The sequence below is a fragment of the Megascapheus bottae genome, chromosome 16, assembly GCF_031878675.1.
Source record: "Megascapheus bottae isolate mThoBot1 chromosome 16, mThoBot2.hap1, whole genome shotgun sequence".
Taxonomy (NCBI): Eukaryota; Metazoa; Chordata; class Mammalia; order Rodentia; family Geomyidae; genus Megascapheus; species Megascapheus bottae.
Window position 1 is genome coordinate 44,395,635 of NC_143524.1, and position 60,948 is coordinate 44,456,582.

The following is a 60,948-nucleotide window of genomic DNA, read 5'->3' on the forward strand; positions in this document are numbered from 1 at the left end:
TTATCTCTTTGAGACACACTATAAGGAAAAGAGGCAGACAAACCTGAACTGGCCTTGGGATTTTGCGTTTATTAGTTTTAAAACCTCTGTTTTTTGTTTGTTTTTCTTTTTCCTGGTGAGTTAACTTCATTGAATTCAGTTTTCCGGTTTGTAAAATGGTGTAATCCTTTTTTTAGAGGTGGGGATGAAGATTAAGCAAAAGGCTCAGTAATTATTAGATTTTATTCCCTTCTAAATAACTTTAATATTTGTGTGTGTGGTTAATTGGAGATAAAGAGTCTCGTACTTTCCTTGAAACAAGGTCCTCAGCCTTTTGAGTAGCTAGGTTTACAAGCGTGAGCCACCAAATCTGGCATGGTATACTTTTTTGAAAGACTTTTTAAGCCAGGTCACATCTATAATCCTAGCTACTTAGGAGGGAGCCTGACATCTGGAGGATTGCAGTTCAAGCCAGCATGGACAGAAATGAAAGACTCCATCTCCATTAACCAGCAAAAAAGCTGGATGGGAGGCATAGCTCTAGTGGTAGAGTGCCAGCTGTGAGCAAGCAGTCCAAGCAAGCAAGTGGCTCTGAGTTCAAACACTGGTAGTGGAAACAAAACAACTTTAGAGACATGGTTTACATGTAATGAAATACAGACTTTAACTGTGTATTCAGTCAATTTTATTTTTATTTATTTTTTTGCCAGTCTTGGGCTTGAGCTCAGGGCCTGAGCACTGTCCTTGGACTTTCTCAAGGCTAGAGCTCTACCAGTTGAGCCTCAGCTTTTTTTTTCTATGTATGTGGTACTGAGGAATTGAACCTGGGTCTTCGTACATGCTAGGCAAGCACTCTACCACTAGGCCAAACAGTCCCAATCCACTAGCCCCAATCAGTCAATTTCAAACTGATCTGTTTTGCAACTACATCTACCACATATTTCAAAATAAAGAACATTTGTGTTACCCTAGAAAGTTCTCTCATTCTTTCATTCTCATCCAGAAGCACTGACTAATGCCATTTATATTGCTGTAAGTTGGGTTTGCCTATCTAGTATGACATATAAATAAAATATGCAGTGTGCACTCTTGGGTCTAACATCACTAACTCATTTTGTTACATGTTTCAGTAATTCAGTCCTTCGTATTTTTACTTTTGAATGTCCAGATGGGTTAAAGGATTCCTAGGAGGACTATGAAAGCCTGAAGGATAGGCAGGAGAGAAAAGAGCGACAGTGGACTGAAAGTCAGAACAGCTAGGTTCTCCTGTTGGCTTTATCAATACATAATCTTTGGAATCATCTCTCTGAGAAATAGACCCGTCCAAGGTCATCCACTTAGCCAGTGAGTGGCATATCCATGGATTGTGCCAAGCCACTCAGTTCTCAGTTAAGTGCACTTTACTGGGACTTTTAAGAACTGATTGTTATGTAGTTCAATAATTTTCCAGGACAGAATGCCTAGGTCAAATGGGCAGTTTTCCTAGCTAAAACAAGAAGATTCTGTAACTTTTTTTTAAGTCTTTTTCCTCTGGATGAGAGTGCTTATACCTTGGAAGCATTTGAAATAATCAGTTATGATTCTGAAAGTATATGATTTGGTCACAGAAAGAGCTCTACGAGCTTTTAGCTATTAGGAAAGCTCTATGAGCATGCATTGAATCTTCTGGTGCATTTCATCTTCTGGAAAGACTGCAGACAGAAGTAGCTAATGTGTTTTGTGCTTGTTTCATCTGTACTTTGATCTTCTTTTATATACATTCCTGCAGAGTCTGAAATGATGTCGCTGTTATTCTGTCCCTGGAATAACTCATTCTTATTTCAGCTCATTTTACAGGATCAGCACACCATTTAGACAGAATTCCCAGGCACTCTAGGGAATTAAAATTCTTTAAAATATACTTACTAAACTAAGAAGAATAAAAGAACCCGTCTTCCTTCCTCTGCTAGCTTTAAGCCCCTTGCTGAAGCAGAGGAGGGAGCCCCAGTATTCCCAAGCAAGGGCAAGTGTAAGGTTTCAATCTGGACTTGCTCCAGTTCTCTTGCAGTTTCTAAAGTCAGCAGACCAAGGACCTAGCCTAGCAACTTTACCTGGGGATGGAGAGTATCTTCTTACTCAACTAGTAAAACACAGTATGGGGCACCTTTGTACTGCATACAAGGCCAAGTCCCTGGCTAAGGACCTTGTAGCAGATGAACTAAAGCACGAGTCTGATTTAGGCTTGGGTAAAGAGGGGCACACAGCCAACAAGGCTCCCTACTCATGCCTGACATCATGCCTTTCTTCCCCGGTGACCCAGAAGTGCCAGAGGTAGGTGTTGTATCAGAACAGGCATAGACCACCTTAAGTTCTAGTTCCATGGCTGGGTTGCAGAACTGAGACTGAAAAGCAATGCCAAGCTTTATATCTCTGAGTTGCTTGTACTTAATAATTTTTCTTGTAAAGGGCTGACAAAGTGAATTAATAACATAGTATGATTATTCACTCTGTTCACTGGATGTATGTGAGAGTGTAAACGAGGCTTTAGAGCAAGACGAACTTTGAGAGTGCAATCTTTGGCTCCTCTGTAAAAGGTGAGCATGCTGGGGGGGGGGATTGAATTAGACATCATAACTAAGGATGATCATTAGTACAATGATGGCAGGCTTAGTTTCTAAGTTCTTTTTTTGTTAGTCATGGGGCTTGAACTCTGGGCCTGGGCACTGTCTCTGAGCTCTTCAGCTCAAGGCTACCACCCTACCTCTGGAGCCACAGCACGGGCTTTCTAGTGGTGAATTGGAGATAAGAATCTCATGGTGGGGCTGGGAGTTTGGCCTAGTGGTTAAAGTGCTTGCCTAGCATGCATGAAGACCCGGGTTTGATTCCTCGGTACCACATACATAGATAAAAGCCGGAAGTGGTGCTGAGGCTCAAGTGGTAGAGCTCTAGCCTTGAGAAAGCCCAAGGACAGTGCTCAGGCCCTGAGCTCAAGCCCAGGACTGGCAAAAAAAAAAAAAAAAGAATCTCATGGTGTTTAGTGTCCGGGCTGGCTAGGATTACAGGCATGAGCGAGTACCTGGATGATATCAATTTTCTTTTTTCTTTTTTTTTCTACATATGTGGTAGTGAGGAATGGAACTGGAGTCTTCGTGCATACTAGGCAAGCACTTTACCACTCCTGGCCGTACTCATGATTTTCTGTGATAAAGAGTATATTACAATTTTATGCTTTGGAGCATATTTGTTTACCTTTTTTTTTTTGCCAGTCGTGGGCTTGAGCTCAGGGCCTGAGCACTGTCCTTGGACTTTCTCAAGGCTAGAGCTCTACCACTTGAGCCTCAGCACCATTTCTGGCTTTTTTCTATGTATGTGGTACTGAGGAATAGAACCCGGGTCTTCCTGCATGCTAGGCAAGCACTCTACCACTAGGTCAAACTCCCGGCCCATTTGTTTACTTTCCTATGTGCTTCTTTTTGATTTCTAGGCATTTTCCATTTATTCCAGATGATAATCCTTTCTGTTACAAATTGGTAATAATTTCATTCTCAAAGGCTCAATATCTACTGAGATTCTTGCTGTTGCTGACGGCTCCCGCACACTGCTTATTCTCTCTGATAACCCACATCACCATTCACACAAACCCTAATATACAGACTTAAGGTGGGTGGGTGCTGGTGGCACACACCTGTACTTCTTATTCACAGTTCAGAGCCAGCCTGGGCAGTAAAGTCCATGAAACCCTTATCTCCAATTAACCACCAATCCTCCCCCTGTACCCCCCCAAAAAATAAAAGTGGAGATGTGGCTCAATTAAGGTGGGTAGGTGCTGGTGGCACATACCTGTAATCCTTATTCCGGAGGCTGAGAAGATCTAAGGATCAAAGTTCAGAGCCAGACTGGGCAGTAAAGTCCATGAAAGTCTTATCTCCAATTAACCACCAACCCCCCCCCCAAAAAAAAAAAAACAGAAGTAGAGATGTGGCTCAAATGAGCAAAACCTCAGGGGCAGCACCCAGGCTTTGGGTTCAAGCCCCAGGACCAGCACAAAAAAAAAAAAAAAAAAAAGGAACACTTCATGTATTTGCTTGTCATCCTTGCACAACAGCCATGCTAATCTTCTCTGTATCATTCTAATTTTAGTATACGTGTTGCCGAATCGAGCACTCTCTTAATTCTTTAAAATACCAGCACAAAGTGCTCAGAGTAGATTTTAATGACTATTATACTTCAGATTTGGACCTTTAATATACAGGTGCTCAAGAAATAATTAGTATGAATGCCGATTAAAAGCACTTCATGTGGTGCAAGGAGGGATCGATTGGTCACTTCCCAGCTCATTTTCTACATAGGAATGTGAAGCATGGAATGGGTGGTTATCTGAGGACAGATCCGTGACAGCTACTGTTAGGAACCACAGAACACAATCCTCTGAAAGGAGGCTTTATCATTCAACTCTGGGAAGTTGTCAAGTAGGAATACAACAGGTATACAACAGGTATAGTATATATAACATTTATAGCTTTCCCATTTTTCAAAAGCTGAAAATCTTTTTAAATGTGAAGCACACTTTTTTTTTTTTTTTTTGCCAGTCCTGGGCTTGGGCTCAGGGCCTGAGCACTGTCCTTGGACTTTCTCAAGGCTTAGCACTCTACCACCTGAGCCTCAGCACCACTTCCAGCTTTTCTCAATCTATGTGGTACAGAGGAATCCAGGTCTTCATGCATGCTAGGCAAGCTCTCTATCACTAGGCCAAACTCCCAGCCCATGAAGTACACTTTTAAAATGTCATGCCAAATCTATGTGTTGGCTAGGTCAGGAACAGACTGCATCTGTTCATTCAGCAGATTCTGGCATATAACAGGTACACATTAGCTGAAGGTTTCCTTCCTTTCATCCTTTTTTTTTTTTTTTTTGCCAGTTCTGGGACTTGAACTCAGGGCCTGGGCTCTGTCCCTGAGCCTCTCTGTGCTTAAGGCTATTGCTCTACCACTTACGCCACAGCACCACTTCCAGTTTTGTTTTGCTTTTTTTTTTTTGCCAGTCCTGGGCCTTGAACTCAGGGCCTGAGCACTGCCCTTGGGCTTTCTCAAGGCTAGAGTGCTACATCTTGAGCCACCGCATCGCTTCCAGCTTTATTCTATGTATGTGGTACCAAGGAACCGAACTCAGGTATTCATGCGTGCTAGGCAAGCACTCTACCACTAGGCTAAACTCCTGGCCCCCACTTCCAGCTTTTTGTTCATAAGGTACTATGGAATGGAACCTAGGGCTTCATTCATGGGAGGAAAGCATTCTACCACTAAGCCACATTCCCAGCTCTGCTGAAATTTTGTTTGCTTTTTTTTTTCCCTTAAGATGAATAAAATACCAAGAATAGCTGAAGAAATAAAAGGCCCTCTGCCATTGTTAGACAATAATTTAACTGCTCTGGTGTTATTTTATTCCCACATGTGAACTTGACTCTAGGTAACAGGTAAGCAAATGTCACACTGCTTATCTCATCAGTTCCCAAACCTGCCCCAGAAACACTTGCTGTTGTGGAGCTTGTGAATGAAAAAATTAAAGATCTGATTAGGAAACCAACTTATCATTAGTTTGCAAAGTTACTTCAAAACCACAATGTCCGTATAATTGTCTCAGTACTTGGCATACTGACCCAAGAGGTAGGATGGAAAGTGTCCCTTATCCCATTTTGTTTTAAATACAAATATTGATGGAACAAAAAGGGTGAGGATATATGAAATGTGATTAAATTTAACAGTTCTTGGTACCAAATTCATGGTACCTGGTCTTCAACTTTAGTCCCAAAGATTAGGGTTTTTGGAGTGTAGTTGTTACTCTTCTATGTGCTTTTTCTTATTGATGTCTAGGTGTTTTTATTTCCAGGTTTTACATCTTCAAGCCCACACCTCCACCACTTAAGATTCCTTCTTTTCAAGGTCTCTGACGATGCTGGTTTATGCAGGGCCATGCTTAGGGCAGGTGGCTGGAAGTCTCAGCAATGGGCACTGGCTTGCTCTTTTCTCTTCTGTAATTCCTCCCGCCGCTTTGCCTGTTGCTTACTCATGCAATCCCTGAAGGCCTGCACCTGAGGCTGACACTGCCTCCAGTCCTGGTGCTGTGCCATGCACTCCTGCACTGCAAAGTGAGAGGCAGCACAGCCAGAGCGGGAGATTAGCTGGTCTAGAGGGTCTTCTTCATCCTCCTTCTTCACTTGTCGGGCCCAGTTGTGGCCTTGAGGGACAGAAGTTGACATACTGGGTAGTCTACAGAATACCAATATAGCAGACAAGGTCAAAATACAGATAGGATTATACTAAGATTCTTTTTTTTTTTTTTTTTTTTTTTTTTTTTTTACCAGTGCTGAGGCTGAAAGGCTACAGCTCTGCCACTTGAGCCTCAGCATCACTTCTGGCTTTTTTCTATGTCTGTGGTACTGAGGAATTGAACCTGGGTCTTTATACATGCTAGGAAAGCACTCTACCACTAGGCAAAACTCCTGGACTACACTAAGATTCTTGTATTATAAATACCACTGACTTAAAGCTGCTTATATATGTGTCTCCCCTGGAAAACTAAGATTTTTGGTTTTGTTATTTTCTATGACAAATACAGAGTTTTACTTTGGTGCATCAGCACTAGGTCTGGCAAAGAGTAGCTTACAAAATAGTTTGAACTGAAACTATGTGAGAATGCTTACACAGTCCTCAAAAAGCTCAACAAGCCAGGCATTCATGGCTCATACCTATAATCTTTCCTACTCAGGAGGCTAAGATCTGAGGATTGCCATTGGAAGCCAGCCATCTCTAGCAGGAGCCTGTGAGACTCTTATCTACAATTTCCACCAAAAAAATCAGAAATGGAGCTGTGGCTCAAGTGATAGAGCACTATACTTCAGCACTTAAGCTCTGGGACAGCAACCCCTCAGTTCAAACTCCAGGATTGACACACTGGCATGAGCACGCGTGTACATGTGTATATGTACACACACACACACACACACACACACACACACACACACACACACAAATTCAGTGATTGGGCTGAGGGTATAGCTCACTGGTAGAGCACAAGTCCTACACTCTAAGACCCCTGGGTTAGACCCCCAGCACAAGACAAACACTTCAGTGAGTGAAGAAAATGTAAGAAAAAGAAATGAAAAAGTTGGGAGAGTTGGCAAAAAGACTAAGTGACAATAGCAGGGCTTTGCAGGTCATACTAAGGAGTTTAAGACTTTAAAAATGGGTAGGTCACAAAAAGAATTTAATCAAAAGAGGCCGAATTATTTGGGGGAGATGACTCTGATATAACATGACTGGATATCTACAGCCTCATTAGATGCCTTTGGGAATCATTTTGTCATTTTTTTTTTTTAATGAAAGTAGGGATGATGGTGTTTGTAAGAAAAAAAATACAGGAAATTACAGTTTCTATTACTGTACATGTTTACTTTTCCAACGTACACTCAGGTCTTTAAAGGCCAGGGGGGAATCTCTTAAAAACAAGAACAGCGGAAGAGGACTAACAAATCCAGATTCCAATGCTACATAGAACCTTTTAGATGTCTTTATTGATCATATTTAGCTCGCAGCATTAAAGTGAGCATTGGCAGGGTGAAGATACACCGGTCTGAAAAGAGACTCAGTAAATACCACTGCAGTTTCTCTGAGTACAAAAGAATAGATCCCAGCTGAGAGATAAGGACAGGCTAGACGGTTGGCTGAACGGTGGAGGTCACCCAACCTGGACCAGGAAGGCTTGAGAATCGGGAAATAGAAGGCCCACGGCAGCTAAGGCGCATGAAGCTCCCGTCCCACCTGAAGAGGACGCATGCGCGCGAGTGGCCGCCGGCGCCCTCCCCGCGCAGGGACGCCGTGCACGATGCTCACCTAACCGGTAGAGAAAAAGCCTCAGAGGCGCGCGCTGGGGTTCGGCTGGCAGTTTAGGCGCTATTCCTCCTCCCCGTTCCCAGCAACCAGCGCGTCTCGGGAGCGTGTGAGAGGAAGAGCAGGGAATCCATTGCGCGTTTTCATTGGTGGCCTCTCGGTACAGATCCCGCCTCCGGTCCTCTCGCGTCTTTTCGAGGCGGTCACTTCCGGCGGAGAGCAAAAGAGGCGTGCCGGAGGAGGCGGGCTGGTTGGAGGCGGGGTCAAGATGGCGGCGCCCTTGAGGATTCAGAGCGACTGGGCCCAGGTCCTCAGGTGAATCCAGGCCCACAACAGGGAGTCGAGCCGGGTAGCGGACGTAGCCTTTTGCATCAGAGATGGCCATGTTTGGTGTAGGCTGACTCTAGTATTATCCTGTCAATATCTCTAGAGAGCGAGAGAGTGCAAAATCCAGAAAAACGAGCCTTAAACTCACTTGATCATCATTGTTCAATTTGAACAGCTGTCCTGAGACGCAAGTGGGATAGGTATTCACGGGGACCCAGCGTCAGCACTAAAATCAGTGGGCTGGGAGCCAGGAAGACTCGGGTCCTACTTGTCTTTTACCAGATGCTGGTTTGCAAACATCTTAAGAGTTCCAGTGCCTCTTCACGTGTGATGGAATCTCAGCTTCCTCCGGGTCCCTAGCATAAATTGGATTGGATTCTAAAAACCCCCCAAAAACCAAAACCTCCCCAAACCGGTAGTACCGACCATGTCCAGGCCCTTTACTCCCTGCTCAGTGGATTTGTTTTTTCTTTTCAGTTGTGGGGCTTGAACTCAGGGCCTGGGTATTGTCCCTAAACTTTCCACTCAAGGCTGTCGCGCTACCAGTTTGAACTATGGTGCCTCTTCTTATTTTCTGGTGACTCATTGGAAATAAGAGTCTTATGGACATTTCTGCCTGAGCTGACTTTAAACCACGATCCCCAGATCTCAGCCTCCTAAGTAGCTAGGTTTACAGGCATGAGTAACTACACCTGACTCATACATTTTGTGTGATGGTTACACACTGGGTTTCAGGAAAACTGCTCTATTAGGACAACAGCAAACGATTCGTAGAGTTAACATGTATGTAAATGATGTTTTTGCCAGTCTTAGAGCTTGAACCATGGGACTGGGCACTGTCACTGGCGCCTTGTTTGTTTGTTCGAGGCTAGCACGCTCCCACTTGACCCACAGGCACCATTTCTGGCTTTTACTGTGATTGATTGGAGATAAGAGTCTCACAGATTTTCCTGTCTGGACTAGCTTCTGTGATCTTCAGATCTCAGCCTCCTGAGTAGTTAGGATTACAAATATGGCTATCAGTGCCTGGTTTAACTTGTATTTATTGTTCCTATACTGTGCTGATTCTGCAGGAATCAGGGTGAATGTAGCAGTGCCATACGTGACTATTACTAATAAAATTTTCAAATTGAATCATGGTGAAAACGAAAGCTAGCCTTCTGTATGTTCTATCACCTACGGGCACTCATCTGCATAAAAAAATTTTTTGAAGTACCTTGCTAATTTTTCTTTGGCCTCAAACTTGTGATTCTCTTGCACCTACCTCCTAAGTAACTGGAATTACCGATACTAGTTAGCTAGCCTAGGCTCTTCCATCATAATCTAAAACTCAGTATAATGATATCAAGACTTGGAAAACTGAGGAGATGCATTCTAAAATGTAAAAAAATATATTAGAACACATGCCATATTGAGTATCAGTTCCAAATATTCCAATTTCATAACGACCTAACTGAGCAAATGACTTCTTTCTGAACTTTAGTTTTTTTTTTAAGTTAGCATTACTATAAATGTGTTTTGTTTAGTTGGTGTGAGGATTAGTTATGCTATAGGCAAAGTGCCTACCTAGCTCAGAGTCTGTTTTATAGTAATCCCAATAAATACCTTGATATATTGTTTCTTTCAGACTGAATTCCTTATTGGACATAGTGTGCATTGATTTAACTAATAGATATCTACTAATACTTAATCTACAAATAGTTCAACAAAGAACACATGACTATCTTAGAATAATCTATGTCTGGATGGAAGGTTGGACTAGATCATGTATGACCATATTGTAGATTCTATGACCTGTGGGTCCTTGTACCAGTAGTATGGTGTTGACTTTGTGTGCACCTAATTGCACTTTTGTCTCTTTACAGGAAAGATGAAGGGGAGGCCTGGGTGAGTTGTCACCCCCAAGGTAATGTCCATAAATCTTTATGGTCTCTTCAAAGAAGGTATACTATCCCTAGAATTACAGCTTGTTACTTTTGCTTACACAGTGTTCATGGTCTATAAACATGCTTAGCTAGTCTGTGCTTTACTGACATTACTCCTATTCCATTCTACATGGTCTGCAGACTGGTTTCTGTTGGGTAGTCACAGACAGTTTATGAAGATATTAAGATAGTGATGCATCTTAATTAGTCCCTTAACTCTGTACTGTTGCAGCTTTGAGCTGGACACTAATGTCTCAAACCTATAATCCTATCTACTCAGGAGGCTGAGACCTAGGATTGCAGTTCCAAGCCAGCCTAAGCAGGAAAAATCCATGAGACTTACCTTAAACACAAAACCTCCAGGACAGTCCCAATGCCCTTATTTCAGGCCAGGGCCAGCACCAATAAATAAACAAACAAATAAATAAATATTACAGCTTAATTAATTGTAACTTTACTACAATTATTCCCGCATCTACCTACAACTTTTACCCTCATTTCAACTCCAAGCAGAGACTGAACAGTTGTTAGACATTTCTGTTTGAAATTCTCAGTGTCATAGTGCATTACATGACTTACTAAAGTCCTGGAGCACATTTGTTATCAGCTGGTTTCTCTTTCCTAATTTTCTTTTTCTTTCTTTCTTTTTTTTTTTTTTTTTTTTGCCAGTTCTGGGGCTTGAACTGAGGGCATGAGCACTGTCCTTGGGTTTTTCCCTCAAGGCTAGCACTCTGCCACTTGAGCCACAGCACAATTTCTGGCTTTTTCTATGTATGTGGTACCAAGGAATCCAACCCTGGTTTTTGTGCATGCTAGGGAAGCACTCTACCACTAGGCCAAACTCCCAGCCTTCTTTTTCTTTTTCTTTTCTTTCTTTTTTTTGCCAGTCTGGGCCTTGAACTCAGGAGGGCTTGAGCACTCTCCTTGGGCTTTTTCAAGGCCAAAGCTCTACCACATGAGCCACAGCACCACTTCCAGCTTTTTCTATGTATGTGGTACCGAGGAATCAAACTCAGGTCTTCATGCTTCTGGCCCCAAAGCCCCTTTTATTTAGTTAAATGTTAACAAAATTTTCTAAGTATATAATGTTAGGTACCAAGTATAGAAAAATTTAAACCCCAAACAATTAAAATGTACTCTTGTTGATATATGGTAAAAGGAATTGATTTATAAAATCACTCAAATATTTAGCATCTATGATATGTTGTTAAGGACTGGTTAGGTGCTGGTGACTCATACCTGTAATCCTAGCTGATATCTGAAGATCAGGGTTCAAAGCCAGCTGGGACAGAAAAGACCCTGAGACTCTCCAATTAATCACAGAAAAAGCTGGAAGTGGTGCTCAAGTGGTAGAATACTAGCCTTGAGCAAAAAGAACTTAGGGACCTTGCCCAAGCCAGAGTTTAAGGCCTAGAGCTGGCAAAAAATAAAAAATTTCAAAATGATCTGCTAATGCAGAATTGAGATTGTATGTGTGTGTGTGTGTGTGTCCCCGTGTCCCCGTCCGTGTGTCCATGTCCATGTCCCGGCCCTGGAGTTTAAACTCAGAGCCTGGGCACTGTGCTCAATGCTAGCTCTCTACCACTTGAACTATAGCTCAACTTTCAGCTTTCTCTGTGATTAATTGGAGTGTTTCAGAGATGTAGCTGCCTGTGTTGGCTGCAACTCTGATCCTTAGATCTCAGCTTCCTGAGTATCTAAGATTACAGGCATGAATCACTGATACCTCGCTCCGTTATTGATTTTCATATCTAATTATATAAAGAGCAATGAGTCTGTAACTAAAAACTATTTGAACTTGACCTTATTTTCCTCCTAATGATTGGGTGTCTTTCAAAATCTTATTCGTCTCCCTATAAAGCCCCCGTCCCCATCTCTTGTGTGAAACCATGATGGTTTCTACTTCACTGTTACTTCCAGAACTTCAGATTGGTGCAACAGTTACACTGATTTACTTATAATTCGTTTCTGAATTCAAAGACTTTATGGTCTAGCCAGGAAGACAGACACAAATTTGAGTATATGAAGTCCAGAAGATTGGAAAAAGTGTTTAATCTCATTGTGCCATCTGCACACTTATATTTGTAATATAATGTTTTATTTTGCTCATTTGATTGAAAAATCAGTCTTCTGCTTAAGCAAAGCTTTAAAGATTTTTCAGATTACTGAATCTTAATTCTGTGCTCTGTAGCATACACACAGACACACACACACACACACACACACACACACACACACACAAACGGACACAGACACACACATACACAAACCTGTTAATCTTTCATCCTAGAAGAGTTCCTTTCTTTCTCTTTCTTCCTCCCTTTCTCCCTCCCTCTTTCTTCTTTCTTTCTTTCTTTCTTTCTTTCTTTCTTTCTTTCTTTCTTTCCTTTCTTTTCCCCCTCCAGTCCTGGGCTCACTGTCCTTGGGCTTTCTCAAGGCTAGAGCTCTACCACTTGAGCCTCAGCACTACTTCCATCTTTTTTCTATGTATGTGGTACCGTGGAATCGAACCCAGGTCTTCATACATGCTAGGCAATCACTCTACCACTAGGCCAAACTCCCGGTCCCTAAGAGTTTCATTAAAAAAAAAAAAAAAAATATATATATATATATATATATATATATATTAATTTTGCCAGTCCTGGCACTTGAACTCAGGGCCTGAGCACTGTCCTTGTGCTTTCCTCAAGGCTAGAGCTCTATCACTTGAGACACAGCACCACTTCTCACTTTTTCTATTTGTATGTGATACTGAGGAATCAAACCCGGTCCTCATGTATGTTAGGCAAGCACTCTACCACTAGGCCAAACTCCCAGCCCCAAGAGTTCTATTTTATAGCCAGTATCTAATTGAGATAACTCTGGCAGCTTTGTACAAATAGATTTTCTCTCTCTGCAAATATAGCACTAATTCTTCAACTGAAATTAAACACAAGAATCTATTTTTCTTTCATGGACCCAAATTTTGCATTTTCAAGGAGAATAATATAAGTTCTTATTTTTTGGGGATGTGTTTTTTTGTGCTATATAGGGAAACCATCTTTGTATGGCAGCTTAACTTGTCAAGGAATTGGCCTAGATGGCATCCCAGAGGTGACAGCTTCAGAAGGATTTATTGTGAATGAAATAAACAAGGTAGGTTTTATGTCTTGTTGATAGCACAGTATTCAAAACTATGATTTTACTCAGATATCTACTTAGATATTTATTTTATTATCATGTATCTGTGTAGACTTCCATTTCATTTGAATAGGAATAATAGTTTTTACTCCTTAGTGTCAAGAGTTTCCTTTTTCTCTTTAGTTACATTTATTATCATTATTATTTTTTTTACTATTATTATTATTAGCCAGTCCCGGGGCTTGAACACAGGGCTTAGGCACTGTCCCTGAGCTTCTTTTGCTTGAGGCTAGCACCCTACCACTTCAGCCATAGCACTACTTCGGGCTTTTTCTGTGTATTTGGTACTGAGGAATCAAACCCAGGGCTTCATGCATGGTAGGTAAGCACTCTCTGAGTAAGCCACATGCCCAGCCATAAAAACTGTTATTATAAAAGTGATGTACAGAGGGGTTACAGTTATATAAGTCAGGTAAGAAGTACATTTGTTGGGCCAGAAATGTGGCATAGTGGGGTAGATTGCTTATCAAGCATGTAGGAAGCCCCAGGTTCAATTTCTAGGTACCACATACACAGGAAAAGCTGGAGTATGGCTTAAGTGGTAGAATGCTAACCTTGAGAAAGTCCAAGGATACAGTGCCCAGGCCCTGAATTCAAGCTCCAGGCCTAGCCAAAAAAAAAGAACATTTCTTTCTTTCTTTTTTTTTTTTTTTCCTGCCAGTCCTGGGCTTGAGCTTAGGGCCTGAGCACTGTCCTTGGACTTTTTCAAGGCTAGCACTCTACCCCTTGAGCCTCAGCACCACTTCTGGCTTTTTGCTATGTATGTGGGGTACCGAGGAATCGAACCTGGGTCTTCGTGCATGCTAGGCAAGCACTCTACCACTAGGCCAAACTCCCGGCCCCAGAACATTTCTTTTTAGACATTGTCACCCCTTCCTTCACTCTCCCAGTTTTTCCCTCCCATCTCTATCACAAATTGTTTAGTTCATTTTCAACATAGTGTCTGGTAAGTACCATTGTTCACCCTTTTTCCTTCTATTTTTGTGCCTCCCCTTACAGTCCCAAATACATATAAATGAACAAACAGAACAGAAAGGAAAAAAACAAAATAGCAAAAAAGAACAACTTCTTGTTTTCATTTTCTGGAATTCATTTAGATAAACATTTTGTATGATCAGATACATATAGGTATGCTTGGTGTTCCTCTCCTAAGAGTATCCTACTTTGGTCTCATTGTTTGTGAATGCCTAGAGGCCTGTATAACTTATTATGCCTGGTATTTTAGACTTAGCTTCCCCATAGGAGAGAGAACATATGCCATTTGTCTCTCTCAACTTGGCTCAAGGACATAAATTTTAAGTCTTAGTTAGCTGTGACAACAGCTTTGTGATTTTGAACAAGTAGTTCTGTGAGCCTTGTTTCCTAGTCTTTATCACAGAGATAATAACTGTGCCTCATAGGATGAAACAGCAAATATTACAGAAATTATTGTTTATTGTAACAATCCTGAGGGATTGACATTTTAAATTTTCTTTTTTTTTTTTAGTGTTTAAATTGGTTAGTAGTTTTTTTTTAATACTTGCTTTCTTTTTTCGTATATTTTTCTTGTAATTAATTGAAGGGTTACATTAAATTTTCATTTGATAGATAAAAGAACAGGTTCAAAGATTTATTATTCCCTAGTTAAGTGAGATTGTATGTTGAAATTGTAAACCAGTGGTATTAATAACAAGTTTAGTAGACCTACCTTTTGGGGGGGGCAGGCAGTACTGGGGCTTAAACTCAGGGCCTGTATTTGCTATGCAGGCATAATACCAATTGAACCATACCTCCAGTCCTTTTTTCTATCTAGGTTACTTTTCAGATAGGATCTTGGGTTTTTTTGTTTGGTTGGTTTTTTTTTTGCCCAAGCTATCGTTGGATTGATTCTCTTACTTATGCCTCTCATATAGCTAGGATTATTAAAGGCAATCCAATGTGTCTGGCTTGTTTGTTGTTAGAAAAGGTGGTGGCTTGGTAACTATCTCTAGGGTGATCTGTCACCCTTCTAATCTCCATCTCTTGAATAACTGGGATTATAGATGTGAGTTGCTATGCTTGGATCCTTTTTTCTTAAACCTCCAAAATTCTATATATTCTATATTCAAAATTCTCTATATACTTTATTTTAAAAAGTTTTTTTTGTTGTTGTTGTTGGTTGTGGGGCCTAGGAAACTCGCCCTGAGTTTTGCAGTTGAGGCTAGTGCTCTACCACTTTGAGCCACAGAGCCACATCCATTTGTTGTTGTTGTTTCCACTTCTAGGCCTTGAAATAGGCCTGGGCACTGTCCTTGAGCTTTCTCAAGGCTAGTCCTCTTCCACTTGAGTCACAGCACCACTTCTGGCTTTTTCTGTGTATATGGCACCAAGGAAGCGAATCCAGGGCTCATGCATGCCAGGTGAGCACTCTACCATTAGGCCAAACTCCCGGCCCTGGTTTTCTGATGGTTAATTGGAAATAAGAGTTTCATAGACCTACCTCCCTGAGCTGGCTTTGGACTATGATGATCAGATCTCAGCTTCCTGAGGAGCTAGGATTACAGGCCTGAACCACTGGTGCCTGGCATATGTTCTAGTTTATATTTATAATACATTTCAGTTCACATTCTAATTTACTTTATTGGAAACACCTGATCTGTATTTCTTCCTTTATACTCAGGACCAGATATATTCTTTATCTCTTCAAACATCATTGCTAATTTCTGCTGTGAACCTGCTAGGTGGGTTCAGACAGTAAGTGGCTATGGCTGAACATTTGTTTCCTAACTGCCATGAATCCTTTTGCTGTTTGATGTTGCTGCATTGTTCTGTTCAGTAGATCTATCATTGTGCTTAAATGCTTAACACTAGAGGGTTGGAAAAAAGAAAATGAGTTTGAAGCTGAGTACTGGTTGCTTATAATCCTAGCTCCTCAGGAGGCTGAGATTGTGGTTTGAAGCTAGCCTAGACAAGAAAGTCTGTGAGAGACTCTTATCTCCAATTAACCACCAAAAAGCTGAAAGTTGGAGCTATGGCTGAAGTGGTAGAGCACTAGCCTTGAGTAAAAAAGTTCAGGGATAGTGCCCAGGTCCTGAGTTCAAGCCCTAGGACTGGCACACACACACACACAACACACACAACACACACACTTAACTTTGAATTTTATGTCAGTGTAACATAAAGTGTCTCCTCTCTGAATTTTATCTCCTGTAGCTTGTCTTTAAAATAGTTCAGGGGCTGGGAGTTTGGCCTAGTGGTTAAAGTGCTTGCCTAGCATGCACAAAGACCCGGGTTCGATTCCTTGGTACCACATACATACAAAAAAGCTGGAAGTGGTGCTGAGGCTCAAGTGGTAGAGCTTTAGCCTTGAGAAAGTCCAAGGACAGTGCTCAGGCCCTGAGCTCAAGCCCAGGACTGGCAAAAAATAAATAAATAAATAAAATAAAATAGTTCAGGAACCGCATGCTTATGTAATGCTGACATTAGCATATAGTTCAGTATTTACTCTCCTTTATAGTCTGTTTGGATTAAAGGTGGATATGCAGGATTTATGAACAGGAGAAAGCACTGATTCTTGAAACTTTTCATGTAATTAAGCACCAAGGAAATGAAATTGTTTGAGAACAAACCCAGCTCTTATAGAGGCCCCAACACCAGCCATTTGTTCTCCTTGCATCCTTGAATGTATAACTGTTCAGCCGAGAGAATTCAGCTGACACTTCAGTTTCTGGTCCAAGAGGCAGATCCAAATCCAGGTCAGCAGCTTTGCAGCCATATAGGCTTTGTCACAAGGTGAGAAGGAAAAAGTTATTGAATGGAAGCTCTGCTGGCAGTCAGGCATGGATAGGCTGGCTATGAAAGTACTGTTTATACAGACATCCAATTTGCCTTTTAAAAGAAGTAGATGACATGTAATGCTGTTATTACATATTGATTCTCAGTGATGACAAAATTAGGATTTTGAAACTTTTTTCTAATGCAGTATACAAACCTGTGACTGCTGGATAGAAAGAGTTTCAGAAAATCTTGATAATTTACAACTCCTCCCTCCCTCCCTCCCTCCCTCCCTCCCTCCCTCCCTCCCTCCCTCCCTTACTTCCTGACCTTGCACTTGCTGGGCTGGTGCTCTGTTTCTTGAGCCATGCCTCTGGTACAGCTTTTAAAATTTTTTAATTATTATTGTAAAGGTGAGATACAGAAGGGTTATAGTCAGATAATGAAAGAGTACATTTATTTTTGGACAATGTCACCCCTTTGCTCACTTCCAGTTTTTAACCTTCCATCCTCACCTACATATGCTGCATTTGTTCACCTCCAGTGTAACTTTTGGATGGTTATTTTAAAGATGACATCTCTTAGACTTTTCTTCCTAAGCTGGTCTCAAACTGTCATCCTTCATATATCAGCCTCCTGTTTAGTTAGGATTACAGGTATGAGCCATCATCACTCAGCTTGAAGACATTTTCATTGTCTTGCAGAAACTCTGAAGTTTTGTTGTAGAAGAGGTAACATGTTAGGAGTCTTTGAGTGGGTGTATTTTCTTGGAAACTCATAAGAAATACATTGCTAGCTGGCATTCTGTTGGTCAGAACATTTTGTTGGTGTTGCTATTGGTATTAGAGTAAGGAATACTACATTGCAGGAATCCATAAGGAAAAGCTTTACCAAGGTGAGTGAGTGAGTGTGTGTGTGTGTGTGTGTGTGTGTGTGTGTGTGTGTATTAGTACTGGGGACTTGAACTCAAAACTTAACATTGTTGTTTTGCTTTTTCACTCAAGGTTGATGTTCTCTTGCTTGAGCTACAATTCCATTTCTAGCTTTTTGCTAGTTAACTGGAGATAAGAATCTCTCAGGTTTGTCTGCTCAAGCTGGCTTTGAATCCAATCCTCAGATCTCAGCCTCCTGAGTAGCTAGGATGGATGTACTTTCCTACTGTGCCATCAGTATTAATCTTACTGCTGTAGATGAAATACATGAGATGATATCTGGCTATCCTAACAGCTATGTGATGGTCATGTATATGTATATGACCATGTCAGTTTAAGTCCTAGATGAGACTGGCACTGTAAGTCCTGACCCAGGCCCCACATATTGTATGGGTATAATGTGCCATAACTTACCAGTTTTCTGTGGTAACAGAAAATATCAATAGTCTAACCATCATGAATGTTCTCAAGACTTAGACAATAGGCCTGGTGACTGGTCCTGAATTTCTTTATCTCTTTGTGCATTATCCTGCTGATCCTGTTCCTTGCTCTGCTGCTAATCAGAATATCGCTACTTGATCTTCTAAAAGTTCATGCATTGATGCTTTTCAGTTGTGTCCTATTATTGGTCTGTAATCTATGAGACAGTTTACATTAATATAAAAAGATACTGGAATATCAGCAAGAACAAATGACACTGAAGTTCTCTGTAGTAAATCAACTTGGAAGCCAAGAGGAAGTGGCAGTTTTATGAGCCAGGGAAAGAAGAATTAGAGTGAGTCTAGTTAGGAGATGAGACTTTCTGCAGTTCTAATGTTTTCTTTAAGAGGCTTCAATTATATTAGCAAAGCTTCACTGATGAATTTCATCTTTTCTTCTGTCTAGAAAAGCATTCATATTTCATGTCCAAAGGAAAGTGCATCTTCTAAGTTTTTGGCACCATATACTACTTTTTCCAGAATTCACACAAAGAGTGTAAGTATTTGCTAAACAAAAATAAAATTTCATTGCATGTTGTTTTTTACTTTACTTGTTTGTCTCATGCTATAAGCATTTATAATTAGTTTGTCCTTCATATTGTAAAATGATAGAACTAATCATGTGTTTGGCAAAACTGGTTCTTGAGTCCACACTCAAAATGTATATAAATCTATTCTAGTCATCTTAGAGTCTATGTGAAAAGTTCCTAAGGACATTTTAACACAGCTGGATAATAGCATTGAGATCATCTTGTAATAATAACTGATGCTTTCATAAGATTCTACTATTGTTTATATTTTATTGCCTGCCTACTGGATGGGAACATCTCAGAATTCCAAATGTACCATTATGAGGAATATTTTCATCAGTTTTTATTATAATGACCTTGAGCTTTTTTGAGGCAGAAGTGAAAAAGTAGTGGATAAACTGTAGTGGATAAATTATAGAAAACCATCTATGTCTTACTGTCTGGTACAGTTCTTTAAAAGTTAGTTTCTGGGGCTGCGAGTTTGGCCTAGTGGTTAAAGTGCTTGCCTAGCATGCATGAAGACCCGGGTTCAATTCCTCGGTACCACATATAGAAAAAAGCCGGAAGTGGTGCTGAGGCTCAAGTGGTAGAGCTCTAGCCTTGAGAAAACCCAAGGACAGTGCTCAGGCCCTGAGCTCAAGCCCAGGACTGGCAAAAAAAAAAAAAAAAAGTTAGTTTCTGTCCTTATTGTAAGACAAATATATGTTTAGTGAGGAAGTATAAAAGAAAGTGACAGATCACTCAGATATCTATAAAGATAGCTAGTGAACTTTTGCTGGATAGTCTTTATTAATAATAGTAGTGATAATTTACCTTTACTGATTGCCTTCTATAATCCAGCTCAATGCTGAACTCTACATATTATTTTATTTAATTCTCTAAGTCTTTCCTATTGAAAATAGGGAAATCCTGCTGGTGCAGTGGCTGTAATCCTAGCTACTCAGAAGACTGAGATCTGAGGATCAAAGCCAGCCGGGCACAAAAGAACTTGAGACTCTTATCTCCAGTTAACCACTAGAAAGTGGGAAGTAGGGCTGTGACTCAGGTGATAGATAGCCTTGAGTTGAAGAGCTCAGGGAACAACACGTAGGCCCAGAGGTAGGTGATAGCCTTGAGCTGAAGAGCTCAGGGATACCCAGGCCCAGAGTTCAAACACCATAACCCACCAAAAAAAAGATACATCTATTTATTCCAATAGGTTTTTATAATATCTGCTTTTTTTTTTTTTTTTTTTTTTTTGCCAGTCCTGGACTTGAGCTCAGGGCCTAAGTACTGTCCTTGGACTTTCTCAAGGCCAGAGCCCTACGACTTAAGCCACAGCACCACTTCTGGCTTTTTCTGTCTGTGGTATCAAGGAATAGGCCAAACTCCCAGCCCCAGTACCTGCTCTTTTATAATGCACTTTCTTTTCTTTCTGGCTACTTACTTTAAAAATTAGAATATTTCACTGCTTTTTTTTGTTGTTGTTTTTATAAATTTTGATGGATACATTCTGATAGATTCAGATGTGCAATAATGTACTTTGATCACATTCACTCTGTCACCTTCTCCTTTCCATCCCTCACACTTTTTTTTTGGTTTCCTTCCTCCAATAATCCTTTTTATAACTTGTTTTTTTTTATTACTTATATACATTTTTTCCAGTACTGGTGATTAAATCTAGAACTTTGTGTGTGCTAGGCAAGCATTTTACCATTGAACTATATTCCTAGCCTTTTCTTTTCTTTTCTTTTCTTTTTTTTTTTTTTTTTTTTGTCAGTCATGGGGCTTGAACTCTGGGCTGGGGCATTGTCCCTGAACATTTCAGCTCAAGGTTAATTAGCACTCTACCACTTTGAGCCACAATGTCACTTCTGGTTTTCTGGTAGTTAACTGGAGATAAGAATCTCTTGGAGGGGCCAGAAACATGGCCTAGTAGTAGAGTGCTTGCCTAGCATACACAAAGACCCAGGTTTGATTCCTTGATACCACATATATAGAAAAAAGCCAGAAGTGGTAGAGCTCTAGCCTTGAAAAAGTCCAAGGACAGTGCTCAGGCACTGAGCTTAAGCCCAGGACTGGCAGAAAAAAAGAAAAAAATAATTTCATGCTCGGGCTGGCCTTGAACCACAATCCTCAGTTCTTAGCCTCCTGAGTAGCTAGGATTACAAGTGTGAGCCACCAATGCCTGGTTTCCCAGCCTTTTTAACTTTTTATTTTGATAAAAAATAAAACTTGCTCCTCAAACTTGTAGTCCTCCTGCTTCTGCCTCTCAAGTGGTAGGAGTAGAGGCATATATCACCATGCCTGGCTTAATATATACATAATTCTATGTTACTGCTCTAGTTTTTGTTTTTATTTTTTGGGCAGCTGTAGGCTTGAACTCGGGGCCACGGCGCTGTACCTGAGCTTTCTTGCTCAAGGATAGTCCTCTACCACTTTGACTCACTGCTCTACTTCTTGTTTTCTGGTGGCTAATTGCAAATAAGAGTCATGAACTTTTCTGCCTGAGCCTGTTTTGAACTGTGATCCTCAGATCTTAGCCTCCTGGAGCCACTGATTGGCGCTTGACTCTCTCTAGTGAATTGACAGCTGCATGGTATTACATGTCTAACTATGCAACAATATTTTCCAAGTCTTGTATTATTCAACATACAAGTGTTCCTAATTTTTGCATTTTGTGCTTTTGTGAATATAGAATCTATATTTCTTTGTACACACCTATATAGAGAGTATCTTTATTCTCACTTTAATACTTGAGGCATTTAAAAAGTTAGTGTAAATGGGTTCCTAAAAATTAGGAAAGCCATCTTAAAAAACAAAATAACAAAAGGTAGAAGCTCTGGAAATAATACGGGACATGTTGAAGTAGGAGGCTATAGCTGATTACAAGAATATCTTTGTTTGGAGAGGTGAAAGGTGTTGGCTCTGGCTGTGTTGGGAGGTTGTGATGAAAACTTGGCTGTTGTGTCACACTCAGGTCCTTTGTATTAGGAAACATAGGCTAGGGGAAGAAGTTTGCAACATTATTTCAAGGAAATAGAGCATTTCATTCATTACGACATTGTTTTGTCTTCTGGACAGATAACATGCCTGGACATTTCCAGTGGAGGAGGCCTTGGTGTGTCTTCTAGTTCTGATGGGAGCATGAAGATCTGGCAGGCTGCAAATGGAGAACTCAGAGTAAAGGACTTGGATACACTTTTAGAAGCTGATTCAGGAAGGGTGGTCTGAGAAACTTTTGACTAGGTAGTAGTAGAAGAGTAGTCCATGGTAAACATATAGAACCACTGCACTTTGATCTCCATTCTCCCATTTGGTCATCATAGAACCATTGTCTTGCTTAGTGACTTGCCAGACAGCGTGGGGCTTCTGCAGTTGGACCAAGCCAGTTACTGATGGTCTTCAGTGGGTGGGTCTGTTTCTTCCATGATCACTTTCTAACACAGAGTTGCTGCTAGCTTATTAGACTGAATATATATATCTAAGCCTATACAGAGGGTTTTTTGAATAGTGATTAAGAGTCTCCAAGTCTTCTAAGCTCCTGATCCTTAGAACTAGACCCAAAGGTGGCAAGGAAAGTTATGGAATTCACTGCCACAACATCTTAGTTCAGTCCCAGGAAAGGAAGTCAGCAGTACTTTGCACATGAGTTGGTAGACGAGTGAAGAGGTCCTTTGGCCAACCTTTTTTAAAATCTAGCATGTGGGTATAGCATGTAGGTGTTTCATAGAAGAGACCAAAGAGATGGGAGGTGAGAGGACATTAGGGATGAACACAGAAACTAGCATGGAATTTTCTTTTGTTTTTCCAGAGAGTATTGGAAGGACATGTGTTTGATGTGAATTGTTGCAGGTTTTTCCCATCAGGCCTCGTGGTTCTGAGTGGGGGAATGGATGCTCAGCTGAAGATCTGGTCAGCTGAAGATGCTAGCTGTGTAGTGACCTTCAAAGGTCATAAAGGAGGTATGAATAATCGTCTCTAATGGTCCCCATAGAGAAGTGACTGAAAGGTAGAAACAGAAGCTAGTTATCACAAAGGCACAAGTAATTTGTGTATTTAGATGAGCTGATATTTCCCAAGGACTAGAAATTCCTTTGCTAGTCAGTCTTGTTACTACTGTCCAGAATTAATTGTCTTACACAGATGTTTTCAACAATTGACAAGTAAAAAAAAAAATCCTTCCAGATTGTCTGCATGTGTGCAGGGGGAAAGAAAAGGTGAGTCTTTTGATGACTATAAAAGCTAATGGTGGGGGCCAGGAGTTTGGCCTAGTGGTAGAGTGCTTGCCTAGCATGCACGAATACCAGGGTTCGATTCCTCGGTACCACATACATAGAAAAAAAGCTGGAAGTGGTGCTGAGGCTCAAGTGGTAGAGCTCTAGCCTTGAGAAAGTCCAAGGACAGTGCTCAGGCTTGAGCTCAAGCCCAAGACTGGCCAAAGAAAAAAAAGCTGATCGTGAACGGCTGCATCCCCAGGTGTGAAACATAGAAAGCTTGACCTTGACTGTTGATTACCATGAGTTTAAATTATGGTTTATATATATTTTTTGAAATGTTAGTCAGATAACCAAATATGTCAGATTGTAGAGACACTGAGAATACCTTCCCCTTGTAACTAGTTGGTGTGTGTGTGTGTGTAACTTAGAGATATTCTGGCCTTATTAATTAGAATTAAGAAAGTGATGAATATACTATTTCCAGGAAATGTGAATAGTGTCCTCAGATAAATCCCTATCTTGAATCCTTCTACAGGAACCATAATAGCATATTTTTCTGTACCACTGTGATCCTGATAATTGTGATCCTGATTTTTGCTCTGTTTTGGAGAAGAATGGGCCATCTTAACCCTGAGGCTACTTTTGAAATAATTGGATAGAAACCTTGGATACCAGTGACATTGTGGCTCAAAGTGGTAGACTGCTATCCTGAGCTAAAGAGCTCAGGAACAGTGCCCAGCCCCACCCCCCATCCCCCAAAATAAAAAATTTGGGACTGGCAGTGTGTGGCCTCAGGAGGCTGAAATCTGAGGATCATGGTTCAAAGTGAGCCCAAACATAAAAAGAAAAGTCTGTGGCACTCTTATCTTCAATTAACCATCAGAAAACGAAGTGGCACTGTGGCTCAAGTAGTAGAGCGCTAGCCTTGAGCTGAAGAGCTCAGGCCCAGAGTTCAAGCCCCATGACTGACAAAAAATATTTTACACACATATATATATATATGAAACTTGCTGTTTCTTAAAGACACAGTAATTAGTCAGTTTTATCTAATATTGTTATTTTCTACTCAGGCTAAAATGCTTATATGTGATTCAGTTGTATCTTTTCTGGAAGAAAAATGCCTTTTTGCCTTGGTTTATATGTTGCCTTGGTTTATATGCATGAAGCTTTTTCCAATAGGTCTTAGCTGATGCAGTTCCTCTTACAAAGGCATTCTGGAAGTCACTACTTTCATCACTTCTTTTTAAGTAATTCCTCAGAGAACCCCATTCCTCTAGGGTCCTCTTTCCTTTATTGCCATCTGTGAAGAGACTCACACTGGATGCTATTATATTGTGAGTGACAATTTTATTAGCAAGAAGGTGACAATTTCCCACTCTACTTTTAGAGGAATTTCTTTCTAAATGGCAGCTTTTTGCTGAGTATTACTTGAAAATAGACCACAGTTAATACTGTTTACAATTCCGTAGCCAAAGCTGTAGCATCCTTGTCTGAGTATATATACTTCAGACTGTTTTCTTAGAAAGCAGGTGTCCCTTCCATGGAATTTAGTAACATCTTGAAATAATGATGGGAATTTGCTGATAAAAACAGACCAGATCTTTGTCTTTATAAATATGTACAAAGATCTATGTCTTTATAAAGGATTTCAAAGTGAAATTTCCAGTAAGAATCTAGAAGTTTGTGGTAAATCACATTGAATTGTCAACCATACTAAGTTGAGTTGCTTAGAGTTTTTCAAGGTCTTACATCTGGTCATTTCATCTTAAAGGATGGGAGCAAACCAAAGATGACTAATTAGCTTAGAGAACTTTGGCCAGTTATCTGTAAGTATTCAATCTGTAAATCCATTATGGATTCAGCTAAGTAGCCTTTTTTTTTTTTTTTTTTTTTTTAAGCTAGGCTGTTGCTATGCAGCTCACATTGGCCTGGAACTGGCTATGTAATCCAGATATCCAGATTGGCTTTGATCCCATAATCATCCTGCCTCAGCTTCTTGAGTGCTAGTATTACAGCCATGCATCACCATGCTTGGCTAAAGTAGGTTTAATAAAACAAAGACTAGCCCTCTTGGCTCACCACAGACTGCTCCACCTTTCTATGCTACCACCTATTTATCACACTGTACCACTGAATATTTTTATGTCCATGAGTATGTCTGCTTTTTTATGCTATATGTTCCTAGTACTACAGACCATACAGATGTCAAAAATAGGAAACTTAGGAACATTTTGGACATTACATGATTGCATCATTCTGGGTCTTATTTTATCTTTTGTTTTGTTTTTGCCAATCCTGGGGTTTCACTTCAGGGCCTGGGCACCGTTCTTGAGCATTTTTTGCTAATGGCTAGCTTTCTACTACTTGAGCCACAGCACCAATTCTGGCTTTTTCTGTGTATTTGGTACCCAGGTAATTGCTTTCAGGACAGCAGTTTTGAGACATGTTTTTCTCTCCACAGGCATCTTGGATACAGCCATTGTTGATCGAGGGAGGAATGTGGTGTCTGGTTCTCGAGATGGAACAGCACGACTTTGGGATTGTGGGCGTTCAGCCTGCCTGGGAGTTATTGCAGACTGTGGTTCTTCCATTAATGGAGTGGCCGTAGGTGCTGCTGACAATTCCATAAATCTTGGCTCCCCTGAGCAGGTTCCCAGTAAGTTATCAATTCCTTAAGTTTCTCCCTTCCTCCCCCCCATCCTTTCCTGCCCTGTAGCTGGTATTTCTATTTTTCACCAAAGAATTACCATTTACTCATATACCTATTACATTGCTTTCATTTTGAAGCTCACAAAGGAAGTATATGTGATAGTTACTATGTTTAAGTATGATATAATTGAAGAGACAAAACTAATGTCTAAAAGCTGGGTGCTGGTGGCTCATACCTGCAATCCTAGGAAAGTCCATGAGACTCATATCTCCTATTAACCACCAAAAAGCCAAAAGTGGAACTGTGGCTCAAGTGGTAGAGTGCTAGTTGTGAGCACAAAAGTTCTGGAACAGCACCCATACCCTGAGTTCAAGCCCCAGGACTGGCATCCCCCAAAAAGATAAAAGAAATCTGTGTTTTGACAACTTTATCTTATTGGAGAATTGTGCCTCCGTGAGAAATGGAGCATAACTTCTGAAAACTTGATCAGTGAGTCATGACCAATGGGTACAGTCTCTTTTTTTTTTTTCTTCCATATTTTTTTTATTGTAATTAGTAAAAGGGTTACATGATATTTGCCAGATAGAAGGTGCATTAATTCACATACATTGATACCCTTTCACATGTCTTGGTACCCATTTCCCTCCCCCTGGGTACAGTCTCTTAACAGCTATCTGTGTCTATGCTGCAGGGTACTGCAGCTTGTCAGCCTGGCTGTCATTAACATGACTTACTGTCCTGCAGGTGATCGGGAAGTTGGAACAGAGTCAAAAATGCTGCTGGTGGCCAGGGAAGATAAGAAGCTTCAATGCTTGGGACTGCAGAGCAGGCAGCCGGCAAGTGGTTCTTATAAGACCGTTGAAGTCTCAGGTCACTGGGTTATTGACAGCTGCTTTAGACACTTTTCTTCCTGTTTCCTGGGTTCCCTTTCTTAAGGAGGCTGCATGGGTGAGAGGGATTGTGATGAAGAAGTGAAGCGCTTCAGATTCAGGGCCACATTTAATCCAGGCTCTGCCATTGAAAGGGTGACTTAACCTTTTTCTTTTTTCTTTTTTTTTTTTTTTTTGGCTCAGGGCCTGAGCACTGTTCTTGGGCTTTCTCTAGGCTAGAGGGTCATGGGGCTTGTACTCAGCCTGTGCACTGCCCCTGTGCATTTCAGCTCAAGGCTACCACCCTACCCCTGGGCCTGGGCACTGTCCCTGAGCTCTTCAGCTCCAGGCTACCATCCTATCCTTGAGCCAGGCCCCACTTCCCATTTTCTAAAGGTTAATTGGAGATGAGTCTCTGGTCCTTTTGTGACCAGGCTGTCTTTGAACCACAATCCTCAGATCTCAGCCTCCTGAGTAGTTAGGATTATAGGTGTGAGCCACTGCACCCAGCTCTGGTATTTTCTATGTATATGGTACTGAGGAGTCGAACCTGGGTTTTTGTGCATGCTGGACAAGCACTCTACCACTAGGCCAAACTCCCAGCCCCTGTGACTTAACCTTTCTAAGCCCGTTTCCTCATCTCTAAACTATGTTATAGAAGCTACCTCTTAGGATTATGGGATAATAAAATGCTTTACTTAATGCCTTGTGAGATTTCTATTGGGTTACGTATAAAGTATAGATGAAGTTGTATGGATCTTCCATACTACCTCTAAGGTAATTTGAAGAAATTCTTAGAAATGGGCTCATGTGTTCATCAATATGTATAGAAATACATATTGATCATCAATTGATGATCAATATGTATTTCTATAGAATTAAATGAATTTTCTTCTCTCATCCTTTGAGGTTTTGCTAGACAGATGGGCTCTTAAACAGTCTTCTCTGGCATTAGATTTTCCTTTTTTATTGTTCATAGGACTTGAATTCAGGGCCTAGGTACTGACCCTGAGCTCTTTTGTTCAAAGCTAGTGCTGTGCCACTTTGAGTCACGGCTCCACTTCCAGTTTTTGAGTGATTAATTGGAGATAAATGTCTCATAGGGACTTTTTTGCCCAGACTGGATTCAAACCATGTTCCTCAGATCTCAGCTTCCTAAGTAGCTAGGATTATAGGCATGAGCCTTCCACACCCAGCTTGTTTCCTTTCGTTTTTTTTTTCCCCTTTATTATTTGGAAGGAAAATTAGTAACTTCAGCTAACAATATGGGATAAGTGAAACTAAAAATAGTTTACTGTTTTAGATACACAGAGGGAATTGTGATTGTTTAAATTGCCACATTAACTGTTCCATTGAAATTCTAAGTATTTCTCAAATGTGGAGTGGTAATGAGAAGGGTATGGGGAAAGCTGCGTGTGCTTGTTCACAGCTATAATCCCAGCCACTTGGAAAGAGACATAGGACTGTGGTCCAAGGCTGACCCTGGCAAAATTCATGAGACTTCAAAGAATAAATCAAAAGGGCAAGGAGTGAGGCTTAAGAGGTAGGCCACTTAAGCACCCTGGCAAGCATGAGGTGCTAAGTTCAAACATGAGTACTGCCAAAAAGAAAATGGGGGTGGAAGGAGGGTGGGGAGATTGGTGCTGAAGACTGTCGGTGAGATCACTGAGGAGTAGTAGCATGAAGATTGTTCAGAGTGCAGTGTAAAATAAATAATTCAGCCCTTAGCCAACCTGGGACAGCTTCTTCTTGGTTATTGGTGAAAGTTATGTTTACTGGTCATGAATACTTAAAGTGGGGAGAAAGAGGGCCAGGAGTTTAGCCTAACAGTAGAGTGCTTGCCTAGCATGCACAAAGACCAGGGTTCGATTCCTCGGTACCACATACATAGAAAAAAAGCTGGAAGTGGTGCTGAGGCTCAAGTGGTAGAGCTCTAGCCTTGAGAAAGTCCAAGGACAGTGCTTAGGACCTGAGCTTAAGCCCAGGACTGGCAAAAAAAAAAAAAAAAAAAAAGGAAAAGAAAAAAAGAAAAAAGGTAGGGAGGAAGAAAACCTGTCTAAAAATAGTAAAAAAAAATAAAATAAAAATTTCCTCTTTTTGCTGCATGTTTATTCCTTGAAACAAATTCATCTTTGAACAGCATTTTTGTCTCCCACTTGTTCCCAGGTGTTCCTCTTTGTTGGCTCAGATGCCTTCAACTGCTGTACGTTTCTTTCTGGTTTCCTGCTGTTGGCAGGGACACAGGATGGAAACATTTACCAGCTGGATGTGAGAAGTCCAAGGTGAGTCACTGTTCATTTGCATCCTGTGGTCATCTGCAAACTGGAATTTTGTATTGCCTTTAACATTGATTTAGTCTAGCACATACATGACTATTGAATCAAAGATACATTTTTCCATTGATAAAGTATTCTGATATGACTTAGCTTTATTATCCTTATTTCTAGAATCATATGAAAAGATAATTTGATTCCTGCCATCATCATTGCTTTGGAAATAAAACTTAATATTAACTAATATTTCTTTAAAATGATTGGCTGTCTAAGGAATTCAGGTTCTGTTTTTTGTTTGTTTGTTTTGTTGGTCCTGGGTCTTGAACTCTGGGCATGGGCACTGTCCCTGAGCTCTTCAGCTCAAGACTACCTTCCTGCCCCTTGAGCCACAGCGCTACTTCTGGTTATCTAGTGGTTAATTGGAGATAAGAGTCTCATGGACTTTAGTGCCCCAAATGGCTTTGAACCTCAGTTCTCAGATCTCAGCCTCCTGAGTAGCCAGGATTATGGGTGTGAGCCACCGAGCCTGGCTTAACTCTTTCTGAAGGTTAAAAAAAAAAAGTTGATATATTGTTAACAATGTTATCTTCAATCCATGTCATGGTCCCCTAAAAACTGGAGATTTTGGTGGTAACTTAGTTCATATTTAGATTCTCTCCAAGGTGGTTTTAAATTACTTTGAGGCTGGGATTTGGCCCAGTGGTAGAGTGCTTGCTTAGCATGCACAAAGACCCAGGTTTGATTCCTCAATACCATTTACATAGAGAAAACCAGAAGTGGTGCAGTGGCTCAAGTGGTAAAGCTCCTGCCTTGAGAAAGAAGCCCCAGGACTGGAAAAAAAAAAATTACTTTGATTCCAGTTAAGGATCTTGCCAGGAAATAAATCATGTATAGAGTTTTAATATCTCTCTACATTTGTTCTATATTTATGTGGTTAGTACTATATGCTAAATACATAGTCAAGCATTGATTTCAATAAAAAGGTGAAGTATCGTCTTTTATTCTGTTAGAGTTCCAGTGCAGATCATTCACAGGTCAGGAGCTCCAGTTCTGTCCTTGCTGAGTTTCAGAGATGGATTCATTGCTACCCAAGGTAATTCCAGGGGCCACTTCAAAGCTATGTCTTATTCACTTAATTAAACATAGTTTTATGAGTTTTTGTTTTGTTTATAGTACTGAGTAATGAACCTTGCTCATTCTGAGCAGATGTTCTGCCACTGAGCCACATCCCAACCCCCTCTTAATTTTAAAATTTTAAGACAGTTTCATTTAGTTGCCCAGAAAATTTACCATCTTCCTGCATTAGGCTCCTGAGTAAATAAGATTATAGTAATATCCAACATGTATGGCTTTTAGACAGGGAATTTTTCTCCCCTCCCCCCCTTTTTTTTTTTTTGCTTTTTGTTGTTGGTACTGGGTATTAAAGTCTAGGGCCTTATTTGCTTGTTGCTAGTGCTCTATCACTTGAGCCAAGGCTCCAACTCAACTTTTTGCTGGTTAGTTGGAGGCAGTCTTTTGGACTTGTCTGCATGGGTTGGTTTTAAACCTCAGTCTTTTGGGTCTCAGCCTCTTAAATAGCTCTAGCTGCTATTACACAGGCACAAGCCTACCAGTGCCCAGCTTTTCAGCATAGCATGTTCTTAACTATGTAAATATCATAATTTTTAATAAAAAGACTGGGAGAGCTGGGAGCCATTGGCTCAAACCTATAATCTTAGCTACTTAGGAGGCTGAGATCTAAGGATTATGATACAAAGCTAGCTTGGCAGGAAAGTCTATGAGACTCTTATCTCTAATAAACTACTCAAAATCTGGAAGTGATAGAGCATTAGCCTTAAGCAAAAAAGCTCAGGGACAGCACTCAGGCCCTGAGTTCAAGCCCCAGAACTGGCACACAACTGGCACACACACACACACACACATACACACATTGGAAGAATATCAAAACAGTAGTAGTGGTAAGTTATGGGTTATTATTTGTTTATTTTAATGTCTTTTTCAATGAATATGTGCTATTATTAAATACAATAGCAAAAATAATTTTGTAAGAGTTTATAGACTATTCCAAGTTTCATTTTTTTCCATGAACTTCTAAAAAAATTTAATATTAGATACACTTTTTTTTTTCTGTGGTTCTAGGGATCGAAGCCTTGATCTTAAATGCCAGGCAAATACTCCTCTACTGAACTATATCCCCAACTCAAAATTAGACCAAAGGGGAAGTGGGGGGGAAACACCAAAAAACTAAAAGGTTAACTAGATGTGTATTTTATTGGTAAAACTTTCCTCCTCTTCCTAGTGTATATAACACCGAGTTTATAGCTTGAGTAATAATTTGGTTGCAAATTAAAGAAAGCATTTATGTAAACAGTTCCTTATTTAAAAATATTGTCAAGGATATTTGCAAATAGATACATAAGCTTGCAGTTGCCTACTCTGTCTTTGGCAGGTACTGAAAATCAAGACAAGCTTTCCATTGACTTTGCATTTGATCTTCAAATCCTCCTAACTCAGCACTATAAGCAGCCACTGTAGATTTTCATAGTTGACCCACATAGTAAGAGTGGCTTATTTCACATCTTAGGACCATCTTCTTTAGGCTAGTAATATACATACATGAAAATAAAAGGATTTGATCTTTTAAAACCTGTGTGATACAAACTTCTTAGTAGTAATCTAAACTGTCTGTCTTTAGGTGATGGAAGCTGTTTCATTATTCAGCAAGACTTGGACTATGTTATTGAGCTCACTGGGGCTGACTGTGACCCTGTGTATAAGGTACAGTCCTGGTTATTCTCACTTGGGATCTAGGCTTTTGAAGGGACTTAATTGGACTGCCTATGTCATTAGGGATGCTAAAATACTGCTTACTGTATATTATAAGCAGTTTAACCAAAACTTTGATTTATTCATTTTTTACTTAACATCTTGGAGTTTTTCCTAGGTAAATGCATATAGATGCATTTCTTTTTAAAAAAAATGCCTTCAATATAATGTTCTATATTGTATACTTACTTAGCATTTCAATTAAAAAAAAGAAAACGAGCTCAAAAATATTGAGGAAATTGCTACACCATGGTGACAAATCTAATTTAGATTAATTACAAAATGTATGCATGTTTTTTCCATAATATTAGTGGTCCTCACCATTCTTTGAGAAGCTAAGGAAATCCTCCTCAGGGATAAAAAGGCACATACCTAAGTTTTATGAGGTTCAGGGGTACCCAAACCCATCCGTGGACATTGTAGACCCTTTATACTCAATCATACACAGCACTAGTAAGCTCGCACACCACTTCAGCCAATTCGTTTCTCTCTTCTCTAGTCATGAGTGCACCCATGACCAAGACCAGAAATGTAAATAAATACCTGTTGTTGTACAACTGGAGTCAATAAATTTCTTAGACTCCCTTGAGCTAACAAGGTTGATGACAAGGCTCCATCTTTTCCAAATGAATGAAGTCAGACTTTGAGCTGTGAAGTCTTGTGTTTCAGGTCGCCACCTGGGAGAAGCAGATCTACACGTGCTGTCGAGATGGTCTTGTGCGTCGCTATCAGCTTTCTGACCTCTGACCCTTTGGATAGAGACGTTCCAGTTGGTGAACAGGATCAACCATGAGCAGAAACCTCAGTCCTCCCCAAGTTCTGTGGCCCCCTAGTGTCTCCAGCACCCATAGGAAGTCACATCACGTGGGCTGCCCTTGTGCTGCCCGAGCACATGTGGACCTTTCATTGCTCTGAAGGGAGTAAGAAGCTCGCACGTGCTCACTGCCTCTGCCCCAGCTGCTGCTGTGTAAACTCACCCACAACAGGGCAGGGATCTGGAGACTTAACAGTTTGTCCTCAAACCAGTTGTATTAAATGTTTACAAGAAACAGAGCCCTGGTCTCTGGAAGAAATAAAGAATATGTGTTTGTAGAAGCATGAATTTGGGAAATTTAATTACATTTTCTTGCTCCCACAAAAAGCCAATGAAGGCCGAGAGTGTGGCCTAGTGGTAGAGTGCTTGCCTAGCATGCACAGAGCCTTAGGTTTGATTCCTTGGTATCACATACATAGAGAAAGCCAGAAATGGTGCTGTGGCTCAAGTGGTAGAACACTAACCTTGAGAAAGCCCCAGGACAGTGCCCAGGCCCTGAGTTCAAGCCTCAGGACTGGTACAAAAAAAAAAAAAAAGCCAGTGACGACTATGGAGTTTCTCCTTAGCAGTCCCTATTGGCTGGCCCTAGAATAGGCTACTTGGAGGAACAATGATACCCTGTAAACATCAACCCAGGGGGAGTTTAGAGCAGTTAGAATAATCAAAATGCACAGTCCCAGGAAAACTGCCATGGTTAGTCAGCTCCTCCATAGGTGAGGAAGCCAGTCACAATCATTGTACCTGGGTGACCATCACAGTGGCATCAGTGTCACCCAGGAATTTGTTAGAAATAGAAATGTTGGGACCTCACCCCATCCCTGGATCAGAAAGACTATAGGTCTTACCCCGTACTGTGTGTACTAAGCCCTTTGCTCATAGGCTGAGACCTGTGACCTAGAGGAGATGGTGAAGGGCACTTCAGTTAGACTTGGAACCCAGGGATCCTAGGATGTGAGGTTGTGAGTATGTGATGACTGGGAGGACCTACACAGTGGAGGAGCCTCAGGGCTGGGTGAGGAGCTATCAGCAGTGGGGAAACACTTTAGTCTTAAGTGCTGTTGTATGTATTCCATGGTTTATTTTCACTTGATCGCTGAGCTCTTAGTACATTCACATCTTCCGTCTGTTTAATAATGTCCAGAATATGGATACTATATCATTTGTGTTTTAGAAATTATTAGCCTGGAAGCATGGCCTAGTGGTAGAGTGCTTGCGTAGCATGCATGAAGCCCTGGGTTCCATTCCTCAGTATCACATACATTAAAAAAAAAGCCAGAAGTGGTGCTGTGGCTCAAATGGTAGAGCATTAACCTTGAAAAAGCCCAAAGACAGTGCCCAGGCCGTGAGTTCAAGTTCCAGGACTGGCAAGAAAAGAAAAGAAAAAAAATTAGAGAAAGGGTTCCTTTTTTTTTTTTTTTTTTTTTTTTGGTCAGGAGGCTCGAACTCTGGCCTGGGCATTGTCCCTGAGTTCTTCAGCTCAAGGCTGCCATGCTACCTCCCCTCTCCTCCCTTCCCCTCCCCTTCTCTTTTCTTCTGTTCTTTTCTTCTCTTCTCTTCCCCCCACCCTTCTATTCTTCATTTGTTTGCCAGTCCTTGGGGCTTGGGCCCTATTCTTGAGCCTGCTCAGGCTCTGTCCCTGCTCAAGTCTAGTGCTCTACTACTTGAACCACAGCTCCACTTTCGTTTTGGGTTTTTTTATTTGTTTGTTTCTTTTGTTTTTGTTTTTTTCTGAGTAGTTTATTGGTAATAAGAGTCTCACAGCCTTTCCTGCCCCGGCTTGCTCTGTCTTCAAACCATGATCCTCAGGTCATATCAGATTATAGGCATGAGCCCCAGCACCCAATTTAGTGTTTTCTTTTAAAAACAAAATGATAGCCGGGAGCATGGCCTAGTGGTAGAGTGCTTGCCTAGCATGCACGAAGCCCTGGGTTTGATTCCCTGGAACCACATACACAGAAAAAGCTGGAAGTGGCACTGTGGCTCAAGTGGCAGAGTGCTAGTCTTGAGCAAAAACTGCCCAAGGACAGTGCCCAGTCCCTGTGTTCAAGTCCCAGGACTGGCAAAAAACAAAACAAAAAAAAAAAAACTGAACAAACAATAACAATGCCAAGAAATTTTTATACCTGTTAAGGAACACTCAAGTATTATTTTCTTATTAGTACATACGTGAGTTAACCTACTGATAATTGATTGACAAAATGAAAAATCACTGAGCTCAAAAATATGATTGCCAACTGTCAGATATGAAATTAAAATTTAAAAACAAACAGGCCTGGGAATGTAGTTTAGTGGTAGAGCGCTTGCCTCGAATGCATGAAGCCCTGGGTTCCATTCCTCAGTACCACATAAACAGAAAAGGCCAAAAGTGGTGCTGTGGCTCAAATGCTAGAATGTGGATACGGCTGAGTGTACACAGCAGAGACAGTCCAGGGCTCGCTTCTGTGTCACATTCTCCAGCCCTTTTCCATACATTTCCAGAGTTGGCATCCTGGGTATGAAGTGTAGTGACCCCTTCACAGATGCTCTCATCCCCTGGCTCAAGAGGAGTCGAGGCTAGTGCATAGATGCTACATAGCTTTTTCTGTCGTGAATGCCAGGATTCCTGTTTGCAGCAGACGGCGTGCCTTTCCTTTAGGATTCAGCATGAACATGTGCAGCAGCATGGCAGACCCAGTGAATGCCTGTACCGGGCTTGTTTCTTGGATTTTGGATGCCCCCTTGTGACTGCTGGAGAAGTATTCTGTCTTGTTCTTAAAGGGCTGACAATGGCATAAGCAATCAAATTACACATGACTCCGTGTGCATATATATATATATATATACATACATACATACATACATACATACATACATACATACATAATTTTTTTTGCCAGTCCTGGGGCTTGAACTCAAGGCCTGGGCACTGTCCTTGGACACTTTTTTTTTTTTTGCTCATGGCTGGTGTTCTGCCACTTGAGCCATAGCACCACTTCCAGCTTTTCCTGTGTATATGGTACCGAGGAATCAAACCCAGGGCTTCATGCATGCTAGGTGAGCATTCTATCACTAGGCTAAGCTATTTTTTATATTATATAGTCTTTATTTCACTTTCTTCCCCCCCCCCTTTTTTGGTGGGTCATGGGGCTTGAACTCAGCCTGGGCACTGTCCCTGAGCTCTTTGGCTCAAGGTTACCACCCTACCTTTGAGCCAAGCCCCATTTTCCATTTTCTAGAGGTTAATTGGAGTCTAAGGTCCTTTTGCACTCAGGCTGGCTTTGAACTTTGATCCTCAGATCTCAGCCTCCTGGTAGCTAGGATTACAGCCATGAGCCACTGTGCCCGGCTTCACTTTATTTCTTGATGGTACTGGGGTTTGAACTGAAGATCATGTACGTGTTAAGCAAGTAGTCTATTTCCTGAGCCATGCCCCAAACCTGATTCTTCTTAGGAGACTGAGATCTGAGGATCCCAGTATGAATACAGCCTTGGCAAGAATGTCTGTGAGACTCATCTCCACCAAAAAGGATGGAAGTGGAGCGATGGCTCAAGTGGTAGAGCTCTAGCCTTGAGCAAAAAAGCACAGGGAGGGCCGGGAGTTTGGCCTAGTGGTTAAAGTGCTTGCCTAGCATGCATGAGGACCCGGGTTCAATTCCTCGGTACCACATACATAGAAAAAAGCTGGAAGTGGTGCTGAGGCTCAAGTGGTAGAGCTCTAGCCTTGGGAAAGTCCAAGGACAGTGCTCAGGCCCTGAGCTCAAGCCCAGGACTGGCAAAAAAAAAAAAAAAAAAGCACAGGGACAGCACTTGGGCCATGAGTTCACCTCTAGGATCAGCACTCAGCACTCTCACCCCCCAGCCTGGGCCCAGGGAGGCATCTGAATAAAATACAGACTTTAATAACTAAGAGGTGTCAATATTGGTCATTTTTTGTTACAAATGTAGATGTTAATAGGGAAAGTCAGGTGTTGCATATCTTTACAACTTTTCTGAAAATATAAAGCTATTCTAAAAATTTTTTTAATTATTCAAGAGCTGGGCACCAGTGACTCATACCTGTAATCCTAGCTACTCAGGAGGCTGAGATGTGAGATTCACAGTTCAAAGCCAGCCTGGGCAGAAACATCCATGAGACTCCAATAGCACTAGCCTTGAGTGAAAAAGCTCAAGGACAGTGGCTAGGCCCTGTATTCAAGCCCCGTGACTGACAAAATAAATACAAATTCAAAAATTCAAAAAGCAATTATTGTGAAAGTTTTTAATTAAAAGTAGCTGCTACATATTTTAAAAAATAAAACAAATTGGGGCTCTGTGGCTCTCCAGTTTTCAGTTGATTGACCTTTAACAGTCATAAGCAACCTCAGTTTTCCCAGTTACTTTATTCCTTTTACCTGGGAATCCAGAAGCCTCTTAAGGAAGGACTACAACTCCCAGAGTGCCCCTGTGTGGTTGTCAGGGGCAACCAAGGAATGCGGACTAACAGCTCCGCTGAAGCCTGAGGACTACCTCTACCCACTGCCAACCAGACATGGGTCAGGATTACTACTCTGTACTCCAGATCACTCGAAATTCAGAAGATGCTCAGATCAAGCAGGCGTAAGTTTGGGGGATAGCCAGTTCTTGGGATTGTCCTAGATAACTCCATCCTCAACCTATCCAACCCAACCTTCCCTACACAGCTCAGGGCAGGCAAGGTGGTGGACTGGGCTCCTTCTCTTGCTTCTTGTTTACTTTATCCTGGCTTTGGGCTGCGATTCAGATATCTTAGTTTTTCATTCAGTTCCCTGCTCTTTATGCTCCATGCCCTGTTGCCTCTTATAGGTGTTTTGGTTTTCCTAGCAAAAAAAAAAAAAAAAAGAGGACAAATGAGCCATTTGAATGATATCCTGAGTTGTTTGTTTCCAGCACTGGGGATCAGACTCAGGACCTTCTGATCTCTAGATAGGGACTTTGTCACTTGAATCACGCCCTATACTCTATCTCTGAAAACCTCAAGCCTCAGAAATTTAAAGATCCATTCTTAAGAAGTCTAGGACAGGAGTCAGCACACTTCTAAAATGATTTTTTGTTTGCTTCTTTCTCTGAAAAAGAAATGAATATTTATTGAGCACCAGCCATTTGTGTTTGATACAGTGAAAGAAGCTAAAGGCACAGTGAGCCAAATAGATACCTTCCCTGTCCTAAAACAGCTTCCTGTTTTGGTGAACGCAGAGGTGAAGTCACCACAACCCTGATGAACGTTGCAAAAGGGAAAGTACACAGTGCCTGGACGCATCTATTGGAAGCACCTATTGGTGTCGGGAAGAGAAACCATTTAGCAGACTATTCTGGTAATTAAGTGCAAAGAAGGCTTGAAGAAGGACTATGTCTTTTCAGTAGACTGCAGGAAGAGGATAAATTTGTCAATGAAAGGTCACTGGAAGAAGAGAGGACTTAGTTGAGGTTGTATAGTAGCTACATTTCTCAGATGTGTAGAGGTTGCTCTGAGAACCTTCTATTACAACCCCATTCAGTCCTCCCAGTGACCTAGGGAGCTGACGCCATTGTCATCCCCACAGCATGCATGCTCCAGTAGATGACAGACTGTAGTCACTGTCATGGGCTTGTCCCTGGGCCAGGTCCTGCAAGTCGTAGTGGGACAAGTGGAAAGAGTCTGCAGTGTAGCTTGGAGAAACGAGACACACACACATGAAACAGTTCAAGACAGCATAAAACATAGCTGCTGATCCAGGCATCACATTGGTCAATGGATCTTTTCAAAGCCAAGTTTTCCAGGAGGAAGAGTATTGGAAGGCTGAGATCTGAATCTCTGACCTGCTAACTGTGAGTCTCAGTTTCTTTAAAAAAAAAAAGGGGGGGGGAAGGGGCCAAGAATGTGGCCTAGTAAAAGAGTGCTCATCTAGAATGCATGAAGCCCTGTATTTGATTCCTCCACACCACATACACAGAAAAAAAAAACTGGAAGTGGTACTGTTGCTCAAGTGGTAGAGTGCTAGCCTAGAGAATACCCCAGGACAGTGCCCTCGCCCTGAGTTCTAGCCCAGAAATGGCAAAAATAAATAAATAAATAAAGGAGGAGGGAGGAGCCAGCACTGACGATTCATATCTGTAATCTTAGCTACTTAGGAGGCTGAGAGCTGACTATCTCAGTTTGAAGCCAATTGGGACAGGAAAGTCTGTGACACTCCTATTAGCCACAAAAGAGACAAAAAAGCCAGAAGTACAGGTGTGGCTCAAGTGGTAGAGTACCAGCCTTGAGCAAACAATCTAAGGGACAGCACCCAAGCTCTGATTTCATGCCCCAATACCAGCACAAAAATTAAAATGATAAAAGAAATTTAAAAAGAGGGAGGGAGGTGTTGTGGCATTAAGATGAGATGAGATAATTTGTGTGAAAATGGACAGAAAACAGGTGCATATGAAATAATGTCATATGAAGATTATCAAAGAACTGCACAGGTTTTAAACAATAGCCCTTCACTCTCTGATAAACTGGTCAGACATGAATCTCATCATGTCTGATACACTCTTTTCAGAGTACCTTGATTCTGGCAAAAACAAACAAACAAAAAAACCTCATAGCATAATGGAACAACAAAAAAGCTGAACTTCTACAGGGAAGAAAATTATAACAACAAGTCACAGTAACCCCAACCATCAGCAACTCAATATCATTCATTCACTTTTTTTTTTCTGTCCTAAAGCTGTACTGACCTAAATTGTACTAAAATTGTCGAACTCACGGCCTTGCCCCTTGGCTCTACAAATTAAGCCATGTCCCAATCCAGCTCTTTTCTGCTTTAGTAATTTCTTTACTAGGGGGGCCAGTTTTTGCCTGGAGCAGGTCTCAAACTGTGAATCACTCACTGCTTTCCAAGAAACTGCGAATAGGTGTGAGCCACCAAGATACTTGTTGAAGCTGGGGGCGTCAGTAACATTTTGCTGAAGTTGGACTCAAAATCAGTCTTTCCAGTCTCTGCCTTCTGAGCTGCTTGGACTCATTCATTCTGGAGTTGCCATCACACTCCTTCCCTCCCATTCAGGGAAGCAGATGGATGCAGAACAAGACACTCATTTATGCGGGAAATGACAGCTAGGTATGACAAGATTGGAGATGATCTTAAAACTATTCAAGTTCCTATGAAACATCCACTTGAGAGGTGGAAGCAGGATCTTAAATTTCAAGTCAGTTTGGGAGACCCTGTCACTTTCACTTATTGACAGAATTTAATTGTGACTCTCGCCGGGCATGGTGGCTCACACCTGTAATCCTAGCTACTCAGGAGGCTGAGATCTGAGGATTATAGTTCAAAGCCAGCCTGGGCACTAAAGGCCTAAAGTCCATGAGACTTATCTCCAATTAACCACTAAAAAACTATGCTGTGGCTCAAGGAGGAGGGAGGTAGCCTTGAGCTGAAGGGCTCAGAGACAGCACTCAGGCCCAGAGTCCAGCCCCCACAACTGGCCAAAAATAAAAATTATGATTCTTTTCACAATGAATTTGACCTTTTGACAAGGGCTGGCTTTGAAGAAGACTGGGACAAGGACCTCCAGGTCTCTGGAAGTGCTTTCTGTAAGTTTCCAATGGGCTGCTCCAGGACTCTTGTAGAAAGAGACAAGGACAGCAGACAGCTGGGTAAAAGCTGTGTAAATAGTCTGAAAATTAGCCTTCCACAGTGAGATGGGCGGCCTGTAGGAGAGAGATGTCATGCCTTCACTTAATCCGGCTCACTGCTAGGCGCTAGGGCCATGTAGAACTGGATACAGTAACTCCAGAACTTCATAATCCGGGCACTAATGTGGGCAAGGCCAGTGGATTAAAACCCATTGATGAGTTCATAGCTGAGTACACTGCGCTATTAGGAGGTGGGGACTAGCTGGAGGAAGTAGTTGCTGGGGGAGCCTTCAAAAGATGTATCTCTCTTCTTTTTTTTTTGGCCAGTTCTGGGCTTGAGCTCAGGGCCTAAGCCATATCCTTGGACTTTCTCAAAGCTAGAGCTCTACCACTTGAGCACTTCTGGCTTTTTTCTATGTATGTGGTACTGAGGAATTGAACCCGGGTCTTCATGCATGCTAGGCAAGCATTCTACCACTAGGCCAAACTCCCGGCCCCAAAGGATATATCCCACCTATGATATCCCGCCTCCCCCCCCCCCCCCGACCTCCCGCCGCCTCCACTATCACCTGCTCCCTGCCACAAGGTTCTGTCTCACCACAGCCTCAAAAGTAAGGGATCCCCTCAACCATGACTGAAACCCTGAACTGAAATCAATCTCTTGTCCCCTTCAAGTTGCTAGTCTCAGGTATTTTGTCAGAGATGAAAAGCTAGGGAACAGCGAGAAGCCCCACATCTCACAGGAATGAGAGTCATCACTGAATCCCTACATCCCTGGGGCAGCAGGGGATGGGCAGAGCCTCAGAGCAAAGATCCCGGGCAGCTGCTGGGCTGGCAGCTAATTATCCCCCCACCCAATCCTACACCAGGCTTTCTTCAAGGAGAGGGGAGCAATGTAGTCCTCCCTGATTCATAGCTAGGCAGGAGACAGTGGTGTCAGCTCGGATGTCTCACATTCAGTATGCTCTGTCCTTCAGAAGCAGGCCAGCTGTGTGACCTACCTTCCTCTTCCTCCTCTAGGTACCGGAAACTTGCCCTTAAGACCCACCCAATGAAGTCAGCTGAGCCGGCCGCAGCCGAAATATTCAGACAAATAGCAGAGGCCTACGACGTGCTGAGTGACCGTGAGTGATGGGTGGGGCTGAGCACCAGGAGTCACTTTAGGGGTGACTGAACCTCATCCCTCCACTAAAATCATTCCTGATATCTCTGGAGGTGAGGAACCCTAGAGAGTATGCATCTGACTTCCCCGCTTGGAATCTAATCAGAGGGAACACAGTAAAGTCTAGAAAGAAGCCATTCTTCAGGACCAGTGTGCAGAGCCAGGGTTCGGCTGATGGCGTACCTTGCCTGGAGCCATCCCTTGGCAGAAGTAGGGTACATTTCCCACTCCCCTCTCCTGCCTCCTGCAGCTCATGGATGAGGAGCAGAGGGTTTTGCTAGCCATGGCATCTTCGATGAGCTGAAACAGACACACACTAGTCCTTCCAAGACTGACCAAGTGACTGAGTCTCCATGTTCCCAGGGGCAGAAAAAGTCCAGGAGTCATTAGGAAATCTCTCACTACCCAGCACCAGGCAGTGTCCTAGAGGCTTCTAAATATTTGTGGGGAAGATGGTAGTTGCATTGTTTTGTGCTGGTCTTGGGGCCTGAACTCAGGGCCTGGGTGCTGTCCCTGAGCCTTTGTGCTCAAGGCTAATACTTTACCACTCGAGCCACAGTTCCATTTTAAACTTCTTGTAATGAATTGGAGATAAGAGTCTCAGAAACTTTGCTGCCCTGGCTGGCTTCAAACCAAAATCCTCAGCTCTCAGACTCCTGAATAGCTAGGATTACGGGATCCTGAGCCACTAGTTATGGCTGGCACTAATGAAGACTGAGTTAAGCTAAACCCTGGGCCAGTAGCCTAGCTTAACTCTGGCTCTCAATTCCTTTCTCCACGGAATCTCTTTTCCCCTCTCTCTTCTGGCTAGTGAGTTCATTCTGGCTTCACCCGAAATGAAATGGAACCTCAAACTTCTAGGATCTTGTCCCTGACACTGGTAGGCAGCAGGCATTGGGAATTAAGGCTGTTCTTGTCCCATCCCCCTCCCCAGGCTCTCCCGCCCCTCATCTATCTTAGCCCCCAAGGCTGGACCCCCTCCTCAAGGTCACACATACCCACAGCTGTGAAGAGAAGCATCTATGACAAGTTTGGAGAGGAGGGCCTGAAGGGTGGCATTCCTCTGGAGTTTGGATCTCAGACCCCATGGACAACTGGCTACGTCTTCCACGGCAACCCTGAGAAGGTATTCCACGAGTTCTTCGGAGGAGACAACCCCTTTGGTGGTAAGAGGTCACCTCTTCCCTGGCCTTACCAAGAGGGACACAGTTGCCCAAGATGCTTTTGTCTGAAAAGTGTTGTTTGTTGGTCCTGTTACTGGGGCTTGTTCTGTGCACTGTCCCTTAGTGTTTTTTTTAAATATTTTTATTGTAATTAATAAAAGGGTTACATGATATTTGCCACATAGAGGTGCATTAATTCACATACATTGATACCCTTTCACATGTCTTGGTCCCCATCCCTTAGTGTTTTTTGCTCGAGGCTAGCCCACTACCACATGAGCCACAGCTCCAATTCTGGCTTTTTGGTGGTTTAATTGGAGATAAGATTCTCACAGACTTTCATGCCCTGGATGAGTTTGAATTACAATCTCAGATCTCAGCCTTCTGAGTAGCTAGGATACAGGTGTGAGCCACTCATCCTCTGCTTTGTTGTTGTTATTTTGTTGCCAGTCTTGGGGCTTGAATTCAGGGTCTGAGCACTGCCCTTGAGCTTTCTCAAGGCTAGTGCTCTACCACTTGAGCCACAGTACCACTTCTGGCCTTTTCTGTGTATGTGGTACTGAGGAATCGAATCCAGGTCTTCATGCATGCTAGGCAAGCACTCTACCACTTAGGCCATACTCCCAGCCCCCTGCTTGGCCTTGCTTTTGTTTTTGTTTTTTAATTAAAAAGTATGCACAGTACTTTTAAAAATAAATAAATACAAGTAAAATAGACGTCTAAGGGAGGACAGTTTTCTTTGACCTGTCGCTATGAGAACAAGCCACTAGAGGGCGTGCCTTATTTACTGAAATATATACAATCCAGGGCGTCTCCCCAAGTTGGGGGTGAAAGACACCTAGAAGGGAAGCAGGGGGACCTGGCAAGGAATGATAATCACTGGTGTGCAACTAAGGACAACTTTTCTCCTGTGTCTGAAGGTGGGAATGAAATGTCAGGTATTAAGTGAGGTTGGCAGGAATACAGGAGTATGTGTGTCTCTATTTGGGAGAGTGTGGGAGAGGGAGAGGGAAAGAATGGGTGAGTTTTTAGACACAGTTTCTCCTCCTCCTCTCCTTACCTCTTTTAGAATTTTATGATACAGAAGGGACTGATGTGGATTTAAATTTTGGGGGACTCCGGGGCCGAGGAGTCAAAAAGCAGGACCCCCCAATTGAACGGGATCTCTACTTGTCCCTGGAGGACTTATTCTTTGGCTGCACCAAAAAAATCAAGATCTCCCGAAGGGTGAGTACTTGGCTTGTTCTTTTTGGGGCGGGGCACCTCTTATCTCCACATTTTCCCTGTTCCTCTCCTCTCTTTTTCTAACTGGAGGGTTTGGGAACCGTCTCCAGTGTACACATGGAATCCTACAGTAAGATATGATGGATCTTTTATTTCTAGAGTCTAAAATTTGGGCAGGACCATAGAGGGGTCAGCCTCTCTACCCCCTCCCTCCCCAATGCAGACTCCCAATGTCCTTCTGCTGTCTGTGTTGGCCTCATCCTCGGGCAGGGTGATGAGCCTGCCATGCGGGCAGCTCCTGTGATTTCTGCTCACTAGTATGTTCAGGCCATGCTCCAGGCTTTGTTTAGTGTGTGTGGCTTCGTGAGGTAGAGGCAGGCATGTGGGGCTGGAGGGTGGGCTGGGGGATAGTCCATAAGGTAGAGACTGGTTGAGAGAGACCCTGTGTCCTAGAGCCCTTGGCTTGTTGCTGTTCCATGTCCCGACCTCTACCAACCTCCTTCTTCACCAGCAGAGGAAAGGCTGATTGTAGCCTGTAGCCACACACTCCACAGATGGTGCCCATCTGTGGGCACCTGTGATTAGGTGGGAGCTGCTTTGGGTGAGACTTCCATGTTCTCTCTCTCTCTCTCTCTCTCTCTCTCTCTCTCTCTCTCTCTCTCTCTCTCTCTCTCTCTCTCTCTCTCTCTCTCTCTCTCTCTCTCTCTCTCTCTCTCGGGTAAAGAGAGCCCACCCCTGGCCCAGGGCCAGGCCTCTGAGACTTGGAGATAAGACCTGCAACTCTGTAATCTACTCATGGTGACCGTATTGGTGTCTTAGGATGGCACGTCCTGTCATTCAGTGACATAGAATGGGCCTGGGCTGGCTCAGGACAGGTCCCATTACTAGAGGGGCAGTGCAACACTGAGCATCTTTCCATGGGCAGAGGAGGTTCATGGAAGTGCAAGGAAAGCACCCTTACCCTTCTCACTGCAGGTGCTAAATGAGGACAAGTACTCCTCCACCATCAAGGACAAGATCCTGACGATCGACGTGAAGCCTGGCTGGAGGCAGGGTACACGAATCACTTTTGAGAAGGAAGGGGACCAGGTGAGGGGGAAAGCAACTAGGACCTGTCACCAGGCTCCGTGGTGGGTAGAGGGAAGGGAAAGTCTCCTGTGAACTCTGGTCTGGTAGGATGAGGTGGTCCCTAAAATCCCTTCCTAGAGACACAGCCTCACTGCACCTCGGTCAGTAGTGTTTACTGCTCCAGTAATGGAACAGAAAAATAGCTAGGTGCCAGTGGCTCACGCCTGTCATTCTAGCTACTCAGGAGACTGAGATCTAAAGAATGACAACTTATCTCCACCCCTCCCTCCAAAAAAAAAAAAAAAAAGAGCCAAAAGCAGAGCTGTGGCTCAAGCAGTAGAGTGCTAAGCGCCTTGAGCACAAAAAATCAGGAACAGTATCCAGGCCCTAAGTTCAATCCTCAGGACTAGCACACACACACACAAGAAAAGGGGAATTAAGGTTGCCTCAGAGTGGGAAACTGAGGTCTAGAGGCAGAGAAGACTTGCCCAGGATAAGAGGATAAGAGCTGAATGGAGGCTGCAGTCTCCCCTCTGGTGCTTGTCTGATTTTTTCCAGGGAGGGTTTGCTGAATAAAGTTCAATTGCAGGAACTCTTTAGAAGCTTTATAGTAATAACTTTAAGCTACTTACTTAAATAAATATATAAAATTGTTGCCCTAGAGATGCTGAATCCTTCAGAATTTGAGTCTTTTTCAAAGTAACAAACACATTCCAAGCAGCTTTAATGTTTCCCACTTTGGTCAGCCTCCCCTGAGATGGCAGCAGCATCTCAGCCAAACAATGCCCTGGACCTGCCTCCCCCATCACTGGGGAGAGGGGCTTCTCTGACACCTCCAAGCTGCACCTCAGCAGCTTCAGTGCATGAGTGAATCTCAGGTGATGGGGTGTCACCTGTGACTCACGAACAGAGCTGAGACTTGAGGTGGCCATCTGACACCCAGCTCAGGGTTTACCGCCATGGGGATGCCCCTCCCTCCACCAAGTTGGCCTTTTGGGGCATGCCCAGTAGAGAAGGGCTTCCTGGGGAGCCGTGGGGGTCAACTCTCAGGGCAGGGGCTCTGGGTCACAGGGAAATGGCCCTTGCAGAAAACCCCGTCTAATCTCCCCATTGTGCAGATGAAACCATGGAGACAAGTAGAGGCAGGAACTTGGCCAAAGGCACACAGCCAATGAGTCCTTTTGCCCCTTGGCCTCCCCTGCCCAGGGCCCCAACATCATCCCAGCTGACATCATCTTCATAGTAAAGGAGAAGCTGCACCCTCGTTTCCGCAGGGAGAATGACAACCTCTTCTTTGTGAACCCCATCCCTCTGGGCAAGGTGAGTGGACACAGGGTGAGACCTGGGGGGTCCAGACTATGTCACCTACCATAGTCTAGACTTTACCTCCCCTCCCCCAGCCCTCAGCCTGAGCCTTCCACCTTGTCCACCTCCCATGTCTGTCTCTTCTTTGTCTCCCGCATTCCTCCCTACCTTGCATTCTGCAGGGTACACTGAGCACCTTTGTCTGGGCCAGGCATTTCTGCACCTCATTCTCTGTTCCTTCTGGAGGCCCTAAGAGGCCCCTCCTCACTGGCCACCACCACTGGGCAGTCCTCCTTCCCACTCTAGCAGGACGAGGCTCTCCTTGCCCCCCAGAGGCAGGTCCTTCCCATCACTAGCAAAACCCTGTACTTCAGCCTCACCAGCAAGGCTTTCCATGCCTCAGACTCCATGAGGGCAGATAACAGCCCCAGCTCATTCGCTCAGCTCTCAGGCAGCCTCTGTCTCCCCTGGTCCCCAGGCCAGGGGTTGGCTCCAGATAATCTCCCATGAGCCAGATGCTGGTGCTCACGCCTGAAATCCCAGCTACTCAGGAGGCTGAGATCTGAGAATCACGGTTCCAAGCCAGCCTGGGCATGGAAGTCTGTGAGATGTTCATCTCCTATTAACCATCAGAAAACCAGAAATGATGTGGTAGAACTCTGGTCTTGAGTACTGAAGCACAGGGACAGTGCTCAGGCCCTGAGTTCAAGCCCCAATACCAGTGCGTGTACACACACACACACACACACACACACACACACACACACACACACACACACACGGCTGTGGTGACTCTCCCCACCCTCATCTTCTGTCCAGGCTCTTACCTGCTGCACCGTGGAGGTGAAGACCTTAGATGACCGTCTGCTAAATATCCCTATCAATGACATCGTCCAGTGAGTCTGTTTGCCTTGGGCTCCAGTAGCCAGTAGAAGGGCTGGCCTGGAATAGAAGGGGGTCATGAGAGACAGGTCTGCCTTGTACAATTGTGCAGGCTGTCCCTGGCTCAAAGATCCTTTTCTGAGAGGGCAAAGAAGAAACCCACCCCATAGTGGCCAACATGTGGCTCCACTCACCTGGTAGAAAAGAATATCTTGTTTCTAATTTTCATAAAGCCATAATAGAGGCTTGAGCTCCTTTAGGTGGGTCAATCCCTATTTTCTCTTACCCTCAATTAGAATATGAAAGAAGTTGGAGGAATTCATTGGAGTTTGGAGTCACCTCCAAGTCCTTTCTTAACCAAAGCCCTCTGCCCCACACTAGTGGCACCTGCCTGTATTCTCAACCACTCAGGAGACTGAGATCTGAAGATCCAGGTTCGAAGCCAGCCTGATTAGATAAATCCTCAAAACTTAATTTCCAATTAACTGGCAAAAAGCTGGAAATGGAGGTGTGGCCCAAGTAGTAGAGTGCCAGATCTGAGTGGAAAAGCTAAGTGAGAGCTAAGCCCCAGTACTGGAACGACCACCACAAAAAGAAAGGCCTCTTGGGTGAGGAAGGTGATTCATCATCTCTACCTGCACCCCAGAGTCTGCCTTGATCTCCATCCCTGAATCAAGATTCCTGGTCCCTCCAGTGGAAGCTGTGAACCATGGATGCAGGAAGCAGATTGATTGGGTGCCACTGCAGGGTGTCCTCTAAACACCCTTCTTTCCCTCTCCCTCCTCAGTCCCAAGTACTTCAAGAAGGTGCCGGGTGAGGGGATGCCATTGCCAGAGGACCCCACCAAGAAGGGAGACCTGTACATCTTCTTCGACATCCAGTTTCCCACCCGCCTCACACCGCAAAAGAAGCAGATGCTGCGCCAGGCATTGCTGATCTAAGCCCTGCACATGTGATGTCGGGGTGGGATGGCACAGAGCCTTAGGCTGGCACAATAAAGATATATTCCCTATCCTCAGCTGGGCCCTGGAGTGTGTGCCAGGGAGGAGCTTCATGCTAGTCCCTTTCTTTGGGGGGTCAAGAAGCTAGGTGCTGGCAGTCCTGGTTTGGCTTTGCTAGGGCAGGACCTTGAAGGTTCAGGGCTTTGTTCTTCCCACACCCTGGTAGTGAGGGGCGGGCAGGGCTGTGTGGCCTCAGGGTCTCCAGCTCTGCTCTGACATCTTGGGGTACATGAACGTGTGTGTGTGTGTGTGTTTCTGCATACTGGACTGGGGCTTGAACTTAGGGCCTGGGTATTGTCCCTGAGGTTTATTGCTCTAGGACAGTTCTCTACTACTAGATCCATTTCTGGCTTTTTTGTTCTTGTCAATTGGATATGAGTCTTATGGACTTAACTTCCCTGGCTGGCTTCAATGTGGGATCCTCAGATCTCAGCCTCCTAGGTAGGATTACAGGCCAGATCCACTGGTACCCTGCTTGGGACACATGCTCTTTAGAGGGGGACAGTTTCTGGAAAGTGATGTGTCATATTATGGAGATAAAGAAAGCCAGGAAGTAAGCTGGGTGGTGGCGGCTCCTGCCTGTAATCTTAGCTACTCAGGAGGCTAACATCTGAGGATTGTAGCATGAAAGCAAGCCAGCAAGTCCCTGTGGCAGAGCTGTCATCAGAACCCAAGGCTACTTCTTACAGAGTGGCTTCAGTTAGAGGCACACCGAGAGTACATGCTCACCCTGCCTGAGTGCCTCAGGTCCCTTGTCTGTGAAATGCATTCTGGACCATGTGTAGGGTAGGTTTCCGCGAAGGAAGCCTGGGCTCTGGTCTTAGCTCCATCACTGCTTTTCTTGAACCAGCTGTGGCCCCATCTGGTCAACCAAGCAAAGCTCAAAGCCTGTTACCATGGTGATGCTAGTGAGACTTGTGGTGTAGAACTGCTTGGTGAATTCAGGGGAAGGGGCACAGCATCACCTTTCATGTAGCCTGGGGTACAGACTCCAGTCCCAGCGAGGCCTGTGGGGTTCACATTTGCCTTCCAGAGTCAACAGTTCTCTGGAAGCCCAACTTGGGGCTGGGACAGATCCAAGCTTATGGAAAGTAAGGGAGCAGCTTTAGAGGCACTGAGACAGCCCCACCACGCCAATTTCTCCATTTGTTTGGCATCCTACCCTTCTATAGTACCATGTTTGCTTAAGTTTTTTCTCCTTCTTTCTTTTTTTGTCGGGGAGGTGGTGGTGGTACTGGGGGCCTCTCACTTTCTAGGCAGCCTGGACTGTCTCCATAGAGCAGGATGAATGAGCCAGCCAACTGTGCCCATCTGCTTATTGGTTGAAATGAAGGTCTTACTTTTCTGGCTGCTTTTCAACCAGGATCCTCTAGATCTCTTTTTTGGAGTAGCTGGAATAACAGGGCCCAGGTTTCCTTTTTCCTTCTTTCCTTCCTGGTGCTTTACTGCTGTGTCATGTGTCTAGCCTTGTTTTTCACTGATTATTTTTAGGATAGGGTCTTGCTTCCTACCCAGACACAGCCCCGGGCTGCAGCTGTGATCTACCTATTTTTGGCTTCCCTTTGTCATTGGGATCACACATGAGTTGTTTTCCTCTGTGGTGATGGAATCTCTTAGACTGGCCTGGAACTATGATCCTCCCAGTCTTAGCCTTTCATGTAGCTTGGCCTGAAAGGTACTCACTACTGCATCCAGTTGCAGGTCAAGAAGGGGTTTCCAAAACCAACTGGATTGGCCTTGAACTTCCATTATCCAGTTCTCAGCTTCCCAACTAGCTAGAATTACCAATGTGAGCAGTGCCTGGATTTTTTTTTCTTAAATAGTACATTGCTATGAGGCTTTGGGTGGCCCTAAACTCTTGGGCTTGCCTCGAGAGGCACTTACCTCAACTTCTCAAGTAGCTATGGCTGCATCACTGCTCCCAACTTTTGCAGCTATTATTAAATCTTAAACACCATGAAGGCAGAAGCAGAAAGACCTTGAGATAGACTGTGTGGCCTAAGCTCTAGGAAGTGCTTTAATACAAGACCAGGCACATCTGTTAGAATCTCAGTGTGCGCCCTGGGTCCAGTCTTAAAGTGACTCCAGCCCATCTACGCAGGCCTTCATAGGGAACCAGCTGATAGCAATGGATGGTGTTCTCTGAGATAGGACTAGGTTAAGGGGAAGTGGGTGGTAACTGCCATTCTGAAAGCAAGCCATGTGGGATGGAGAGGCCTGTGCTGTAAAACTCTAGGCATCCTCCTCCCTTTTTACCAGTCCTTGGGCCTGGGCACTGTCCTTGGACACCTTTTTTCTTTTTGCTCAAGGCTAGCGCTCCGCCACTGGAGCCACAGCACCATTTCTGGCTTTTTTCTGTGTATGTAATTCCAGTGAATTCAATCCAGGGCATGCTAGGCAAGCTATCACTAGGCTATGCTTCTGGCCCTCTATGCCCCTTCTTTTTTTTTTGGTCATGGGGCTTGAACTCTGGGCCCAGGCCCTGTCCCTGAGCTCTTCATCTCAAGGCTACTGCCCTATCTCTGAGTATCTACACCTCAGTAACAGCCCCACTTCCCATTTTCTAGTGGCTATTTGGAGATAAGAGTCAGATTCTTTAGTGCCTGGGCTAGCTTTGAACCATGATCCTCACATCTCAGCCTCCTGAGTAGGATTAAAAGGCATGACCCACTGCGCCTGGCTTCTCTAGGCCTCTTTTTTTTTTTTGCCAGTCCTGGGGCTTGAACTCAGGGCCTAAGCACTGCCCTTGGGCTTTCTCAAGGCTAGCGCTCTACCACTTAAGCCACAGCACCACTTCTAGCTTTTTTTTTTTCTGTGTATGAGGTACTGAGGAATCAAACCTGAGTCTTCGTGGAGGCTAGGCAAATACTCTACCACTAGGCCAAACTTTGGCCTCTAGGACTCTTCTATAGTGGATGTTCCTGGATATCCTGGTAGCCTCTGATGGGTTCAGGCCTGATGATCAACTTCCATGAACTTTAACTGCAGTGTCAGGGTAAAGTAGGGGGCGTCCATGTGCCCATTCTCTGGGCATTTCTGAGGTCTGCATTTCTGAGATTCCTGCCACTTTTTTAGCTCCTCTTTCCTGGGACTTGCCCACAATTGATGAGTTCAGGTGGCTTCATGTCTGGGATCCAAAGTTGGTCAACCAATGAGCTGACCAATTAACAGGCAGGTAAACAAACCTCACCTGGCCTGTTTACCTGCCCCTGCAGTTAGCCAGCTGCCCTTCTCTTCTGACAAAACAGTTCCTAGCCTGCCTCACAGGATTAGTGGGTCAAGGTTGAAGGCTGAGGCCAGATCTCCATTTACACCAAAGCCTTGCAGCCTAGCAGTGAGTCCGGGGCTCGACTGCCTGTCAGTCTCACTCTGGTTTGCAGTCTCATGGGGACTGAGGTCTCAGCTGGGTTTTTCAGACGCTAGAAAGCTTACTGGGTAGGCCTGGCACCTCCTGCTCCAGGACTAGAGGATGCAGCTCTGACCCATGGGCTAAGGAGGGGGAGGGACTGGCAGTAGTGCCAACTGCTTTAGGCTAAGAGGAAGAGAAGGGAGGTCCTGTGATTTGGGCTTGGCACTATGGCTGTCGGACAGACTCTCAATGCTGGCCTTGAGCATCCAGCCATGGGAGGAAGTCTGAGCCTTCCCAGTTCAGCTGCTGATTATGAGTTTTTCCCTAGACAGCCTGTCTCACTGAGTCATCAATAAAATGTATAAAGCAGACTTGGGTGATGTAATTAATTCTAACGGACTGCACACACCCCGAGTCCTCGAGACAGAAGTAGCTCTTTCTCTCTACTTTTAGGCACAGATGGTAGGAAAAGGGACAAAGAAGGTAAGACGCCTGTGTGGCCAGTGCTCTGGCTTATTCTTACCTCTTTGAAGTCCCTACATGAGGGGAGGCTCCAATAGGAAGTACCCTTAGGCAGAAGTTTGGTGTTAGCTCTGCAGCCTGAACCTGCCTTGAGCTATCAGGGTTCGGCATGTGACTGATGAGCCACCGCTGGGGAAGCAGCCTTCCTCATTCTCACTACGGCTAGGACTTTGGGTGTTTGCCAATTGTAAAATGTAGTAAAGGAGACCCACAGCACAGAGGAGTGTGAGTTCCTCCAGGTGTTCAAAACAAGCAGGAGAGGCAAGGTAGCCAGCACTCTCACTTGCAGATGACAGGTCTGAGAACGGAGTGCTCACTGGGTGAGTGAAAGGGCAACTGGCCCACAAGGAAAGGGCAGGAAAGGCAAAGCCACTGCTAGCTCACTGGGCTACTCCTTCATGCAGCATCACAGCTCAGAACCCGGGTGGGGAGCAAGAAAGAACTGGCATCCCCAGGCCCACAATGGATTCTGGAAGTGGATGTGGGCCACCCCCTTTCCAAAGTCAGGTGGCTTCTCCCTTGCCCACCAAAGGACCCACGGACCAAGATCTCTGGTAACAGCTACAAGAGAGGGAGACACCAAGGTTGAGCTGGCTTTATGGGGGACAGGCTAGCTGGGCTTGGGGCGCGGGGGTCAGGATAAAGATTCAGGATGAACTTTTCAAGGGATTGAGGTCTCCTTGCTGTCAGATGGGGTCACCTCCACCAGCACTGAGACTAGAGGTGTGGGAAGGAGGGAAAGAGAGAGGGAGGGAAGGAGGGAGGGATCAGACATGGTGAAAACAGGGAAAGGAAGGAGGAGATGGGAAGCTGAGTGGATGGAATTCAAAGCCAGAGGCTTCCTGTCACAGCAGCAGAGGCTCAAAAGGGCGCCTCACGGGAAGTATAGGCAGCCATGAGGGCCCGCTTCAGCTGCTCGTAGGTGACAAACATCACCACGTTCCAGGACCCCAAGCGGAGGAAGGAGGGCATGAACCTGGGGAGACGAAACAAGTCACAAGTGACATTTGCACCTCCCTCTTCAACCACAGGCCCCTAAACCTCACAGCTGTGTAGCTATGAGCAAGAACCCTGAGCCTCCCACCCCCAGAGGGAAGTTCCTCCCCACCAGGAGGCCTGCAGTTGGGTGAGTGGGGGGATGGGACGCTCACCCCTTATAGAAGGCTTGGGGCCCTTCCTTCCGGAGCATGGTAAGGGCACAGTGGCCAGCGCTGCTGTACTGGCCCAACGCAGAGTTCATGTATCTCGTCTTGACCACATCAACAGGGGAGGCGATGATGGTGGTACAGAAGCCCGCCCCAAAAGCGGAAGTGAAATGGCAAGGAAGGTCATCTGCCAGGAAGCAACAGACAACGGTCAGCACTTCCCACCCCCCCAGAGAGAAGAAAATGGCTCCAGTAGCTACGAGTGTCCTATTTTAAAGAGTCAGAGAATTGCCAAGCGCCGGTGGCTCATGTTGTAATCCTGAGATCTGAGGGCTGTGATTCGAAGCTAGCTAGGGCAGAAAAGTCCTACGTGGACTTGGGACTTAGCCAAAAGTGGTGTCTCAAGTGGTAGAGCACCAGCCTTGAGCAAAAAAGCTAAGTGAAAGCACAAGAGCTTGAGTTCAAGCCCCAGGACAGGCTTGAACTCTTATGAAGACCTAAGTCTTTCTTCATCTATCTACTCTGATTTCCTCAATGTGTAAAACTTTGTTATATGGAGTTTCTTTCCAGCATTCCACATGGAAATTTCAATATACAAACTTTTTTTTTTTTGCTAGTCCTGGGGCTTGAACTCAGGGCGTGGGCACTGTCCTTGGATAATTTTTGCTCAAAGCTAACGCTCTGCCACTTGAGCCACAGCTCCACTTCTGGTTTTATTAGTGGTACCGAGGAATTGAACCCAGAGCTCTGTGTATGCTAGGCAAGCACGCTACCACTAGCCAATGCACCTAGTCCTGAAAGCTTTATTTGCTCACAGTTAATTAAAGCCTCTACCACTTGAGACATAGCTCTATTTCCGGCATTTTGGTGGTTAACTGGGGACAAGAGTCTCTTGGACTTTCCTGCCTGGGCAAGTTTCTATCTGTGATCCTCAGATCTCAGCCTCCTGAGTTGTTAGGATTACAGATGTGAACCATAGACGATTGGCTCCATCTCATGCTTTAAGCAAAGGCAAACAGTGTGGAAAGATGTGCTCCACAGGCAACTAGTCCCTTCTCCTTCCCTGCATCATTAACTTCAACTCACCTGTCATGAGGTTGGCCTTTAGAAGGGTGTCCTTGATGAGGTCATAGGTCACCAGCTCAGCACAGTTGACAATGGCATTGCGAGCAACATTGGGAGAGGTCCCTATAGGGGGAGGGAGAGCCTGTGTGAGCTCAGGCCTAGGGGAGGGGAAAGCAGGGAACATAGGGGGTATTTGGTACCCACCTTTCCAGAGCCCCCGGAACCCTTCCTCACGAGCGATGGTCTTGTAGGCATCAAGAGTGCTTTGGTACCTCCGGGCACCTCCAGCTCGGGCCTGAGCTTGGAAGCGGACCTTCACTACATCTGTGGGTTGGGCCACAGTGACCGCCAGGGCACCTGTGGTGCTACCTGCCAGGAGGCAGCTTCCGATGCCGGCATCTGTGGGTACGTGGGAGTCAGTGACCAGCTAGGCTTACACTTACAAAGAGGTGTGGCTCAAGTAGTAGACTGCCAGCCTTGAGTGAAAATCTCAGGTCCTGAGTTCAAGCCCCAGTGCCAGCACCAAACAACAACAATTAAGGAAGACAACAAATCCTCTCATTAGACAGTATCATCCTAACACATGTTCATTTAACCTGCTCAAGAGCTAAGAAACTTTCTGTTTAACAAATCTAAGGCTAAGAGAAATAACTTTCTGATGAATTGGGATTCCTAAGATTGGTAAACTCTTGGCTCTGGTACAAAATAGAGGGAGGGTAGAGATGGCCTGCTAAGAAAGAGAAAGTGGGCTAAGTGCTGGTGGCTCACTCCTGTAATCCTAGCAGCTCAGGAGGCTGAGATCTGAGGATTGCAGTTCAAAGCCAGCCTGGGCAATTAACCACCAGAAAACTGGAAGGGGAGTTGTGGCTTGAAGTAGTAGAGTGCTGGCCTTGAGCAAAAGAACTCAGGAACGGCTCTCAGATCCTGAGTTCAAATCCCACAATTGACCAAAGGGAAAAGAAAAAAGCAAGAAGTGGAAGAACACCAGTCTTGGACACAAGAGGCCTGGGTGCGATTTCTGTCTCCTAGTTTTGTCCTTGGTCAAGTCTGCCCCTCACTTCAAGCCTCCATTCTCTTGTCATCCTCCAGGCTGATGCCATCTACACCTAAGGCCCTTGTGAGAACTGCCAAGGGAAGATGTCTGCTCAGAGCCTGGCACAGCTCTTGTGCTCAGAAGTTTTGGGGTGAATTGGGCCTCTTCCACTGCTCCATTTCTCTCATCCGCCTAAGGCTCTTGAGCCCTAACGGAGCTATTCAGTCAAATGAACTAAAGTCAATCAAGGAAAAGGCTACAGTCTAGGGCCCAGGCCAAGGCCCTGTGTCCCAGTCTGCACTCACGCTCAGAGCCCTTGGTGTAGAACTGCTTGACGGAGTCGTAGAGGCCGATGCGGACGGAGGCGAAGCTCATCTGGCGCTGCAGGCCGGCCACCAGCCCGCTGTAGAGGCTGCGCGGGCCCTCGGTGCGCACCAGGGTCAGCACGGTGCCCAGCACCCCGCGGTACTGGGCGCTGGCTACAGTGCGCGCTGGCCCCTGGCTTTCTCCTTGGATCTGCAAGACCAAGCACAGCGTGGCTTCAGAGGGAGGGAGGGTGCCCTAGCCGTCTCCTGCCATTTCTAGTCTCAAAATCACCCCTGTGGAAACTGGCCATTTCCTGGGGAGGGGACTCACTGGATTCCTCAGACCCTGGGCTTCATCCCCACCTGCAGCCGGACTTTAGCGGTGTCCAGAGGAAAGGTGACGAGGTCTGCAATGCAGGCGGCCGTGCCAGCCCCTAGGAACTTCACAGCGGCAGTAGGGGGCACGTCTGTGGCCTTGAATCCAACCATGATTCTGATTTCCTTCTACCTCCCAGGAGATGGAGAAAGATTGGAGAAGGAGCTACCTTCCACCAGCAAGATGAGATACAGGAACTCTGCCGGAGTCTGAGCCAAAAGAAGAGAGTCCACATCAACAAGAGCACCCCAGGCCACCCCTGATCACCACCTCTGCTTTTCCTGACAGCACCAAGTCCTTAGGCAAGACTCAGTGGGCCCTTCAGGGAAACAAGAGAGGAGCTAGAGAAGTAGTTCCACTCAGTTCATTATTTTGTGGAGGGCTTTCTCTGGTTCACTGCAGCAAGTGTAGATTAGGGTGATCTTAGTCCTCCCCCAATCCCCCCACCCCCCCGCAGCCCCTGGTCCATTGAGGCAGAGATTATACTGATGAGGTCCAGCTTCCTGTCTTGCACATCTATCTTTTTTGGGGGGTAGGTTGTGGGACTTGAACTCTGGGCCTGGGCGCTGTCTCTGAGCTCTTCAGCTCAAGGCTAGTGCTCTACCACTTAAGCCACAGTGCCACTTCCAGCTTTGAACTGTAATCCTCAGATCTCAGTCTCCTGAGTAGCTAGGATTACAAGTGTGAGCCACCGGTGCCCAGCTTGCATATCTATCTTGAAGGCTGACAGAAGTGGGCAAAGTTCTACCAGACAAAGGCTGGACAGGCAAAGGCCGACAGGCTTTTTCCAGGTTTCTAAGCAGGAGATGGTCTGATGGATGTGGAATTACTGAAGAGGAGGAAAGGAAAGGATGATGTGTGACTAACTTAATCCCTTCCTAGTCCACACATATCAAGCCCTTAGTCATTCATGTCTGCTCTGCTGGGCACTGGTTCAGTGAGTCACAGGGGACAATATTGGCAGGCACAGAGGTGGGTGGACAGGTGATTCTAGCTGCTTTGCACACACACACACACACAAAGGAACAAAGAAATAGAAATGGGAGGTGCAAGTCAGAGCTACAAAGAAACTGGAAACCTAAAGTTTATTTTTCTTTTTCCTTTTTTTTTTTTTTCCAGTCCTGGGCTTGAGCTCAGGGCCTGAGCACTGTCCTTGGACTTTCTCAAGGCTAGAGCTCTACCACTTGAGCCTCAGCACCACTTCCGGTTTTTTTCTATGTATGTGGTACCAAGGAATCGAACCAGGGTTTTCATGCATGCTAGGCAAGCACTTTAACCACCAGGCCAAACTCCTGGCCCCTTCTTTTTTCTTTTCTTTTTTTTTGTAGTTTTGGGATCCTTTGGTTGACAGGGTCTCACCATGAAGCCCAAGTTGACTTCTAATTTGAGATCTCCCTGTCTCCACTGCCATGCTTATAGGTGTGTACCACCACACCAGACCCAAAGACTCTGTTCCGTATCTGAGTTGGAACACCCTCCTCCACTGCCTCATGAGGAAGTGAGAGCCCAGCACCCCAGTGGAGGAGGGTGACCAGCTTCTGGTTCCCCTGAGTTCATTTCTCTGGTTTCATAGGAGCAGCTGCTCTGGGCGCAGTTGATTGGCTGTGGCTGTTGTTGGGGCTCAAGAGGAAAACACTGGCTAGAGAGAGAGGATGTGGTGGGAGCTACCTGTGAACACAGAGAACCATGGAAACAAACAGCTCAGCCCTGCTTCTTCCTCCTGGGAACTCCCACCCTCCCACCTCCCTCCCACCCCTGTCTCTGGGGGCAAACAGGATATCAAGATCACTCTACCATAGCAACGACTCACATTTCCCTAAGCATGGGCCCAATGAGCCTTGGTGAAAGTGGTGCTTAGAAGGCAGAATGGTGCATGAAGATGCTCCCACACTCTCTGGCTTCCATCCTGCCACCCCCTCCCCTATGAGGGGCTCCACAGGTTATCTCACCCCCTGCCCAGGCCTTGTATTGATCCTCACAGCAGCTTCATGAGGCACTGTCCTTATTTCTATGTTAAATCAGGGAACTTGGAGCCACGTCTACAGACTCAGAGCTCACATTGTTTGTTTTGTATTGTTGCCCAACTCCTCATTTCTTTCCTGCTGTTTTCTCAGAACCAGGTGTAGACAGTACCCTTCACAAGGGAAGTTTCTTTATGCCACTGAATTCAGGCAGCTGGCATCTCTTCTCTAACTATGAGAGCTATGGTGGCCAGTCTATCACAAGCCTGAACTTGAGTCAAGTTTAGTGGAAAGGTTAGAGAAGACTGAGAACCCGCTGTTGCCCACGAAGACAACTGGACAGAGGCTCAGCTGCCATTGTAAAAGTTGCCTCGGTGTTGTCTAATGTCAGGCCCTTCAGAGGGGTTGTTATGGGGACAAAGGTCACCCCTGCTTAAGACAATCCTAGAAAGTTAATCATGTTTTATAGTTTCAAGAAAATAACCAATTTCAGAGCTCAAAAAGTACTAATCTCAAGTTCTAAGGAGAGCCAAAAGCTGGAGTCAACAATATTAAGTTAGAACCATAGGACTGGTGATAATTCCCAGAGTGACCTGGAACCAATGTATATCCCATTTGGACCCCAGATTCCTATACACAACAGAGGTCACCATCCTTGTCTTGTCAGGGTTGGCTGAAGTATTAGGAGACAAGACATGGTGTAAATGCTTAGTGAAGTGGGGAGCTGGTGGTAGATTTTTTTTTACTATTGCTTTGAAGACTCCATCCCCTAATATCACAGCTCTGAGGGGCTGGGAGGAACTGACTTGCTCAGTCCAGACTCTTACCTGGCTTTGTGAGGTCTCACGCTGAAGCCTCCAATATCAAGCTTCTCTAAAAGCGTCCCGTTCTTCAAAATTACCAGTGGCGGTCATGGCCCAGGGTCCTTGATTTTCCATAGAAAATGAAGGCCAGGAGACGAAACACCTAAATGTCATACTATGTGTTCTGTAGATGAAAACGAAGGAGCAGAATTTAGAAAAGAGAATCTACCATGAGGGACCACACTCCAGTAGGGAAAAGACACACAATCTTGCTAAGTCTTTCACTATGTCACTCTAAACAGCCAAGAACTAAGTTGTGTGTGTGTGTGTGTGTGTGTGTGTGTGTGTGTGTGTGTGTGTATGTATTAACTTTGGAGTCTCCTCTCCAATCCACATAATATCGCACTTTGGCTCCTTCCGGGCCTCTGTTTTTCTGTTGCCCTCCAAGTAAGCCTCCTTCAAACACTCAGCAGAGTGCTGAGTGCTAGTGTTGCCTAAGGGTCAGTGGACAGTCTCAACAGGAGTTGGCTAGGGCCCAAACTCAGGGCTGTGATGAGGTTGGCGGGGCTGGACACAGGCTGGATGGAGAAGCTGCCATCTCCTCTGAAGAAGAAATAGCCTCGGAAAAGGCATTAGGGCACAGGGCCTGGAGCCACCACGTCTGGAGGAGACTCATTTTGATCATCTCTGATGCCCCGGGAAGCCCCCGCCCCAAGCAGGCGAAAAGGAAGGAGCAAAAGGGTAAATTGTAGCCACCTACGCGCGAGTAGGAAAGAACACAAGGGAGTTAGTATGAGGGTCAGAGGAGAGAGAACACCGAGAAGAGAACAGAAGATAACGCAGTCAGGCAAGAGGGAAGAGAAATCCAAAAGCACTTGGACGTGAAACAGGTGTACCGCCCGCGCCCGCGGGGCTGGGGCTGGGGCCGGGGCTGGGGCCGGGGCCGGGGCCGGGGCTGGGGCTGGCTCACCCGATCGCAGGGAGAACGCACGAGAGGCAGCAGCTGTCAGTCAGCGGGAGCGGGAAGGAGCACGGATCGCACTGGATCCGCAGGCACAACGGGCGGGACTTGAAGTGGAGTCGGTGCGGGCAGAAGCGGGGCACAGTTCTCGGGAGGCGGGGCCTGCGGAGTGGGCGTGGCGCGAGTGGGCGTGGCCTCGGCGGGAGGGCGGAGCCCACCTGCAGCGAAGGGAGTTCGCGAGCCGCCGCCCCCTGCGCGCCGATCGTCGCCGCCCCGGCTGTCTCCGCGACTGCCTCCACTCACGTTTCCGCATCGACCCCATTGTCCCCCGCGGGGGACATCCTCTCGCCCTCCCAGGTCCGCCATCCTCATTATGAGAACCCGGGCTCCCAGCCAGGGCGCCCCCTCGCGGCGGCCCCGGGTCTGGATGCCGTGCAGCCGCTCCGACCCCCGCCGTCGCGGGGAGCGCGGGCTCCGCGGGGCGGGGCCGCCACTAATCCGGGCGGCGGCGGCGGCGGCGGCAGGTGGCTCGGCCGCAGTCAACGGCCGTTGGGCGCGGCTGGGTCTCCGGCTGCACCCGCTTAGTCCTCGGGGACCTGGAGAGACGAGGCCGGGGCGGGGCGGAGGCACCACGCGTGACCGCCCGTCTCCGGGCCCAGGCCGGATGGCGCCCCGAAAGGGAGGAGGCGGAACAAAGCCTCGGGCAGAGCCCAGGCCGGAGGACGGGGAGCTGGGCGGGAGCATGGTCTCCTGGGGGTGTCCGACGCCAGAGCAGCCTGAGCTGGAGCCCCATGGCCGAGACAAACATGCCTTCGGGGAGAAGGACGGAGAACCCCGTGCTTGGGCTCGGTCCCGACGCCTGGGTACCCTCTGTTCTTGTCCTCTGCTTTCATCCGTGCTTGGCACAGGACTGATTTTGAGGGGTGTGGAGCTTGTGTCCCCACCCACAGACTAAGCTCCCCAAGATCAGCTGTGTCCTTCGTTTCAGATGTGACCACTGCCCGGGGCCTAGGGTAGTGGCTGGGGGGCCTGGGCAGTGCAGATGGTCGGGGAGTGAACTCCACGGCCTCGGGCTCAGGGTGGAGATGTCGGTAACTCCCTGAGGCCCGCTCACCTCCAAAAAGGTGCAATCACTGGTGCAATCACTGACCCACAGTCACTTGGTTGTGAGCTCTGCCGTAAACCCTGGTCAGCCTAGCACCAGGTATGTTTTCTGTATGGTGCACAGCAGAAGGAGCTGTCAGGAACCGCAGAGGGGACCACAGCTGGACCGAGACTGGACAATTGGAGCAGGGAAAGGAAGCACCATGTAGGCAGAAACACCTTCCACATCTGAAGTTATGGAGCTGGGAGGCTGAGACAGAGGAACAGAAAGCGCAGATCATCCAGGGTTACATAGTTAGACAGTGACTCAACAGCTACGTTAGGATAAACTTGGATTTCTATTTT

At 44.9% G+C, this 60,948-nt stretch overlaps 4 protein-coding genes, 1 long non-coding RNA gene and 1 other non-coding gene across 9 annotated transcripts; 2 read left to right on the forward strand and 4 right to left on the reverse strand.

Annotated features, from left to right (window-relative positions):
- Positions 1-4,015: 4,015 nt before the first annotated feature.
- Positions 4,016-4,122, reverse strand: LOC150053477 (U6 spliceosomal RNA). Its single transcript, XR_016538192.1, has one exon. It is a non-coding gene; the product is annotated as a U6 spliceosomal RNA (small nuclear RNA).
- Positions 4,123-5,542: 1,420 nt separating this feature from the next.
- Coa4 (cytochrome c oxidase assembly factor 4 homolog) lies at positions 5,543-8,018 on the reverse strand. Its single transcript, XM_090348402.1, has 2 exons — positions 7,848-8,018; positions 5,543-6,224 (listed from the first exon to the last, which is right to left on the reverse strand). Exon 2 carries the CDS (start codon positions 6,212-6,214, stop codon positions 5,954-5,956), a length of 261 nt encoding a protein of 86 aa, XP_090204528.1. The 5' UTR covers positions 6,215-6,224; positions 7,848-8,018; the 3' UTR covers positions 5,543-5,953.
- Positions 8,019-8,055: 37 nt separating this feature from the next.
- Paaf1 (proteasomal ATPase associated factor 1) lies at positions 8,056-32,841 on the forward strand. The gene is made up of 12 exons (XM_090348398.1): positions 8,056-8,159; positions 10,037-10,077; positions 13,128-13,231; positions 18,826-18,915; positions 22,013-22,111; positions 22,743-22,893; positions 25,610-25,804; positions 26,543-26,634; positions 28,834-28,949; positions 29,951-30,033; positions 31,636-31,718; positions 32,436-32,841. The coding sequence occupies exons 1-12, from the start codon at positions 8,113-8,115 to the stop codon at positions 32,511-32,513; spliced, it is 1,179 nt and encodes a 392-aa protein (XP_090204524.1). The 5' UTR covers positions 8,056-8,112; the 3' UTR covers positions 32,514-32,841.
- Positions 28,904-37,061, reverse strand: LOC150053480 (uncharacterized). Of its 3 annotated transcripts, none has more exons than XR_016538091.1 (3): positions 36,951-37,061; positions 32,310-32,515; positions 28,904-28,989 (listed from the first exon to the last, which is right to left on the reverse strand). It is a non-coding gene; the product is annotated as an uncharacterized LOC150053480 (long non-coding RNA). The 3 variants fall into 3 exon arrangements; XR_016538090.1 differs by lacking the exon at positions 36,951-37,061 and adding an exon at positions 33,892-34,061; XR_016538089.1 differs by lacking the exon at positions 36,951-37,061 and adding an exon at positions 32,744-32,819.
- On the forward strand, positions 37,021-47,996 carry Dnajb13 (DnaJ heat shock protein family (Hsp40) member B13). 2 transcript variants are annotated; one of them, XM_090348399.1, is made up of 8 exons: positions 37,021-37,155; positions 41,195-41,298; positions 42,341-42,502; positions 43,569-43,726; positions 44,699-44,812; positions 45,998-46,111; positions 46,916-46,992; positions 47,766-47,996. In XM_090348399.1, exons 1-8 carry the CDS (start codon positions 37,088-37,090, stop codon positions 47,917-47,919), a joined length of 951 nt encoding a protein of 316 aa, XP_090204525.1. In that variant the 5' UTR covers positions 37,021-37,087; the 3' UTR covers positions 47,920-47,996. The 2 variants fall into 2 exon arrangements, with proteins under 2 accessions (XP_090204525.1, XP_090204526.1); XM_090348400.1 differs by lacking the exon at positions 46,916-46,992.
- Positions 47,997-52,430: 4,434 nt separating this feature from the next.
- On the reverse strand, positions 52,431-59,608 carry Ucp2 (uncoupling protein 2). The gene is made up of 8 exons (XM_090348403.1): positions 59,509-59,608; positions 58,563-58,722; positions 55,762-55,983; positions 55,399-55,609; positions 54,265-54,459; positions 54,082-54,183; positions 53,002-53,182; positions 52,431-52,826 (listed from the first exon to the last, which is right to left on the reverse strand). Exons 3-8 carry the CDS (start codon positions 55,885-55,887, stop codon positions 52,712-52,714), a joined length of 930 nt encoding a protein of 309 aa, XP_090204529.1. The 5' UTR covers positions 55,888-55,983; positions 58,563-58,722; positions 59,509-59,608; the 3' UTR covers positions 52,431-52,711.
- Between the last annotated feature and the right edge of the window lie 1,340 nt (positions 59,609-60,948).

Excerpts from the sequence above, each read along its gene's own strand:
- Coa4 (XM_090348402.1), bottom strand. The coding sequence starts at position 6,214 with ATGTCAACTTCTGTCCCTCAAGGCCACAACTGGGCCCGACAAGTGAAG.
- Paaf1 (XM_090348398.1), top strand. The coding sequence starts at position 8,113 with ATGGCGGCGCCCTTGAGGATTCAGAGCGACTGGGCCCAGGTCCTCAG. Across the intron at positions 10,078-13,127 it reads GGTGAGTTGTCACCCCCAAG|GGAAACCATCTTTGTATGGC; the intron begins GTAATGTCCATA and ends TGTGCTATATAG. Across the intron at positions 22,894-25,609 it reads CTTCAAAGGTCATAAAGGAG|GCATCTTGGATACAGCCATT; the intron begins GTATGAATAATC and ends TTCTCTCCACAG.
- Dnajb13 (XM_090348399.1), top strand. The coding sequence starts at position 37,088 with ATGGGTCAGGATTACTACTCTGTACTCCAGATCACTCGAAATTCAGAA. Across the intron at positions 43,727-44,698 it reads AAATCAAGATCTCCCGAAGG|GTGCTAAATGAGGACAAGTA; the intron begins GTGAGTACTTGG and ends TTCTCACTGCAG. Across the intron at positions 44,813-45,997 it reads TTGAGAAGGAAGGGGACCAG|GGCCCCAACATCATCCCAGC; the intron begins GTGAGGGGGAAA and ends TCCCCTGCCCAG.
- Ucp2 (XM_090348403.1), bottom strand. The coding sequence starts at position 55,887 with ATGGTTGGATTCAAGGCCACAGACGTGCCCCCTACTGCCGCTGTGAAG. Across the intron at positions 55,610-55,761 it reads CCGCTAAAGTCCGGCTGCAG|ATCCAAGGAGAAAGCCAGGG; the intron begins GTGGGGATGAAG and ends TTGGTCTTGCAG. Across the intron at positions 54,460-55,398 it reads CTACACCAAGGGCTCTGAGC|ATGCCGGCATCGGAAGCTGC; the intron begins GTGAGTGCAGAC and ends ACGTACCCACAG.